At 39.4% G+C, this 72,089-nt stretch overlaps 1 protein-coding gene across 1 annotated transcript; it reads right to left on the bottom strand.

Moving 5' to 3' along the window:
* Nucleotides 1-40,358: 40,358 nt before the first annotated feature.
* Nucleotides 40,359-50,245, bottom strand: TNFSF18 (TNF superfamily member 18). Its single transcript, XM_055419620.1, has 3 exons — nt 50,033-50,245; nt 43,057-43,087; nt 40,359-40,705 (listed from the first exon to the last, which is right to left on the bottom strand). Exons 1-3 carry the CDS (start codon nt 50,243-50,245, stop codon nt 40,359-40,361), a joined length of 591 nt encoding a protein of 196 aa, XP_055275595.1.
* Between the last annotated feature and the right edge of the window lie 21,844 nt (nt 50,246-72,089).

The raw sequence follows: 72,089 nt of genomic DNA, 5'->3' as shown, positions 1-72,089 counted from the left end.
ATACCTGATTAATGACACCTTCATTTGTGATTTTTATTTCATAATAGTTATGAAATGCATTTTATAATTATGTTATGAAATATGGTATACATCATAATAGTTAATCTAAGCAATAACTCTCTTCCCATTAACATGGTGTCTTGGAAGAATTCTGTCCCTTAACTGGAGCTTATGATCTGCATTGAGGAGTGAGCTAATAATGACAAAATGATGAAGAGTTTAGCTTCAAAGTCAACCACCTGAACTTGCTGCATGCCTTTGCTACTTATTTCTTGCATGAACTTGTACAAGAATCTTATCTTCTTCACATCTCAGTTTCCTTATTTGGCATGGATTTGTTAAGAGGATAAAATGAACTGATCCACATAAAGTATTTAAAAAAGTTGCTAGTATACTCAGTGTTCAGTAGATACTATTTATTATTAGTTATTCTCCTTGTCTAGCTCCAGAGGGTATGTCAGTCACCAGGAGTTCTGGACACATTCTCCCTCAACTCTGAATTTGGGGCCTCCACCCTGAAACAGAGACTCTTACCTGCCTCAGGAAGGTCAACACAGCCCCCTCCTCCATGACCTCATGTGGATGGATGCTGAACATCTTGTGTGCTGTGGAGTTGGATCAGGAAGCAGTGCATGGGGCCCAGGGCTGCCAACTTGGCTGAGTTCAAACAAACAGCATTGATCCCAGATACACTCCATGATAAGTCAGCAGTTTGCTTTGATTTCCTCTTTCTTCACTACTTCCTTTTCAGTAAATCGTTAGTCCACACCAGACTATGGTATAACAAGAAAATTTCTAGGGCTTCTTACAGATGATTAGTTTCTTAAATGTTACCTGATCAGATCAAACTTAGTACAAATATTTGGAAATTGGATAGTGTTTTACAGTGTGTTGTGTCCAATAAAACCTGTGAAAACAGCTTCAAGATGAACTTCTTGAAGTGAGTGTTAAGAAATTGTTATCTTATTTCTGTCTCTGATTCTAAGACTGCACTGGCTGGAGGACTTTAGGCAAATGACTTCCTTCTTGAATTTGGGCCTTCCCCAAAATAATCTCTGAAAAATAATATTCATTCCTACTCTACTATCAGAGAAGGGCTGAAGACATGGCAAGAGTTCCCCACCCCACCCCTCAAACAAAAGGTGGGTGCAAGGAAATAAACATGTTCCCTGATTTGGCAACTTCTCAAGTCTATTTTTCTGTATTTCCATGATAAACTAATTAATAGAGAAGCTGAATGACCTTGTGGCAAAAACAAAATTTGGAAAGATGATCCTATTGTATGAGGAATGATGTTGTTTAATAAGGAATTACTTTCAGAATAGGATAACTTTAGGTGGGCATTATTTTGTTAATTTTTGCTGTGACTTGAATTAAGATTTCAAAATGTAAATCTCAAATTATCCTGAGAACCGTCCACAAGGCTGTCAGTGATTTCCTAACTCTCATTCAAATCTTCTTGAATCTTTGGCTAATCAGTGTAGCACACATTTGTCCAATCTTAGAAGTCCCTGAGAATTCCAGTACAAATTTTATTTATTTATTTACTTTACAATATTGTATTGGTTTTGCCATACATTGACATGAATCTTCCATGAGTGTACATGTGTTCCCCATCCTGAACCCCCCTCCCACCTCCCTCCCTATCCCATCCCTCTGGGTCATCGCAGCACACCAGCCCTAAGTACCCTGTATCATGCATCAAACCTGGACTGGCGATCCATTTCACATATGATAATTTACATGTTTCAATGACATTCTTCCATATCATCCTGCCCTCGCCCTCTCCCACACAGTCCAAAAGACTGTTCTATACATCTGTGTCTCTTTTGCTGTCGGGCATACAGGGTTATTGTTACCATCTTTCTAAATTCCATATATATATGTTAGTATAAGAGTCGGACACGACTGAGCGACTGAACTGAAATGAACTGAACTGAACTGATACTGTATTGATGTTTTTCTTTCTGGCTTACTTCATTCTGTACAATAGGCTCCAGTTTCACCCACCTCATTAGAACTGATTCAAATGTATTATTTTTAATTGCTGAGTAATATTCCATTGTGTATGGGTACCACAGCTTTCTTATCCATTTGTCTGTTGATGGACATCTAGGTTGCTTCCATGTACTGGCTATTATAAACAGTGCTGCTATGAACATTGGGATACATGTGTCTCTTTTGATTCTGGTTTCCTCGGTATGTATGCCCAGCAGTGGGATTGCTGGGTCATATGGCAGTTCTATTTCCAGTTTTTTAAGGAATCTCCATACTGTTCTCCATAGTGGCTGTACTAGTTTGCATTCCCACCAACAGTGTAAGAGGGTTTCCTTTTCTCCACACCCTCTCCAGCATTTATTGCTTGTAGATTTTTGGATAGCAGTCATTCTGACTGGCGTGAAATGGTACCTCATTGTGGTTTTGATTTGCATTTCTCTGATTATGAGTAATGTTGAGCATCTTTTCATGTGCTTGTTAGCCATCTGTATGTCTTCTTTGGAGAAATATCTCTTTAGTTCTTAGGCCCATTTTTTGATTGGGTCGTTTATTTTTCTGGAATTGAGCTGAAGGAGTTGCTTGTATATTTTTGAGATTAATTCTTTGTGTGTTGCTTCATTTGCTATTATTTTCTCCCATTCTGAAGGCTGTCTTTTCACCTTGCTTATAGTTTCCTTTGTTGTACATAAGCTTTTAATTTTAATTAGGTCCCATTTGTTTATTTTTGCTTTTATTTCCAATATTCTGGGAGGTGGGTCATAGAGGATCCTGCTGTGGTTTATGCCAGAGAGTGTTTTGCCTATGTTCTCCTCTAGGAGTTTTATAGTTTCTGGTCTTAAGTTTAGATCTTTAATCCATTTTGAGTTTGTTTTTGTGTATGGTGTTAGAAAGTGTTCTAGTTTCATTCTTTTACAAGTGGTTGACCAGTTTTCCCAGCACCACTTGTTAAAGAGATTATCTTTTCTCCATTGTATATTCTTGCCTCCTTTGTCAAAGATAAGGTGTCCATGGGTGGGTGAAATTATCTCTGGGCTTTCTATTTTGTCCCATTGATCTATATTTCTGTCTTTGTGCCAGTACCAAACTGTCTTGATGACTGTGGCTTTGTAGTAGAGCCTGAAGTCAGGCAGGTTAATTCCTCTAGTTCCATTCTTCTTTCTCAAAATTGCTTTGGCTATTCGAGGTTTTTTGTATTTCCATACAAATTGTGAAATTATTTGTTCTAGTTCTGTGAAAAATACCATTGGTAGCTTGATAGGGATTGCATTGAATCTATACATTGCTTTTGGTAGTATACTCATTTTCACTGTATTGATTCTTCCAATCCATGAACATGGTATATTTCTCCATCTATTAGTGTCCTCTTTGATTTCTTTCACCAATGTTTTATAGTTTTCTATATATAGGTCTTTTGTTTCTTTAGGTAGATATATTCCCAAGTATTTTATTCTTTTCGTTGCAATTGTGAATAGAATTGTTTCCTTAATTTCTATTTCTGTTTTCTCATTGTTAGTGTATAGGAATGCAAGGGATTTCTGTGTGCTGATTTTATATCCTACAACTTTACTATATTCATTGATTAGCTCTAATAATTTTCTGGTGGAGTCTTTAGGGTTTTCTATGTAGAGGATCATGTCATCTGCAAACAGTGAGAGTTTTACTTCTTCTTTTCCATTCCAGATTCCTTTTCTTTCTTTTTCTACTCTGATTGCTGTGACCAAAACTATGCTGAATAGTAGTGGTGAGACTGGGCACCCTTGTCTTATTCCTGACTTTAGGGGAAATGCTTTCAACTTTACACCACTAAGGATAATGTTTGCTGTGGGTTTGTCATATATAGCTTTTATTACTTTGAGGTATGTTCCTTCTATTCCTGCTTTCTGGAGTTTTTTTTTTTTTTAATGATAAATGGATGTTGAATTTTGTCAGATGCTTTCTCTGCATCTATTGAGAAAATCATATGGTTTTTATCTTTCAATATGTTACTGTGGTGTATTATATTGATTGATGTGCGGATATTGAAGAATCCTTGCATCCCTGGGATAAAGCCCACTTGGTCATTATGTATGATCTATTTAATATGTGATTGGATTCTGACTGTTAGAATTTTGTTAAGGATTTTTGCATCTCTGTTCATCAGTGATATTGGCCTGTAGTTATCTTTTTTTGTGGCATCTTTGTCTGGTTTTGGTATTAGGGTGATGGTGGCCTCATTGAATGAGTTTAGACGTTTACCTTCCTCTGCAATTTTCTGGAAGAGTTTGAGTAGGATAGGTGTTAGCTCTTCTCTAAATTTTTGGTAGAATTCAGCTGTGAAGCTGTCTGGTCCTGGGCTTTTGTTTGCTGGAAAATTTCTGATTACAGTTTCAATTTCTATGCTAGGAATGAGTCTGTTGAGATTTTCTATTTCTTCTTGGTTCAGTTATGGAAAGTTGTACTTTTCTAAGAATTTGTCCATTTCTTCCAAATTTTTCATTTTATTTAAATATAGTTGCTGATAATAGTCTTTTATGATCCTTTGTATTTCTGTGTTGTCTGTTGTGATCTCTCCATTTTCATTTCTAATTTTGTTGATTTGATTTTTCTCCCTTTGTTTCTTGATGAGTCTGGCTAATGGTTTGTCAATTTTATTTATCTTCTCAAAGAACCAGCTTTTGGATATGTTGATTTTTGCTATGGTCTCTTTTGTTTCTTTTGCATTTATTTCTGCCCTAATTTTTAAGATTTCTTTCCTTCTACTAACCCTGGGGTTCTTCATTTCTTCCTTTTCTAGTTGCTTTGGGTGTAGAGTTAGGTTATTTATTTGACTTTTTTCTTGTTTCTTGAGGTAAGCCTGTATTGCTATCCCCCTTAGCACTGCTTTTACAGTGTCCCATAGGTTTTGGGTTGTTGCGTTTTCATTTTCATTCATTTCTATGAATATTTTTATTTCTTTTTTGATTTCTTCTGTTATTTGTTGGTTACTCAGCAGTGTGTTGTTCAGCTTCCATATGTTGGAATTTTTAATAGTTTTTCTCCTATAATTGACATCTAATCTTACTGCATTGTGGTCAGAAAAGATGCTTGGAATGATTTCAGTTTTTTTGAATTTACCAAGGCTAGATTTATGGCCCAGGATGTGATCTATCCTGGAGAAGGTTCCGTGTGCATTTGAGAAAAAGGTGAAATTCATTGTTTTGGAGTGAAATGTCCTATAGATATCAATTAGGTCTAACTGGTCTATTATATCATCTAAAGTTTGTGTTTCCTTGTTAATTTTCTGTTTAGTTGATCTATCCATAGGTGTGAGTGGGGTATTAAAGTCTCCCACTATTATTGTGTTATTGTTAATTTCCCCTTTCATACTTGTTAGCATTTGTCTTACATTTTGCGGTGCTCCTATGTTGGGTGCATATATATTTAGAATTGTTATATCTTCTTCTTGGATTGATCCTTTGATCATTATATAGTGTCCATCTTTGACTCTTTTCACAGCCTTTGTTTTAAAGTCTATTTTATCTGATAGGTGTATTGCTACTCCTGCTTTCTTTTGGTCTCTATTTGCATGGAATATCTTTTTCCAGCCCTTCACTTTCAGTGTGTATGCGTCCCTCGTTTTGAGGTGGGTCTCTTGTAGACAACATATATGGGGGTTTTGTTTTTGTATCCATTCAGCCAGCCTTTGTCTTTTGGTTGGGGCATTCAACCCATTTACATTTAAGGTAATTATTGATAAGTATGATCCCGTTGCCATTTACTTTATAGTTTTGGGTTCGAGTTTATACACCCTTTCTGTGTTTCCTGTCTAGAGACGGTCCTTTAGCATTTGTTGGATAGCTGGTTTGGTGGTGCTGAGTTCTCTCAGCTTTTGCTTGTCTGTAAAGCTTTTTATTTCTCTTTCATATTTGAATGAGATCCTTGCTTGGTACAGTAATCTGGGATGTAGGTTATTTTCTTTCATCATTTTAAGTATGCCCTGCCATTCCCTCCTGGCCTGAAGAGTTTCTGTTGAAAGATCAGCTGTTATCCTTATGGGAATCCCCTTGTGTGTTATTTGTTGTTTTTCCCTTCCTGCTTTCAATATTTGTTCTTTGATCTTTGTGTTTGATCTTTGTTAATTTGATTAATATGTATCTTGGGGTGTTTGGCCTTGGGTTTATCCTGTTTTGGATTCTCTGGGTTTCTTGGACTTGGGTGGTTATTTCCTTCCCCATTTTAGGGAAGTTTTCAACTATTATCTCCTCAAGTATTTTCTCATGGTCTTTCTTCTTGTCTTCTTCTTCTGGGACTCCTATGATTCGAATGTTGGGATGTTTAACATTGTCCCAGAGGTCTCTAAGGTTGTTCTCATTTATTTTAATTCTTTTTTCTTTTTTCCTCTGTTTCATTTATTTCTACCATTCTACCTTCTACCTCACTTACCTTATCTTCTGCCTCCATTATTCTACTTTTGGTTCACTCCAGAGTGTTTTGGATCTCATTTATTGCATTATTCATTATATATTGACTCCTTTTTATTTCTTCTAGGTCCTTGTTAAACCTTTGTTGCATATTCTTGATCCTTGTCTCCAGGCTATTTATCTGTAACTCCAGTTTGTTTTCAAGATTTTGGATCATTTTCACTATCATTATTCAGAATTCTTTATCAGGTAGATTCCCTAACTCTTCCTCTTTTATTTGGTTTGGTGGGCATTTATCCTGTTCCTTTACCTGCTGGGTATTTCTCTGCCTTTTCATCTTGTTTATATTGCTGTGTTTGGGGTGGGCTTTCTGTATTCTGGCAGTTTGTGGTTCCTCTTTATTGTGGAGGTTCCTCGCTGTGGGTGGGGTTGAACAGGTGGTTTGTCAAGGTTTCCTGGTTAGGGAAGCTTGTGTTGGTGTTCTGGTGGGTGGAGCTGTATTTCTTCTCTCTGAAGTGCAATGAAGTGTCCAGTAATGAGTTTTGAGATGTCAGTGTGTTTGGAGTGACTTTGGGCAGCCTGTATATTGAAGCTCAGGGCTATGTTCCTGTGTTGCCAGAGAATTTGAGTGGTTATGTCTTGCTCTGGAACTTGTTGGCCCTTGGGTGGTGCTTGGTTTCAGAGTAGGTATGGAGGCATTTGATGAGATCCTATCAATTAATGTTCCCTGGAGTCAGGAGTTCTCTGGTGTTCCCGGGATTTGGACTTAAGCCTCCTGCCTCAGGTTTTCAGTCTTATTCTTACAGTAGCCTCAAGACTTCTCCATCTAAACAGCATCAATGACAAAACATCTAGGTTAATGATGAAAAGTTTCTGCACAGTGAGGGACACCCGGAGAGGTACACAGAGTTACATGGAGAAGAGAAGAGGGAGGAGGGAGACAGAGGTGGCCAGGAGGATAAAAGGGAGAATCAAAAGGAGAGCGACAGATACAGCCAGTAATCAGTTCCCTAAGTGTTCTCCACAGCCTGGAACACACAAAGAGATTCACAGAGTTGGGTAGAGAAGAAAAGGGGGAGGGGGGGAGATAGAGGTGACCTGGTGGAGAAAAAGGAAAGTCAAAAGGGGGAGAGAACAATCAGGCCAGTGATCTCGCTCCCAAGTAAAAATGGGTACTGAAGATTGTGTTCTTAAAGGTACAAAGTTGATAACAAATACCAAAAAGTAAAGATTAAAAATCTAGAGTAGAGTTTAGATTCTCAAAAATACAATATTAAAAAATAAAAAGTCACAAAAATTATTATATATGTATATATGAAGTTTGCTTTTAAAATAGGGTCTTTTCTTGCAAGGTAATAGTAGGTTATAAAAATGAAAATTAAAGGAGTAAAAGGGGACTTAAAAATAAAAAATTTTTTTTTAATTTAAAAAATGATAATATTAAAAATATATCTAGGACTTTCTCTGGAGCTGTTGTGGACAGTGTGGGGCCAGTTCATTTTCAGATAGTTCCTTGGTCCGGCTTATACTTCTCAAGGTCTATAGGTCCCTTCCTATGTAGTTGGTGCTAACTACAGGGTTTTAATCTATTGCACCTGTCACTTCCAAAGTGGTTTCCTCTATTTATTTTAGCTTCTTCTATTTGCTAGTCTCTTCCATGTCTAATTTCTGCCCTGACACAAGTGGAGTGGTGGTGGTGATTTTTTTTTAGGCTCACCTGTTCAGTCGTTCTGTGGGGAGGGAGGAACACTGCAAACAAATATCACAGGCATGTGTGGGGAGTGCTCACAGTGTTTTAGCCACACTGGGTTTGCCCCCACTCACAGCTTGTGTGCTTTACCAGTCTACACTGTTCAGGCTCTAGGTTGCTCTGGCGGGAAATGTCTGATGCAGGCCCTGGGTTGCATACACTCCCTAGGTCTAAGTCGCTCAGGTTCAGGTTCTCGGGTACTCTACAAAGGCACAGACTTGGTTGGGCCTGCGTTTTGTGCCAGTCCCAGGTCCAAGCAGCTCAGGTGACTTGGCGAGCACAGTTGCCCCCAGTTGAAGACTGTGACTTATCGCCTCCCCTGTCCCAGCCGCTTGGTTTTCTGGGTGTACAATGCAGGCGCCTTCTCAGGTGCGCCATGTGTCTCTTCTAGGGAGCTGATCTCTTGCTGCAACCCTCCCGGTGGATGTTGACCACCCAGAATCTCAAGAAGTCTTGGTTAGCAATGAAGTCTGCTTGCAGTTTGGTATAGGATGCCTCTCTGGGGCCGCAATAGCCCCCTTCGGGCTCTGGCTGCCCTCACCTGCCTGTCTCCAGTGGAGGATGGGCCGGTCCGCAGCCAGCTAGCTCTGCTCAGTCCTTTGTTCTGTGAGTGGGCCTGGCAGTGTCTTCAGTTCAGTTCAGTTCAGTCGCTCAGTCGTGTCCTACTCTCTGCGACCCCATGAATCACAGCATGCCAGGTCTCCCTGTCCATCACCAACTCACGGAGTTCACTCAAACTCACATCCATAGAGTCAGTGATGCCATCCAGCCATCTCATTCTCTGTCGTCCCCATTTCCTCCCACCCCCAAACTTTCCCAGCATCAGAGTCTTTTCCAGTGAGTCAACTCGTCGCATGAAGTGGCCAAAGTATTGCAGTTTCAGCTTTAGCATCAGTCCTTCCAATGAACACCCAGGATTGATCTCCTCTAGAATGGACTGGTTGGATCTCCTTGCAGTACGAGGGACTCTCAAGAGTCTTCTCTAACACCACAGTTCAAAAGCATCAATTCTTCAGTGATCAGCTTTCTTCACAGTCCAACTCTCACATCCATACATGACCACGGGAAAAACCATAGCCTTGACTAGACGGACCTTGGTTGGCAAAGTAATGTCTCTGCTTTCTAATATACTATCTAGGTTGGTCATAACTTTCCTTCCAAGGAGTAAGCGTCTTTTAATTTCACGGCTGCAATCAGCATCTGCAGTGATTTTGGAGCCCAAAAAAATAAAGTCTGACACAGTTTCCACTGTTTTTCCATCTATTTCCCATGAAGTGATGGGACCAGATGCCATGATCTTTGTTTTCTGAATGTTGAGCTTCAAGCCAACCTTTTCACTCTCCTCTTTCACTTTCATCAAGAGGCTTTTTAGTTCCTCTTCACTTTCTGCCATAAGGGTAGTGTCATCTGCATATCTGAGGTTATTGATATTTCTCCCAGCAATCTTGATTCCAGCTTGTGCTTCTTCCAGCCCAGTGTTCCTCATGATGTACTCTGCATATAAATTAAATAAGCAAGGTGACAATATACAGCCTTGACGCACTCCTTTTCCTATTTGGAACCAGTCTGTTGTTCCATGTACAGTTCTGACTGTTGCTTCCTGACCTGCATACAGGTTTCTCAAGAGGCAGGTCAGGTGGTCTGGTATTCCCATCTCTTTCAGTATTTTCCACAGTTTATTGTGATCCACACAGTCAAAGGCTTTGGCATAGTCAAGAAAGCAGAAATAGATATTTTTCTGGAACTCTCTTGCTTTCTCCATGATCCAGCGAATGTTGGCAATTTGATCTCTGGTGCCTCTGCCTTTTCTAAAACCTGCCTGAACATCTGGGAGTTCCCGGTTCACATATTGCTGAAGCCTGGCTTGGAGAATTTTGAGCATGACTTTACTAGCGTGTGAGATGAGTGCAATTGTGCGGTAGTTTGAGCATTCTTTGGCATTGCTTTTCTTTGGGATTGGAATGAAGACTGACCTTTTCCAGTCCTGTGGCCACTGCTTAGGTTAGGGCTTTTCGCAGGATAGCTATCCCACAGTCTGGGTTGCTATTTCAAGCTAGTTCCCTCAGATTGCCCTCAGGGCATTCAGGCCTGGTCCTTACCCTAAGCAATGCAGCCCGCACCTCCCTGTCCAGGCCCTGCTTGCTAGTGGGGGATGCAAGCATCTGGGCTGCTGTTCCACTGGGAGTTGTTGTTAGGCTTGTAATATGTAGGTTTTAATTATTTATTTACTTTTCCTCCTGGTTATTTTGCCCTCTGAGATTCCAAGGCTCTCTACAGACCCGCCGGAGAGAGTGTTTCCTGGTGTTTGGAAACTTCTCTCTTTTTAAAGACTCCCTTCCTGGGACAGATATCCATCCCTACCTCTTTTGTCTCTCTTTTTATCTTTTCTATTTTGTCCTACCTCCTTTCAAAGACAATGGGCTGCCTTTCTGGGTGCCTGATGTCCTCTGCCAGCATTCAGAAGTTGTTCTATGGAATTTGCTCGGCGTTCAAATGTTCTTTCGACGTATTTGTGGGGTAGAAAGTGGTCTCACCGTCCTATTCCTCCACCATCTTCCAATTTTTTTTTTAATTGAACTGTATTTGACACATAACATTGTACCTTGATACATTTCTATACTCTACTATAATTAACATTGTAGCAACAATTAAGACCTCTATGTTGTTACATATTTATTATTTCTTTCTGGTGATTGGAATTATTAAGTTCTAGTCTCTTAGCAAGTTTGAAAGTGAAAAGAAAGTGGAAGTGTTACTCTCTCAGTCGTGTCTAACTCATTGTGACCCCCATGGACAGTAGCAGCCCACCAGGGTCCTCTGTCCATGGAATTGTCTGGGCAAGAATACTGAAGTGGGTACCCATTTCCTTCTCCAGGGGGTTTTCCTGACCCAGGGATTGACCCTGGGTTTCCTGCATTGCAGGCAGATTCTTTACTGTCTGAGCCACCAGGAAAGCTTAGCAAGTTTAATGCTTCCAATACAATATTGTTGTCGGTATTCATTATATTGTGCATTAGACATCTAAGGCTTGTTTGCTACTTGTTGCAATTGTACCCTTAAACAATGTCCGTCCTAATATAAATATTTATGAGGGCATTCTTCACCGTAGATGAGAGACTGTCTTGTTAATAAGGGAAAAATAATAATAGCAAATGTTTATGCATGCTCAGTCATGTCTGACTCTTTGCAACCTTATGGACTGTGGCCCTCCAGACTCCTCTGTCTATGGAATTTTCCAGGCAAGAATTTTGGAGTGGGTTGTCATTTCCTCCTCCAGAGGATCTTCCTGACCCAGGGATCGAACTCTTGTCTTCTCCATCTCCTGCCTTCTCAGAGGGACTCTACCATGGAGCCACCTGGTAAGCACAATAGCAAGTATATCTGTTTGTAAAGCTGAAACTCCAATACTTTGGCCACCTCATGCGGAGAGTTGACTCACTGGAAAAGACTGATGCTGGGAGGGATTGGGGATAAGAGGAGAAGGGGACGACAGAGAATGAGATGGCTGGATGGCATCACCAACTCAATGGACATGAGTTTGGGTGAACTCTGGGAGTTGGTGATGGACAAGGAGGCCTGGCGTGCTGTGATTCATGGGGTCGCAAAGAGTCGGACACAACTGAGTGACTGAACTGAACTGAACTGAACTGAATGTATGAATAAGTTATTTTACATACATTACTTTATTTAATCCTCACAATATTGTGAAATAGTTATGGGAAACATAATTACCTCAATTTTGTGAGAGGAAGGAAAGAAGAGGAGGAATCAGTAGGGATTACAGAGAATATCCACTTATCCATTTATGCATCTTCTGCATCTACTCATTCAACAACCACTAGTGAATAACCACACGTGCCTAGCTCTGGGAGTATATAGCAACAGACCAAATCTTTACAAAACTTATTACCCTATGAAAGTGACTGACAGTTGATTTAATAACAATAAAATAATGTAAGTGCTCTGATAGGGATCTCTGAGATCAAAGAGCAGGTAGCCCTACTTTAAAAGTTGCAAAAGACCTCCTTAAATAACTTGAATTTTAGCAGATGTATAAGGGATGAGGAGTTAGCTTGATGAAAGGGAAGTAGGGTTGAGTACGCTTGTGGGACAAAATATCATGTCCCAAGAAACAGAGTTAAGTGAAGACAAATTGCGCTTATCAAGGAACTAAGAAAAAAAGAAAAATTAGGCAAGATTGTGTAAAATGTGAGATGGGAAAGAGAAAAGGCTAGAGAGTTAGAAAAAGGACCAAAGTCATATCAGACCTTGTCATTTATTTTAAGGGCAATGATAAGACAAAAATTAGGCAGCATGAAAAACTAGGATAGTAAAATATTTGAAGGGATAATTTTAGGAATTAGTCAATCACAATAGCCCTACAAAAGAGTCAAAGAGTAAGAGGTCATTTGAGATATTATAGGTGACGGAAACATTTCAGTTTGATGGTAGAGTTGTAACAAAAGCTCTATGTGTGATTAAATGACAAGTAAATAGAGCCAAAGGGTATGTATATGGATTGAAAAAGTTCGTTCCTCTCTTACTAGAGTTGATAACAGGGTCAAAGAAGTTTTTTCAAGATAGAAAATTTTAAATATGTTTGAAGACATAGGGGAAAGACTGTATATAAAGGTAGAACTTAAAGATATCATGAACTCATTAAAGATTAGGGAAGTAGTAATATACAGCATGGTGACTATAGTTAATAATATTGTATTCCATATTTGAAAGTTGCTAAGAGAGTGGACCTTTAAAGTTCTCATCACAGAAAAAAGTTATGTTAAGTAGACTTCTTGTGGTAATCATTCTGTACTATATACAAATATCAAATCATTATGCTGTAGGCCTGAAATGAATATAATGTATATTATATCTCAATTTTTTAAAATTAAGGAAGTATGATATACAAGAAGAGTTATAATGAAATGCTTAGCTAAGCAAGAAGGCTCAGAAAAAAGATCAGTGTGCATATTTTTACAGCCCGAGTACCAAAGTCAATCCTACTCTTTGCCCTTCCCTGGCTAGTTAACCTAATAATAACACCCCTGGAAAGTTTTGTCTTTTTGTCACTTGGTCTGTCTGTAGTGGGACAATTTCCTATTGGAAATTCACTTACTTGCATCTTTGAGATGATGTTAAGATAATATAAGCATTGCTAAGTCACATATCCTTAGCATATGGAAAGACAACATCAAAAATAAATTTTCGCTAATGCCTAATTTTCCATTTGCCTGAAAAGAGGAAGTGCTCTTATGCAATAAATGGGTATGGAAAGGTCTCCAGAATTTGAAGTGAGATGAGTCAGATCATTTTCATCATCACTGCAGCAACCAAAATGAAAGTTGTCAGATCATCATCTTCCACTAGGACATCATCAACATTTCACCAAAAAGTAGAGGCTTCTTACAAGCATAGACAAGAAAATGAAGCCACTTAATACTCCTTTCCCATGCCACCAACCTAACAAAAATGGGGTGATGGGGCTTTTCTTGGACATTTCAAGGGATTTGCTGTTCAGTCGCTAAGTTGGGTCTAACTCTTTGCAAGCCCATGAACTGCAGCAAGCCGGGCTTCCCTGTCCTTCACTATCTCCCAGAGTTAGGTTAAACTCATGCCCATTGAATTGGTGATGCCATCCAACCATCTCATCCTCTGTTGCCCCCTTCTCCTCTAGCCCTTAATCAATCCTCCCGAGCATCAGGGTCTTTTCCAACGAGTTGCCTCTTCGCATCTGGCACAAAAGTATTGGAGCTTCAGCATCAGTCCTTCCAGTGAATATTCAGGATTTATTTCCTTTAGGATTGACTGGTTGGATCTTCTTCTATCCAAGGGACTCTCAAGAGTCTTCTCCAACATCATAGTTCGAAAAGCATCAATTCTTCGGTGCTCAACATTCTTTATGGTCCAACTCTCACATCAGTACATGACTACTGTAAAATCCATAGCTTTAACTATATGGACCTTTGTTGGCAAAGTGATGTCTTTGCTTTTTAATATACTGTCTAGGTTTGTCATAGTTTTTCTTCCAAGGAGCAAGCATCTTTTAATTGCATGGCTGCAGTTACTATCAGCAGTGATTTTGGAGCCCATGAAAAGAAAATCTGTCACTGTTCTGCTTTTTCCCTATCTATTTGCCATGAAATGATGGGACCAGATGCCATGACCTTAGTCTTTAGAATATTGAGTTTTAAGCCAGTGTTTTCACTCTCCTCTTTCACCTTCATCAAGAGGGTTTTTAGTCCCTCTTCACTTTCTTCCATTAGGGTAGTATCATCTGCATATCTGAGGTTTATATTTCTCCCAGCAATCTTGATTGCAGATTGTGATTCATCCAGCCTGGCATTTTACATGATGTACTCTGCACGTAAGTTAAATAAACAGGATGACAATATACAGCCTTGTTGTACTCTTCTCCCAATTTTGAACAAGTCTGTAGTTCCATGTCCAGTTCTAACTGTTGCTTCTTGCCCTGATTACAGGTTTCTCAAGAAGCAGGTAAGAAGGTCTGGTATTCCCATCTCTTTAAGAAGTTTTCACAGTTTGTTGTGATCCACACAGTCAAAGGCTTTAGCATAGTCAATAAAGCAGAAGTGGGTTTTTTTTAATTCCCTTGCTTTTTTTATGATCCAACTAGTGGTGATTTAGTTGCTAAGTTGTGTTGGACTCTTGAGACCCCATGGACTAGAGCCTTCCAGGTTCCTCTGTCCATGGGATTCTCCAGGCAAGAAGACTGAAGTGGGTTGCCATTTCCTTCTCCAGGGGATCTTCCCGACCCAGGATCAGACCCAAGTCTCCTGCATTGTAGGCAGATTCTTTACCAGCTGAGCTACAAGGGAAGCCCATGATCCAACAAATGTTGGTGATTTGATCTCTGGTTCCCCTGCCTTTTTATATCCAGCTGAACATCTGAAAGTTCTCTGTTTATGTACTGCTGAAGACTACCTTGAATGATTTTGAGCATATCTTGCTAGCATGTGAAATGAGCGCAATTGTACAATAATTTGAACATTCTTTGGCATTGCCTTTCTTTGGGATTAGAATGAAAATGGACTTTTTCCAGTCCTGTGGTCACTGCTGAGCTTTCCAAATTTGCTAGCATATTGAGTGCAGCACTTTCACAGCAGCATCTTTTAGGATTTGAAATAGTTCGGCTGGAACTCCTTACCTCCCAAATCTTTGTTCGTAGTAATGCTTCCTAAGGCCCACTTGAACTCACACTCCAGGATGTCTGGTTCTAAGTGAATGGCCACACCATCATTGTTATCCAGGTTATTAATATCTTTTTTGTCCAGTTCTTCTGTGTATTCTTGCCACCCCTTCTTTATCTCTTCTGCTTCTGTTTAGTCCTTGCGATTTCTGTCCTTTATGGTGCCCATCTTTGCATGAAATATTCCCTTGGTATCTGATTTTCTTGAAGTGATCTCTAGTCTTTCCCATTCTATTGTTTTCCTCCGTTTCTTTGTATTTTTCACTTAGGAAATCTTTCTTATTTCTCCTTGCTTATCTCCTAAATTCTGCATTAAATTTGGTATATCTTTCCCTTTCTTCTTTACATTTCACTTCTCTTCTTTTCTCAGCTATTTGTAAGGCTCCTCCAGCAACCTCTTTGCCTTCTTACATTTCTTTTTCTTGGGGATGGTTTTGGTCATCACTTCCTGTGCAATATTACAATGTTCAGTGTTACAATGTTCGAGGAATTATGGAGTAAGATACCCTGGAAGATGCCATCTCAAAGTATTTCAGGACCTCCTATACCTGCAATGGAAAAGTAGAGATTAAATCTGTGCCTTCAGCTGCTGTTGCTGCTGTTAAGTCACTTCAGTCGTGTCCTACTCTGTGTGACCCCCATAGATGGCAGCCCACCAGGCTCCCCCATCTCTGGGATTCTCCAAGCAAGAACACTGGAGTGGGTAGCAGGCCATAGGAAACAAGATATTGGAAAGAAAAATGGTTTATTTGTAGATACTGAAAATCTGGGCAGTAGACCACATCCCGAAACTTCATTCAATACTCTAAATATCCTCAACATACTCAAGCACTGGGCCAAGACCAACAGTGTGAAATTTAACTGGTACCAAGATTAATTCCTCAGAGTAGGGATTAATAGGTACAAACTATAATGTGTAAGACAAATAAGCTTTAAGAATATTTTATACAGCCCAGGGAACATAGCCAACATTTTCTGATAACTCCAAGTGGAGTAATATGTAAAAATATTGAATTAGTATGTTGTACACCTGAAACATAATAAATATTATGAATCAACTATACTTAAACTTTTTTGAGAAAGATTAATTCCTGCATCTAGGTTAAATACCATGAGTGCACACGAAAAAAGCAGACATGAAAGTCTGGATTTTTTTTAACTGACTGTAACTTTAAGATGAGCCAGCATAGCTAATAACAACATCTAATGCCACTTTAGTCATGACTAAGGATAAAAGTGTTTTCACTGAGAGTAAATTATATCTTGTTACTTTTTACAGATCAACCCCAATTCTGAAGTGCTTTATTCCAGTGGAAGGATAACTACTCAACTGTGCACAAGTATAGGCATCCATGATCAGATTTGCATACAAATTTACAATGTGCAAGTCTTTGTCACACACTATGATACTGATTTTGATCCCCATAATCATCCTATGAGATAAATATTGTTATACCAGTCTTAATAGATTGCATTGCTGAAACTGAGTGGCATTAAGTGCCTGGATCAAGGTAGAGTGGTAGAGCCAGGTCATTGACTCCTGGACCTCCATTCTTTCATCTGCATCGTCCTGTACCAACCATGATGTTTGACTGAGGGAGACAAGAATTGGTAGTCCTTGTTAATACTCTTCAAACATTGGAAGGATAATCATACGAGAAAGCTATTAGGCTATGTTTTTTAAAAAAATTTTTATTAAAGTGTCAGTTCAGTTCAGTCACTCAGTTGTGTCCGACTCTTTGAGACCCCATGAATCACAGCATGCCAGGCCTCCCTGTCCATCACCAACTCCCGGAATTCACTCAAACTCATGTTCATCGAGTCAGTGATGCCATCCAGCCGTCTCATCCTCTGTCATCCCCTTCTCCTCCTGCCCCTAATCCCTCCTAGCATCAGAGTCTTTTCCAGTGAGTCAACTCTTCACATGAGGTGGCCAAAGTATTGGAGTTTCAGTTTAGCATTAGTCCTTCCAATGAACCCAGGACTGATCTCCTTTAGAATGGACTGGTTGGATCTCCTTGCAGTCCAAGGGACTCTCAAGAGTCTCCAACACCACAGTTCAAAAGCATCAATTCCTCGGCAGTCAGCTTTCTTCACAGTCCAATTGTCACATCCATACATAACCACTGGAAAAACTATAGCATTGACTAGATGGAACTTTGTTCGCAAAGTAATGTCTCTGCTTTTTAATATGCTGTCTAGGTTGGTCATAACTTTCCTTCCAAGGAGTAAGCGTCTTTTAATTCCACGGCTGCAATCACCATCTGCAGTGATTTTGGAGCCCCCCAAAATAAAGTCTGACACTGTTTCCACTGTTTCCATCTATTTCCCATGAAGTGACGGGACCAGATGCCATGATCTTAGTTTTATGAATGTTGAGTTTTAAGCCAACTTTTTCACTCTCCTCTTTTACTTTCATCAAGAGGCTCTTTAGTTCTTCAATTTCCGCCATAAGGGTGGTGTCTTCTGCATATCTGAGGTTATTGATATTTCTCCCAGCAATCTTGATTCCAGTTTGTGCTTCTTCCAGCCCAGCGTTTTTCATGATGTACTCTGCATAGAACTTAAATAAGCAAGGTGACAATATACAGCCTTGACATACTCCTTTTCCTATTTGGAACCAGTCTTTGTTCCATGTCCAGTTCTAACTGTTTCTTCCTGACCTGCATATACATTTCTCAAGAGGCAGGTCAGGTGGGCTGGTATTCCTATCTCTTTCAGAATGTTCCACAGTTTATTGTGATCCACACAGTCAAAGGCTTTGGCATAGTCAATAAAGCAGAAATAGATGTTTTTCTCGAACTCTCTTGCTTTTTCGATGATCCAGCAGATGTTGGCAATTTGATCTCTGTTTCCTCTGCCTATTATTAAAGTATAGTTGATTTAAAATGTTGTATTAGTTTTAGGTGTACAGTAAAGTCAGTTCAGTCTGTTCAGTCACTCAGTAATGTCCAACTCTTTGTGACCCCATGGGCTGCAGCATGCCATGCTTCCCTGTCCTTCACCAACTCCCGGAGCTTGCTCAAACTCATGTCCATTGAGTCAGAGATGCCATCCAACCAACTCATACTCTGTTGTTCCCTTCTCCTCCTACCTTCAATCTTTCCCAGCATCAAAGCCTTTTCCAATGAGTCAGTTCTTTGCATCAGATGGCAAAAGTATTGGAGTTTCAGCCTCAGCACCAGTCCTTCTAATGAATATTCAGGATTGATTTCCTTTGGGATTGACTAGTTGGATCTCCTTGCAGTCCAAGGGATTCTCAAGAGTCTTCTCCAACACCACAGTTCAAAAACATCAATTTTTCAGTGCTCAGCTTTCTTATGGTCCAACTCGCACATCCATACATGACTACTGAGAAAACCATAGCTTTAACTAGATGGACCTTTTTTGGCAAAGCAATGTCTCTGCTTTTTAATATGCCGTCTTGGTTGGTCATAGTTTTTCTTCCAAGGATTGAACATCTTTTAATTTCATGGCTGCAGTTACCATCTGCAGTAATTTTGGAGCCCAGGAAAATAGTCTGTCACTGTTTCCATTGTTTCCCCATCTATTTGCCATGAAATGATGGGACCAGATGCCATAATCTTCATCTTTTGAATGTTGAGTTTTAAGCCAACTTTTTCACTCTCCTCTTTCACTTTCCTCATTTTCTGCCATTAGAGTGGTGTCATCTGCATATCTGAGGGTATTGATATTTCCAAGTATAGCAAAATAATTCTGTTATATATATATATACATTAGAATATAGGTAATAATGTATATATACATATATAATTTTTCATCATAGGTTATTATAAGATATATGTTTTATAGTAGGTTCTTGTGGGTTATCTTTTTACAAAATTTTTATTGGGGTAGAGTTGATTTACAATGCTGTGTTATTTTCAGGTGTACAGCCAAGTGAATCAGATATATATAATCATACATCCACTCTTTTTTTCTAGATTCTTTTCCCATATAGACCACTACAGAGTATTGAGTAGATTCCCCTGTGCAGTATGCTGCTGCTGCTAAGTCACTTCAGTCGTGTCCGACTCTGTGCGACCCCATAGACAGCAGCTCACCAGGTTCCGCCATCCCTGGCAGTATAGCACGTTCTTATTAGTCATCTTCCTTATATATAGCAGTGTGTATATGTTAAACTTCTAATTCATCACTCCTCTACCCACTTTCCCCTGTGGTAACCTTAGTTTGTTTTCAAAGTCTGTGAGTCTGTTTTGTCAATAAGTTCATTTGTATCATTTTTTTCAGATTCCTCATATAAGAGATATCATATGATACTTGTCTTTGTTTCACATAGCATGATAATCTCTAGGTCCATCCATGTAGATTTAGTCTTGAATGAGACAGTGGATAGATGTTAAGAGAACTGAGTATTAGCAAAGGCTGCTGCTGCTAAGTCACTTCAGTCGTGTCCGACTCTGTGCTAGGTGACTATTATTGAAGGAGTAGAAAGCAGAAGAAGGAGAATTTAAGACAAAGTGAATAGAGCTGAAAGGAGTCAGTAGAATAAATTGAATTTCCTAATAAATCTTGAATTATTTTTTGCCTTCAGTGAAAATTCCTGAACAAGAGTTTGTGCAAATGTTTCCTTTACTCTCATTTTTTAAAATAAACCTCTATTTTTATTATGAAAGCAGAAGTGGAAAAATGAGAAGGAGGATGCATTAACAATGACTTTGGAAAAGGAACCACTGATATGCCATCTGCCTAAAACTGTAGTATCGAATCCGCAAAGCCATTTATGGGACATTCCAATCATTCCAACTCCATGTGAATAATGACAGAGAGTGAAGGATGAAAGGCTAAAATTTTCTAGGATAACGTTTGGATCTAGTGGTGCTATATCCATCCACAATCTTAAAATTATTTCTAATTCTTCAAAATATGTAAAATACCAAGTGAGTATGCTCTCTCTACCTAGCTTCAAACAGGCAATCAGAAACTTAGCTTCTAATTTCAGTTCTGCTGGGTGCTGCCTGACTGGCCTTGGGCAAGCTTGCACTCAGGTTTATGTTAGTGTGACTCTTCAGGCCTGTGGCTCCTCATGTAGAATTTATGAGCATATACTATGTAAAATGGAATAAGAGTACATGCCTATTCAGCATCAGATAGACCTGATTTTCAGCAGTTCCCTGCTGCTTAGAAGATATCTCACCTTGAGTATTTTATTAAGTCCCTCTAACTTCAGTTCCTTCATATTCTAAGTTTATAGATATGAAAATTCACGTGGTATAATTATGTAAATTACCAATGAAGGGGGGCTTCCCTGGTGGCTCATACGGTAAAGAATCTGCCTTCAATGCAGGAGACCTGGGTTCAATCCCTGGGTTGGGAAGATCCCCTGGAGGAGGGCAGGGCCACCCACTCCAGTATTCTTGACCTGGAGAATCCCCATGCACAGAGGCTGGCAGAAAACAGTCCATAGGGTCACAAACAGTCAGACATGACTGAGTGTCTAAGCACACACACCAGTGAAGGAAGTCACTGGTCATAATCTCTATATTTTGGAGAAGGCAGATTTCAAAAAACTTCAAACAAAGTTAGATGGAATGTAATGGAGTACAATTGGAAGGAGGACAGGGAGTGTATCAGGAAAGATGTGAAGCTATCAAAAAGATCTTCTTGACACTGCAGTAGCGTATCACTCAGGTGAGTAAAGAAACAAAGGCATATAGATGAATGCATGTGACTATACAAATAGTCTTTCTAATGGGCTCAGACCTAACAGCGCATGAATAAAAGATGAGAGATGGGGCACATAACCAAGACAGTTTAACTTATTTTTGACCATGCCATGAGACCTGTGGGATCTTAGGTCCCCAAAAAGGGATCAAACACAGGCCCATGGCAGTGAAAGCACTTAATCCTAACCACTGAACCAGCAGGGAATTCCCGCCCCCCCCCCACGCCTTTTTTTTTTTTTTCAAGACAATTTTAAAACAGTGGCCCAAACATCCCAGAATAGAGTCAGGAAAGCTGTAGCCTGGAATGAGCTAAAGTATATGGGAAAAAAAAGAAAAAAAATCTGAAGCAAGAAAAAGACTGTGCTTTGGGGTTTTGTTTGTTTAAAGAAGACTAAGTAGGAAAGTATAAGGGATAAAAGTGTCATGATGAATTTTATGGGAGAAACCTGAGTTTCTTAGGACCTGTTATGGAACACTTGTACCAAACGTTGAGCCTTTCCTAGTTAAGGAGATATAACGTCATCTATGGAGACAGTCCAGTAAGAAAACAGGCATGCAAATAAACAAATGTAAAGTGTAAATGTAAATATATTTTTATTTATCTACAAAATAAATGTAAAATATACTAAAATAATTATATTAATAGAGGCGAGTACAAAACCCAGGTGAAATATAAACAAAAAAATCAAAATCTGCTTGGCTAGAGGAAGATGCCCAGAAAGAACGGCATTTAGACTAAGACTTCTCAGTCAATGAAATGCTGTGCAAACTGAAAAGGATAACACAGATATAAGATAATAATGTATTCAAACTTCCTGTCATTCTGGATGAGTTTAGCCTCATTGACCCTGGTGAATCCTTTCAGTTTGCTAGAAAACATTTACTAAGGTTTCATCCTCCTCCTCCTCCTCCTAAGTTGCGTCAGTCATGTCCGACTCTGTGCAACCCCATAGATGGCAGCCCACCAGGCTCCCCCGTCCCTGGGATTCTCCAGGCAAGAACACTGGAGTGGGTTGCCATTTCCTTCTCCAATTCATGAAAGTGAAAAGTGAAAGTGAAGTCGCTCAGTCGTCCCTGACTCTTAGCGACCCCATGGACTGCAGCCCACCAGGGTCCTCCATCCATGGGATTTTCCAGGCAAGAGTACTGGAGTGGGTTGCCATTGCCTTCTCCGAAGGTTTCATCAGTTCAGTTCAGTTCAGTCGCTCAGTCGTGTCCGACTCTCCGCGACCCCATGAATCACAGCACGCCAGGCCTCCCTGTCCATCACCAACTCCCGGAGTTCACTCAAACCCATGTCCACAGAGTCGGTGATGCCATCCAGCCATCTCATTCTCCGTCGTCCCCTTCTCCTCCCGCCCCCAACCTTTCCCAGCATCAGAGTCTTTTAGTACCTGGCAAATTTTAGAGAACCAGAGAAATTCCAGAAGGCTGAAAATTGATAAATATTATTTAGATTTTCAGTTTTAAGAGGAAAGATTCAATGACAGTGTTGAGGATTATTTGAAAGAACAGGCTGTGGATTTAGACTGCTAAGAGAATTCTGGCTTTACTCCTTACCTTGGTTAAGATTGTGTGACCTTAACCAAGCTATTGAGCAACTCTGTCCTTCAGTCTCCTCATCTGTAAACTGTGAGACTAAGAGGATCTACTCAAAGAAACAGTAGTGAGCATTACAAGGGAAATGGCTGGGAGAATACCCGGCAGATGGTAAGCTCTCAATATTAGGAGCTGTTTTATAATTCTACAAACTAGACCAAACTGGTAGGCCTCAGTCACACCAAAGATTCCAAAATAGAATGCTTAAAAGACTCAACACTGAAAAAGAAGTGGAGATATTTTGGGACCAGGGTGGGTTCACTGATAACATGTTCCTTAGGACCTCCATACATTTCCTGTTTTGGCATATGTGTTTTGCTGACAAGGGAAGGGGACTTTGTAGACCTTGGACACAGATTTTACCAAGGAATTTTGCCATCCTTGTTAAAAAAAAGGTGGGAAAATGCAGACAGGGATACTGATTGATGTTCTAATTAGGCATGTGTTGATTAAAGGACTTTAATCCTTTAATCCACAACTAAGTGTTGATTAAAGGACTTTACTAATTACCAGGAAAGGAGTTACACACTGAAGCCTTTGGTATACTCACGGAGGAGGAATTATGTGAGACACTGGGGAAACAATCAAAGTATATTCCTATTTTCAAGGAGGTTATAGTAGATTAGGGAAAATAGATACTTATACAAATATTGTAACAGCATATATATACTATGTATATAAGACTATAATATACAATGTGTCTGTATATACTATGCATATACTTTAATAACTATATATACATACTTATATACACACTAAAATAACAAATATATATCCAGTACTATATTGCTTAGGGATTGTGGAAGGCAAAGAGGGTCCAGTGCAGCAGATACTTGAACTGGTTTTGAAGGCTGGTTTTTTGACCTCACTAAATGATTTTGAAGAAATACTTTTAAGAATATTTTTTTAATTGAAGCACAGTTGATTTACAGTTTTGTGTTAGTTCTTCATGTATAGAAAAGTGATTATATATCCTTTTTCATATTCTTTTCCATTACGGTTCATTACAAGGTATTGAATATAGTTTCCTTTGCTATACAGTAGGACCTTGTTGTTTATCTATTTATATATTATATTTTATTTATATATATATATATTGCAGTTTGTATCCACTAATCCAAAACCAATAATTTATTCCTCCCCCACTTTCCCCTTTTAGATTCCCCATGTAAGTGATATAGTTGGTGTGTGTCTCTTTCTCATTTACTTCATTTAGTAGGATAATCTCTAGGTCCATATATGGTTCTGCAAATAGCATTATTTCTTTTTTATGGATGAGTAGTAGTCCATTGTATTTATATACCACATCTTCTTTATTCTTTCATCTGTTGATGGAAGTTTAAGTTGTTTTCATATTTTGGCCATTGTATATTTACATTGCTGCAGTGAACATTGGGTGCATGTAGCTTTTCAAATTAGAGTTGTTCCCAGTTACATGCCCAGGAGAGGGATTGCTGGGTCATATGGCAACCCTAGCTTTTTAAGGCAGAGAAGGCAATGGCACCCTGCTTCAGTACTCTTGCCTGGAAAATCCCATGGACAGAGGAGCCTGGAAGGCTGCAGTCCATGGGGTCACTGAGGGTCGGACACAGCTGAGCGACTTCACTTTCATTTTCACTTTCATGCATTGGAGAAGGAAATGGCAACCCACTCCAGTGTTCTTGCCTGGAGAATCCCAGGGACGGGGGAGCCTGGTGGGCTGCCGTCTATGGGATCACACAGAGTCTGACATCACTGAAGTGACATAGCAGCAGCAACATGCAGCTTTTTAAGGGACTTCCATACTGTTTTTCAGAGTGGCTATACTAATTTACATTCCCAACAACAGCATAGAAGGGTTCTCTTTTCTCTACACCCTCTCCAACATTTGTTATTTGTAGACTTTTTAATGATGGCCATTTTGACTGGTGTGAGGTTTTGATTTGCATTTCTCTAATAATTAGTGATGCTGAACATGTTTTCATGTGCTTGTTAGCCATACAAATGTCTTCTTTGGAAAATGCCTATTTAGGTCTTCTGCCCACTTTGTGATTGTTTTTTTTTTTTTTTTTTTGAATTGTTATTGAGTTTTATGAACTCTGTGTATATTTTGGGAATTAAGCCCTTGTCATTCACATGGTTTGCAAACATTTTCTCCCAGACTATATGTTGTCTTTTCATTTTGTTTATGGCTTCCTTTGTTATGCAAATCTTATAAGTTTAACCAGGTCCCATTTATTTAGTTTTGCTTTTATTTCTATTTCCTTGGAAGGTTGATCCAAGAAAACATTGCTATGATTTATGTCAGAGAATGTTCTATCTCTCTTCTAGGAGTTTTATAGTGTCATGTCTTATACTTAAGTCTTAAAGCCATCTTGAGCTTATTTTTGTGTATGGTGTGAGGGTGTGTTCCAACTTCATTGGTTTACATGTAGCTGTCCTACTTTCCCAACACCACTTCCCAACCCATAAGTGTGTGGGTTTATTTCTTCTGTTTCATTGACCTATCTGTCATTTTTTGTGCCAATACCATGATGTTTTGATTACTGTAGTTTTGTAGTATTGTCTGAAGTCTGGGATGGTTATACCTCCAGGTTTGTTCTTTTTCTTCAGGATTGCTTTTGCAATTCTGGGTCTTTTATGTGTTGTTCACTCAGTTGTGTCCGACCTGCAGTCCCATGGACTGTAGCCCACCAAGCTCCTCGTCCATGGGATTCTCCAGGCAAGAATAGTCGAGTGGATTGCCATTCCCTTCTTCAGGGGATCTTCCTGACCCAAGGATTGAATCTGGGTCTCCTGCATTGCAGGCAGATTCTTTGCCATCTGAGGCACCAGGGAAGATCAAGGAAAGGTCTTTTATGGTTCAATGTAAATTTTAGGTTATTTGTTCTGGTTCTGTGAAAAATGTCATGGGTAATTTGATAGGTATCACATTAAATCTGTAGGTTGTTTGAGTAGTATTAATTCTTTCAATCCAAGAATATGGGATATCTTTCCATTTCTTTAAGTCATCTTTAATTATCAGTGTTTTATAGTTCTCAGTGTATATGTCTTTTACCTCCTTGGTCAGGTTTATTCCTAGATTTTTAAATATAATTTTAAAAGGGATTTTTTTTTTTTACTCTCCCTTTCTGATATCTCATTGTTACTGTAAAGAAATGCAGAGATTTCTGCATGCTAATCTTATGTCCTGTTACCTTGCTGAATTTGTTATTTTTCGTTCTAGTACTTTTTGTGCAGAGCCTTTAGTGTTTTCCATATACAGTATCTTATTATCTGCATATAATAACAATTTTACCTCTTCCCTTCTAATTTGCATACAATTCTTGTCTGTGGTTAGGACTTCCAATATTATGTTTAATAGAAGAGCACCCTTCTCTTAATTGAGCATCCTTCTCTTGCTCCAGATTTTAGTTGGGAGGCTTGAAACACTTTGTTATTTAAACTGCCAAAATTTCAATACACATTTGATTATATTAATGAAAATAATTCTGTCCATTTATTGCTAAACAAAACTGTTTAAAATACTGATACAGTTGTTTCAGTTAGCACTAAAATCATCTTTACAACCATGTCTTCTTGTTCAAGATCCCTATTTTATTACTGTTGCTTCTTTGTCTGAGCTCCTCCCCTCTCTGATGCTACTGCCACTTACAGACCACTCCTCACCTGGGCTATCTCAGTAGACTTTTAGGTGGTCTTGCTCTGCCTCTCCAACCCATCCTTCACCATGGTACCTGAGCTACCATCTCTGAAAAAGGTCCCATGAAGCCATAAACTTCTAAAATAAAAAACAAAAAGTCCATATATAGTAAAGCAAAGATTCCTTGAAATAACACTATAGCTGTTTGGGATTTGATTTCCTTTGTGTCCCGTGTCAGTTCCCATCTCATATCTCCATCTATCACCTTCACTGAGCAGGGGCTCACACATGCTCTCTTCCACACACGATGCCTTAACTTACACTTCGTCTCTGCTTAGAGACCTTCTACCCTTTCATCGTATGAGATTTCAAATATTCCCCCCTTCTCTCGTTTGGCTAGAATGTGTTATCCCTTATGCTTATTCATGGCACTTGTTTCATTGTATTGGATGAGCTAGTGGGGAAAAAAAAAATTGACTAGGATTTGGATAATCTAGATTCTAATTCCTGAAGTAAAGTAAGTAAAGTTGCTCAGTCGTGTCCAACTCTTTGCAACCCCATGGACTGTAGCCTATCAGGCCCCTCAGTCCATGGAATTTTCCAGGCAAAAGTACTGGAATGGGTTGCCATTTCCTTCTCCAGGGGATCTTCCTGACCCAGGGATCGAACCCTGGTCTCCCGCATTGCAAGTAGACGCTTTACCATCTGAGCCACCAGGGAAGCCCATCTCCATAAGCAACAGCTTTTCCCAAAACTTGACTCTTGGAGTCGGGAGTCAGCATTTGTCCCAGGATACACATCACATCCTTCCAAGTAAGGTCATAAAGCAGAGTAACACCTTTAAAAGCTCTATTTTCCTGAGTCCTCTAAACAGTCTCCCAGATCCTCCTTGGTTCTTTGTGTTTCTTAATAAGAAAAAGGCTTATTAACTCTCATAGACTGGTTATCTCTCCTGGTGGGTGCTTCATGAAGAGGCAACAGCTTGTGTGGCTGTTCCTCAGTCTCTCTGGCTGCTCTTCACATATGATCCCAGGGATAGATTGGAGAAACCTGTTTTTCTTTATCTCTTTGTCTCCTGTCCTCCATCTCATCTAGCAAAGTAGGAGGACAGGAGGGAGCTGAAGGAGTCACACCCAAATCTATACCCTTAGGACATAAGTCTGGCATATCTCGCAAAGAGAAAAAGGGCCACACATATGCTACTTCTAATTCCTGAATATCTTCTTAAATTCACTGTGTCTCAGTTTCCCCATTTGTAAATGACAGATAGGGCATTGATTATCTTTGTATAAGATACCTTTTAGCTCTATAACTCCTCAGAATTATAGATTTGTGATTTGAATCCATCTATAAGGAAACGGTAACCCACTCCAGTATTCTTGCCTGGAGAATCCCATGGACAGAGAAGCCTGGTAGGCTACAGTCCACGGGGTCGCAAAGAGTCGGACATGACTGAGCGATGGAAGGGAACGGAACAGAATCCCTTACTAGGTGTAGTTTCTTAAATGACAATGTCTTATAAATCTTCACATTGATTGTAGCACCTGATTGCATTTTGTACCCAAAAAACCTTGACATATATTAGTGGAATAAATGAGTGAATTAGTGAATGAATAATTAGATGTTTGTATAATGCAATCTGAGTCACTATTACTTTAGTAACTTAAATAAGATGTATTTAAATAAAGTATACTCTCCATTTGACTACGTTTATAGAGAAGATCTAAGATCACAGCCTTGTCGAACTCAATGAAACTATGAGCCATGTTGTGTAGAGCCACCTAAGATGGACGGGTCATGGTAGAGAATTCTGACAAAATGTGATCCACTGGAGAAGTGAATGGCAAACTACTTCAGTATTCTTGCCTTGAGAACCCCATGAACAGTATGAAAAGGCAAAAAGATAGGACAGTAAAAGATGAACTCCCCAGGTCGGTAGGTGCCCAATATGCTACTGGAGAATAGTGGAGAAATAGCTCCAGAGAGAATGAAGAGACAGAGCCAAAGCAAAAACAGTACCCTGTTGCGGGTGTGACTGGTGATGGAAGTAAGTCCGATAGTGTAAAGAGCAATATTGCATAGGAACCTGGAATGTTAGGTCCATGAATCAAGGAAAATTGGAAGTGGTCAAACAGGAGATGGCAAGAGTGAACATAGACATTCTAGGAATCAGTGAATTAAAATGGACTGGAATGGGTGAATTTAACTCAGATGACCATTATATCCACTACTGTGGGGAAGAATCCCTTAGGAAATGGACTAGTCAACAAAAGAGTCCAAAATGCAGTACTTGGATGCAATCTCAAAAACGACAGGATGATCTCTGTTCATTTCCAAGGCAAACCATTCAATATCACAGAAATCCAAATCTATGATCTGACCAGTAATGCTGGAGAAGCTGAAGATGAGTGGTTCTATGAAGACCTACAAGACCTTCTAGAACTAATACACACAATAAAAGATGTCCTTTTCATTATAGGGGACTGGAATGCAAAAGTAGAAGGTCAAGAAATACCTGGAGAAACGGGCAAGTTTGACCTTGAAGTACAGAAAGAAGCAGGGCAAAAGCTAGCAGAGTTTTGCTAAGAGAATGCACTGGTCGTAGCAAACACCCTCTTCCAACAAAACAAAAGAAGATTCTACACATGGATGTCACCATATGGTCAGCCCCCAAATCAGATTGATTATATTCTTTGCAGCCAAAGATGGAGACACTCTATACAGTCAGCAAAAACAAGACCGGGAGCTGACTGTGGCTCAGATCATGAACTCCTTATTGCAAGATTCAGACTTAAATTGATGAAAGTAGGGAAAACCACTAGACCATTCAGGTATGACTAAAATCAAATCCCTTACAATTATACAGTCGCAGTGACAAATAGATTCAAGGGATTAGATCTAATAGAGTGACTGAAGAACTATGGACAGAGGTTCATGACATTATACAGGAGGCAGTGATCAAGACCATCCCCAAGAAAAAGAAATTCAAAAAGGCAAATGTTTGTCTGAGGAGGCCTTACAAATAGCTGAGAAAAGAAGAGAAGCAAAAGGCAAAGGAGAAAAGGAAAGCTATACCCATTTTAATGCAGAGATCCAAAGAATAGCAAGGAGAGATAAGAAAGCCTTCCTCAGTGATCAATGCAAAGAAATAGAGGAAAACAATAGAATTGGAAAGACTAGAGATCACTTCAAGAAAATTAGAGATACCAAGGGAACATTTCATGCAAAGATGGGCACAATAAAGGACAGAAATGGTGTGGACCTAACAGAAGCAGAAGATATTAAGAAGAGGTGGCAAGAATACACAGAAGAACCATACAAAAAGATTCTTCATGGCCCAGGAACCACAATGATGTGATCACTCACCTACAGCAAGCCATCCTGGAATGCGAAGTCAAGTGGGCCTTAGGAAGCATCACTATGAACAAAGTTAGTGAAATGATGGAATTCCAATTGAACTACTTCAAATCCTAAAAGATGCTGCTGTGAAAGTGATGCAATTGATATGCTAACAAATCTGGAAAATGCAGCAGTGGCACAGGACTGGAAAAGGTCAGTTTTCATTCCAATCCCAAAGAAAGGCAATTCTTTGGAATGCTCAAACTACCACACAATTGCACTCATCTCACACACTAGTAAAGTAATGCTCAAAATTCTCCAAGCCAGGCTTCAACAGTGAACCATGAATTTCCAGATGTTCAAGCTGGATTTAGAAAAGACAAAGGAAACAGAAGTCAAATTGCCAACATCCTTTGGATCATCAAAAAAGCAAGCGAGTTCCAGAAAAACACCTACTTCTGCTTTATTGACTATCAAAAGCCTTTGACTGTGTGGGTCACAACAAATTGGAAAATTCTGAGAGATGGGAATACCAGACCACCTTACCTGCTTCCTGAGAAACCTATTTGCATGTCAGGAAGCAACAGTTAGAACTGGACATGGAACAACAGACTGGTTCCAAATCGGGAAAGGAGTACGTCAAGGCTATATATTGTCACCCTGCTTATTTAACTTATATGTAGAGTACATCATGAGAAACACTGGGCTGGAAGAAGCACAAACTGGAATCAAGATTGCCAGGAGAAATATCAATAACCTCTGATATGCAGATGACACCACACTTATGGCAGAAAGTGAAGAAGAACTAAAAAGAGCCTCTTGATGAAAGTGAAAAGCAGGGAGTGAAAAAGTTGGCTCAAAACTCAACATTTAGAAAACTAACATCATGGTATCTGGTCCCATCACTTTATGGCAAATAGATGGGGAAACAGTTGCAGACTTGATTTTTGGGGGCTCCAAAATCACTGCAGATGGTGACTGCAGCCATGAAATTTAAAGACGCTTGCTCCTTGGAAGAAGAGTTATGACCAACCTAGACAGTATATTAAAAAGCAGAGACATTACTTTGCCAACAAAGGTCCATTTAGTCAAGGCTATGGTTTTTCCAGTAGTCATGCATGGATATGAGAGTTGGACTATAAAGAAAGCTGAGTGCCAAAGTATTGATGCTTTGGAAATCTGTGGTGTTGGAGAAGACTCTTGAAAGTCCCTTGGACTGCAAGGAATTCCAACCAGTATATCTTAAAGGAAATCATTCCTGAAGATTCATTGGAAGGACTGATGCTGAAGCTGAAAGTCCAATAATTTGGCCACGTGATGCAAACTGACTCATTTAAAAAGACCCTGATACTAGGAAAGATTTAAGGTGGGAGAAGAAGGGGACAACAGAGGATGAGATGGTTGGATTACATCGCCAACTCAATGGACATGAGTTTGAGTAAACCCCGGGTCTTGGGATGGACATGGAGGCCTGGCATGCTGCAGTTCATGGGGTCACAAAGAGTCAGACATGACTGAACGGATGAACTGAAGAGTCATTTTTGGAGAAGATATACATTTCTTTTTCTAATACATATATTTAATAAAAGCCAAAGCACAACCTTACCTTTAAAAATGTGGTGAAAGCATTACTATGGTAAAGGAAGCTAATGTGCTCTAGGATATTGTTTCCTAGGGAAATAGGATAATGAAATGACTTTCATGATAGTGGTATGTGATAGTAGCCAACTTTCATGGAGCACTTGTTATATATGTACTTAGAATTTTGCATGGCTTATTTTACTTAAGTTTTTTAAAATGGAGAAGAATGGATATTAGACTATTTTGAGAGGTTGTTTGCAAAATATGTATCTTTTATCTTGCTAATCATTCTAACCAAGAGCTAGGTACCATCTTTTTGTTCATTCAATATTTGTTGAGTTCTTTTAATGTTCCAAGAACAGTTTTAGGTGCTAGGTGCTGGAGATATAGCATTGAATAAATAAAATGCTTTTATCTTGGGGCTTATCTTTTTGGAGAAGAAAGAGAATAAGATAGATGTTAGATAAACAGGTTAAAATTTTAGGAATAAATTTAGCTCTTAAAATCAATGGCAGCCACCCTTCACGAACATTTCATATATTAATTAGTATTGTAAACATAAATTTATTTTTGATTCAACAAATATTAAACTCCAATTATATATCAGACATTGGATAAATGACAGTAAACAAACAAGAAACTGAGTCTCAGAAATGACAGTAATTTGTCCAAGATCCAAGTAATTGGGAAATGCAAAACTGGGATTTTGAAAAAAGTATGTGAAGCTAGTGAAATAATCTTGGTCCACAGACACGTGCCATAGCAGAAAAGAGGTCAGATTCTCTTTGAGAGTAAAGATTCTTCTTGAAGGTAAGATTCATTTTGGTAAACTTGAATTTGAGATATTATAGCCGCAAGGTGAAACTGTCAAGTAGACAAGTGAATTTACAAGTCTGAAATAAAGGAGAACAACTTGTGCTAGAGATAAATATTTGAGAGCTGACAGCATACAGGTAGATAATGTAATATTGATTGTGACAAAGCTTGTATGCTATAGATTTCCAGCATTGAATTGGCAAAGTTGTCACTAGGTTATAAAAACTGACATCTTGACCTTTTCTCAGACTCAGAAGATAAAGTTCAGGTGATTTTGTGATGAGAAATGGATTATGGTAAGCCTCATGGGTAATGAAACTTAGGGGTTTTTTTGTTTGTTTTACTTTTTAAATCGTATTTGTTTAGAAGCTTTGACTGTCTTTAAATACTTGGAGAAGCATTCAGCTGAGATGCAACGTTGTTGTATGCCATAAAGCAGTGGTTCTTAAATGATAATGTACATAAGAAAAACCTATGGATCAGAGATAGTTGAAAATTTGATTCCTAGGGCTCATTCCTAGAAACATTTACTCAGTAGAATATGAATGGGGACTAGGGATTTTTTAAGCTTACTGGATAAATTTGATGTAAAGTTTGTAGACCTCACTTTGAAAAATTCTATTACTCACTGAACAAATTGTTTTGTCTTAGTATTGTAAAGATAGCTGCTCTTGGTGCATCTGCCCAGCAATCATTAAACCAAATAGGAGTTTTTCCAGTTTTGGTGATGCAAGACAGGTAGCTTATTGACCCTTTACCCATAGTGCAAGTTAATTAACAAGGTTCTTTTCTTTTTCTTAATTACTTTAACAATGTTCCTAAGATCAGGTTGATAGCGAAGGACAGCACTTAAGAACAGTAGGTGATGAAAGGGAAGACAGTAAATAAAGGGAACCTAAAGCCTTTGCCCTTGAACTGTGGTGTTGGAGAAGACTCTTGAGAGTCCCTTGGACTGCAAGGAGATCCAACCAGTCCATTCTAAAGGAGATCAATCCTGGGTGTTCATTGGAAGAACTGATGCTAAAGCTGAAACTGCAGTACTTTGGCCACCTCATGCTATGAGTTGACTCACTGGAAAAGCCTCTGATGCTAGGAAAGGTTGGGGGCGGGAGGAGAAGGGGACGACAGAGAATGAGATGGCTGGATGGCATCACCGACTCTGTGGACATGAGTTTGAGTGAACTCCAGGAGTTGGTGATGGACAGGGAGGCCTGGCGTGCTGTGATTCATGGGGTCGCGGAGAGTCAGACACGACTGAGCGACTGAACTGAACTGAACTGAAAGCCTTTGCCCACTGGAGTCTGTCATCCAAAGTACACATGATAATGCTAAATCACACAAACACTCAAATTTGTGGTTCATTTGTTCATTCAGCAGCCAGTAAGAACTATGGCCCAGGCACCGTGGCAGACCCTGGACTCTAGTCACTGGGTTCCTCTCAGAGACCAGCCCACTGGATAAGAGGACAGTCCAAAAGCAGGTAGGGAAGGTTTCCATTCTAAGAAACAAACTCACCGGTACACCACAGTCCGATTCTATGTTGAGGCCCCATGTGAACAGCATCTCCGTTCCACCACCACCCCACCACCCTCTGCGAATTGGTGGTGGTTGTTTAGTCACTAAGCCATGTCCGATATCCCTGGACAATACCAAAGCTGTGTAGAAACAATCACCCTGGATGCTGAAATCTGAGATGTGCAATGAGAAGAACTGAAGCAATGAGAAGGCTGGTTTAATCTAACGGGCCCTGTTTGTTGAATTTTCATTTTTCTATTGTCCAGCACTTCCTGAATTCCTTGAAGCAGGTCCCATAAACCCTCAAGCCTGCTTCTCCAAGCAATATAATGGGATTCACTAATACTGCTGTATTTTAGAGTAATAGCTCATCCAAAGTGTGTTGAACTCCTTAAAGTTGTTAACTGCTAACAGAAATCAGATTAAGATAAAATGAATGGAAGAGTCTGCATTTTACTATCTTGAGCATTTGTTTTAGATCTGTAGATAGAGCCTGCTTAGAGCCTAGCACTGTTTTTTTTTTTTTTCTAAAAAAGTTGAACTATTTCCATCATGCTTCTCAAATTTTTCTTGACTATCAAGAAATTTTAAAATGTTTTATGTTCATTTCTAACAGTTTTCTTAAGTCTAACTTCTCTGAACAGTGATTTTCCTCATCAACTGCCTTTTTATTCAGGTTTTATTGCTCTTTGTGATGATGTTTGGGACTTTTTGTATTTCTGTGTTTTATTAAAGTTCTCCTAGATCCCTTTTAGACACACGAGAGTATAACCAGATGGTAATATGATTGGTACTTGAATACCAAAGTGAGATAATTGTCACTGAAAATATGCAGAATTTATAAAAAGAATGAACTCACTGCGCCACTCCTCTTAGACACTTTAGGCAGAACAAGGATGTAAATGAGGTCAGAGTTAGGAGGAGAGATTATGATAAAATTTATACAGAGGGAGTAAAAGACCACAAATAACAAACGTTGGCAAGGATGTGGAGCAAAAACAGCCTTCCTACACTGTTGGTGGGAATGTAAATTGGTGCAACCACTATGATGAACAGTATGTCAGTTATTTCAGTCGCTCAGTCATGTCCAACTCTTTGCAACCCCATGAACCACAGCAAGTCAGGCCACCCTGTTCATCATCAACTCCTGGAGTCCACCCAAACCCATGTCAATCGAGTCAGTGATGCCACCCAACCATCTCATTATCTGTCATCCCCTTCTCCTCCTGCCCTCAATCTTTTCCAGCATCAGGGTCTTTTCAAATGAGTCAGCTCTTCCCCTCACGTGGCCAAAGTATTGGAGTTTCAGCTTCAACATAAGTCCTTCCAATGAACATCCAGGACTGATCTCCTTTAGGATGGACTGGTTGGATCTCCTTGCAGTCCAAGGGACTCGCAAGAGTCTTCTCCAACACCACAGTTCAAAAGCATCAATTCTTTGGTGCTCAGCTTTCCTTATAGTCCAACTCTCACATCCATACATGACCACTAAAAAAATATACCCTTGACTAGATGGAACTTTGTTGGTAAAGTAATGTCTCTGCTTTATAATATACTATCTAGGTTGGTCATAACTTTCCTTCCAAGGAATAAACGTCTTTTAATTTCATGGATGCAGTCACCATCTGCAGTGATTTTGGAGACCAGAAAAATAAAGTCACCACTGTTTCCCCATCTATTTGCCATGAAGTGATGGGACCAGATGTCATGGTCTTAGTTTTCTGAATGTTGAGTTTTAAGCCAACTTTTTCACTCTCCTCTTTTACTTTCATCAAGAGGCTCTTTAGTTTTTCACTTTATGCCATAAGGGTGGTGTTATCTGCATATCTGAGGTTATTGATATTTCTCCTGGCAATCTTGATTCCAGCTTGTGCTTCCTCCAGCCCAGCATTTCTCATGATGTACTCTGCATATAAGTTAAATAAGCAGGGTGACAATATACAGCTTTGACGTACGCCTTTTCCTATTTGGAACCAGTCTGCTGTTTCATGTCCAGTTCCAACTGGTGCTTCCTGACCTGCATACAGGTTTCTCATGAGGCAGGTCAGGTGGTCTGGGATTCCCATCTCTTTCAGAATTTTCCACAGTTTATTGTGATCCACACAGTCAAAGGCTTTGACATAGTCAATAAAGCAGAAATAGATGTTTTTCTGGAACTCTCTTGCTTTTTCCATGATCCAGCAGATGTTGGCAATTTGATCTCTGGTTCCTCTGCCTTTCCTAAAACTAGCTTGAACATCTGGATGTTCACGGTTCACGTACTGCTGAAGCCTGGTTTGGAGAATTTTAAGCATGACTTTACTAGCGTGTGAGATGAGTGCAATTGTGTGGTAGTTTGAGCATTCTTTGGCATTGCCTTTCTTTGGGATTGGAATGAAGACTGACCTTTTCCAGTCCTGTGGCCACTGCTCAGTTTTCCAAATTTGCTGGTATATTGAGTGCAGCCACTTTCACAGCATAATCTTTCAGGATTTGAAATGGCTCAACTGGAATTCCATCGCCTCCACTAGATTTGTTCATAGTGATGCTTCCTAAGGCCCACTTGACTTCACATTCCAGGATGTCTGGCTCTAGGTGAGTGATCACACCATCATGATTATCTGGGTCGTGAAGATCTTTTTTGTACAGTTCTGTGTATTCTTGCCACCTCTTCTTAATATCTTCTGCTTCTCTTAGATCCCTACCATTTCTGTCCTTTATTGAGCCCATCTTTGCACGAAATGTTCCCTTGGTATCTCTAATTTTCTTGATGAGATCTCTAGTCTTTCCCATTCTATTGTTTTCCTCTATTTCTTTGCATTGATCACTGAGGACAGTATGGGGGTTCCTCAAAAACCTAAACATAGAACTATAGTATGATCCAGCAATCCCTCTCCTAGGTCGACATCCAAAGAATCAAAACCACTAATTTGGAGTGCATGTATCATTTCAATGTTCATAGCGGCATTACTTACAATAGCCAAGACATAGAAGTGACTCAAATGTCCACCAATGGATAAATGGATAAAGCTGTGGTTTATATATAATGAAATATTACTCAGATGTCAAAAAGAATAATGCCACTTGAAATAACATAGACCATCATCCTTAGTGAAAAACAGACTGGTTCCAAACAGGAAAAGGAGTACATCAAGGCTGTATATTGTCACCTTGCTTATTTAACTTATATGCAGAGTACATCTTGAGGAACGCTGGGCTGGAAGAAGCACAGGCTGAAATCAAGATTGCCGGGAGAAATATCAATAACCTCAGATATGCAGATAACACTACCCTTATGGCAGAAAGTGAAGAGGAACTCAAAAGCCTCTTGATGAAAGTGAAAGAGGAGAGTGAAAAGGTTGGCTTGAAGCTCAACATCCAGAAAACGAAGATCATGGCATCTGATCCCATCACTTCATGGGAAATAGATGGAAAAACAGTGGAAACAGTGTCAGACTTTATTTTTTTGGGCTCCAAAATCACTGCAGATGCTGATTGCAGCCATGAAATTAAAAGACGCTTACTCCTTGGTAGGAAAGTTATGACCAACCTTGATAATATATTAAAAAGCAGAGACATTACTTTGCCAACCAAGGTCCATCTAGTCAAGGCTATGGTTTTTCCCGTGGTCATGTATGGATGTGAGAGTTGGACTGTGAAGAAAGCTGATCGCCGAAGAATCGATGCTTTTGAACTGTGGTGCTGGAGAAGACTCTTGAGAGTCCCTTGTACTGCACGGAGATCCAACCGGCCCATTCTAAGGGAGATTGATCCTGGGTGTTCATTGGAAGGACTGATGCTGAAGCTGAAACTGCAATACTTGGGCCACCTCATGTGATGAGTTGACTCACTGGAAAAGACTCTGATGCTGGGAAAGGTTGAGGCGGGAGGAGAAGGGGACGACCGAGAATGAGATGGCTGGATGGCATCACCGACTCTGTGGACATGGGTTTGAGTGAACTCCGGGAGTTGGTGATGGACAGGGAGGCCTGGTGTGCTGTGATTCATGGGGTCTCAGAGAGTCGGACACGACTGAGCGACTGAACTGAACTGAACTGATCATCCTTAGTGAAATAAGTCAAAAAGACAAATACTGTATGTTATCATTTATATATAAAATCTTAAAAAAAGCAAATCAATAAACAGAAATAGACTCGCAAATATGGAGAACAAACTAGTGGTTACCAGTGAGAAGAGGGAAGGAGGGGCAAGACAGAAGTACCAGGTTAACAGGTACAAATTACTATGTACAAAAAAATAAGCTACCAGGATACATTGTACAACACAGGGAATTTAGCCAATATAATATCTTTCAGTGGATTATAATCTATAAAAATTTTGAATCACTATGTTGTTCACCTGAAAGTAATACAGTAAATCAAACTGTATCTCAAGTAGAAAACTTTTAAAAAATAAGTGTTTCATATGGACAACCATATCTTTGATGTATACTTATATTCTTTAGATCACAAACACTAGCCTGATAACCCACAGATATGTCAGTTATAGTCTACTTGCCAACATATACTTTATTATAGGTATAAAATTTAAACAACTATTTGAAGAAACAGGAAACAGAGTATACATTGAAAAGAAAGCCTGAAATTACAACACTAGTGAAATTTAAAGGTCATCTGTTGATAGCTTTTGTTTGCAACTGTGGAGACCTCTGCGCACCCTGAGAAATAACTAATAGTCAGGGCTTTGCTAAGCAGTATGACAATTTCACTTTCTCCCTTGCCTACCCTGATTGTTCCAAGAATAAGGCAGGAACCGAGAGGCTTTTTGAAAAGGAGAGTTTTATAAGCAGTGGTGTGCTGGTGAATAGAATTTCCAAAAAGAAAAGCCCTGGTTGCCAATTCCCATGGTATACATAGTCCCACCATACCCAATTTCAAGGATGACTATATTTCATAGCCAGAATGTGCAATTTTTGAAAATATAACAATCAGTTCCCTCTATCTGCCAATCCCTGAGCAGGGATTCCCTAGTGGCTCAGATGGTAAAGAGTCTGCCTGCAATGCGGGAGACCTGAGTCAGATCTCTGGGTCAAGAAGATCCTCTGGAGAAGGAAATGGCAACCCACTCCAGTATTCTTGCCTGGAAAATCCCATAGATAGAGGAGCCTGGTGGGCTACAGTCCATGGGGTCACAAAGAGTTGGACATGACTGACCAACTTCACTTTCTTATGAGCTAGTGCTGGCCCACTCCAGCACTGCTGCTTATAACTCAACAATGATTAACACCAGCAAGTTTCCATAAATATATGTCATATAACTTTAATTTCCTGAGAAAATATACAAATGCAAGAGGAACCAGGCATCCAAGTCTTTGGCCCAACAACTACTCAATAGATTTCATTAAAAAAAAAAAATACTAAGAAGCACCTTGGCCTCAGGCTTAGTTTGCTCCTAAGCAGACAATACAAATATTTTAAAATTAGCTTTATATGGTGATATTATTAACACAAAGTAGCTTTTTACAAATATCCATAAATATCTTAAATTGGGTTATCATGTAATCATATTACATACCTTTCAACAAGAACCCGTAAGCAGCTAGTTAATTTTGTACAGTCCAAAACTTTAGCAGACCATCATTGAGTTGAGTGCTATTCATTATTTTTGGAACTTAATACATTTGACCAAGACAGGCTCTACAAAGTGAGGAAGGGAGTTTGGTTGAAGTCAGTCCTGAACAATAGCCCATGCTCCCTGCTCCAGGTAAGGAAAGGAAAAGAAGTGTTTGAGAAAGGAAGGCATTGGTGTAGCTTCCCTCTATCTGCCAAGGGAATATATACCCCCTGAAGATCTAATCTGCTAAACTTTATAGACATCCAACATGAGAGCAGAAATACCTACCCTAAAGCTAAAATAGTGTGATACAGTGGGATACCCAAGGCCCCTTGTTAATCATTCGTTCTGTGAGTTGAAGCAGAAGTTACCTATGTTCCACCTGCCTCCATATTCTCAATGTTAAAATTGTACCAAAATACCTGCCCCATTAGAGTTGTCATGTGATATATGAAAGTACTTTGCAAACTTCCTAGCCAGCTAAAAATACGGAATCATGACATGAAAAAATACAGTACTGGTAATATCAATTTCCGTGGTTAAATCTTATGATTAGTAATGATTACTCTTTCTTTACCATTGGCCATGTTTAGGCACACAGACAAACAAGTTCCCATGAAGCCCTATGTAAAGGTTCAGAATGACCCTTTTGACCAGCCAGTTTTATAAAGCACCAAGCATCCTGAGTGTGATTAAATTAAGAAAAATTCCCAAATAAAGTGCGTCCCATTCCAATGCCACCTGTGTCTCTGTCCCAACAGTTCTCCAGAGGGTTCTCTGTCCCCTCATGCTGTCAAATGTAAAGTGGGGTATTGCTGGCATAGCAGTGGCCACCCTCCAAGTATGACTAATTTTTTATTAGGAGTGTCTCAGAAGACAGATATATGGGAAGAATGAAGTCAAGCAATCCACAGTCCAAGAATATGAGAACAAGGGCAGACTACTGCCCTGGATCTTTTCTGCATACAAGATAAGACTCCTGTGGGAATAAGACTTCATTTTTCCACCCAGAGATTCAAGGGTTAGACAAAGACACCTGGAGAAAATTCTGTCCTCTAGCCACCCATCTTCATTTCATGAACTAATGAAACTGTCTTTGCTGATCTAACATCAAGGGCTACCAAATGACTTTTGTCCTTCTTCTGAGTCTCATTCAGATAGGCATGAGAAAAGAAAGTTCACATGCAAGGAGTTCTGTTTCTGTTGATTTGTATACTCAGATGAACTGTAGAGATTGAAAATCTTCCTTGTCCAGCGTATGCACTGATGTCTCTGCAAGTGCTGAAGAGGACGAGGAGACCAAATCAAGTCTCTAGGAGATGAATTGGGGATTTGTAAGTAAAAAGATCCCCCAGTATGTCTTATTTTTCAGAACCTGATGCTCAGCATTGAATATCAAGTCTATTACATCTCCAGCGTGGAATTCGTAAGCCCCTCCTACATTCTGGATCGTGGAGTTGTTGGTTAGAGCTTGTATGGGGTCCTCGTTCTTACGCAACTGCACCTCAAAAGGAGCTCGTCCCTTGTAGGCTGTATTGGGAGCCACTTGGCCATAAATTAAATACAAACCATTCTGAAGTATCTTCAGCCTCCAGTCAGCTGTCTTATTCACACAAGAAGGCTCAGGAGAGGGCATTTGCCATTTTGAAGGTAATGGTCCTACAAGATATTTATAAGGGGGGGAATGGGGGGAGAAAAAAAAGCAAAGCATAGTTATTTATTTCATTATCTTCCTGATAATAGCTCTTTCCTATTTATAGGAAAGGTCTATACTAGTTCTCTCCAACCACAGTTTTAAGTATCTACCACTCCCTACTCTGAAGAAATTGCCTAAATTTATCTCTTGCTTGGGGGGCTCCAAGAAAATAAGTTTGGAATAGGGAAATGGGTTAAGTTTTAGGTGGTACTGTATCACTTGTCAATTAATATTTGTGAAATAGAAAGAAGAGGAAAGGAATGACACACTAGGATGGTGATGACAAGAGTTGGCAGTCCAGAAATGCATATTCATGTTTTTCTGTATCAGTACTATTTACTATGTATCACTTTATCAATGATGCCTGCTCATCAATCTGTTTAAAACAGTGCTCTTCTGTCACTCTCTCTTTATCTTGTTTTAGTTTTCTTCATAGAAGCTATCACCATCTAGCCTATTATAAATTAAGTTGTTCATTTATTATCAATCTTATGCCTACTTGAATATAACATATTTGAGGACAAAGGAAAAGTGAAGTTGCTCAGTTGTGTCCAACTCTTTGGGACCCTATGGGCTATAGCCTACCATGCTCCTCCATCCATGGAATTCTCCAGGCAAGAGTACTGGAGTGGGTTGCCATTTCCTTCTCCAGAGGATCTTCCCCACCCAGGGATCGAACCCGGGTCTCCCGCATTGTAGGCAGACGTTTTACCGTCTGAGCCACCAGGGAAATCAAATACTCCTTTATTTTGTCCATAGCTGTATCTTCAGCACCAAAAAGACTTCCTACTACCCCGTATATGTTGAATTAGGTGTACTCTGTCTAAATAATGGCACTTCAGCTTATGGGTATGTGTCATTCAAGATTGACTTGAGATACCATTATCCAAATCCTCACCAAATAGCTACTGGTAAATTAATGAGTTAATACATGGAAATTATTTGACTGTTTAAATAGAAGTATCCCTAGGTGATTGCTGTCACAGGGGATGTGAAAAGGATCAAGACTTTGGTATTTATGGAATTTACATATTTTCCTAATGTTCATTGTTTTTACACAAAGATGTAATTTCAGAATCCCAGAATGTGCAATACTTATCTGATGTGTTCTCTAATGCTCCATAATTTTTGTTATGAGGGCAAAGCCTTTGTCAAATAATTAGAAAGAAACCTTGATAAAAAACGTACTAAAAAAGATAACACATTGACTTAAATTCTTCTTTATATATAAATAACGGATATAAGTTTCTGAAGAAGAATGAAGGAGAGATAATTAAAGCAGAAAGCAAAGTATCCCTGTTTCTCCACTGAATCCAGAGCCCAGTAAATTTCTTCCTGCTTGACCATGTAATAGATAATAGGCAAGTCACCAGGAAGAAGTATCACTGGTTTTCATATTTAATTCTGTGATGGGGGACCTCAACTTTAAAGTTAAGGTTCTCAACTTTTACCACATCAAGAGGGTATTTCAAACATATCATGAGGAGTTTCACTCCATCTACCAGAAAAACAACACATCAAAAAGGCAGAGACAAGTAAAATGAGATTCCCTATCCTCACAAGTCAAGGAAGCCTGGCTGTTTGTGCTGTACAGTAAAACAGGAATTGAAGTTGACTCTAGAAGTGGTCTGCTCTCAGCAGAAAATGGGTGTTTTATCTTAAACCAGTAAACAACCCCAAATCTATTCATTTTTAATTCTGTATGTATTCTTAAAAAATACCAAAGGCTCAACTGTAAACTTTATTGTGTCTTCTAAGCAAGTACCAGGTCACTATAAAGGAAAGTGACTCAGGAGCTAAGAGGAGAGGGGAAAGGAGCAGAGAAGGGACCACTCCTCTCTCATTTCTCATCTTTACACTTGGAAACAAACATTGCACCCTATACTCACTCTAGGGAACACTAGCAATGTGGGAAATGTGAGAAGGTCTCTGAGTCTGTCCCAGGGAAATGCAGAAATCTGAAACTTGTGCTTATTAAAACAATTAAAAACAGAGCTGACGCCTCAGCTCCTAGACAACTGCAATACATGATTAGAAGTTTAAAACAGTAGCTGTAGGATAACTAAAATAGAATGCATCCTTTCTTAGCGCTGGAGCTTGCCTTTTGCAGCAAATAGTAAGGAAAGTAAAAAGGAGGCCTATAAGACAGTTCAGTTCAGTCAGTCGCTCAGTCGTATCTGACTATGCAACCCCATGAACCACAGCACGCAGGCCTCCCTGTCCCTCACCAACTCCCAGAATTTACTCAAACTCATGTCCATTGAGTCAGTGATGCCATCCAACCATCTCATCCTCTGTGAGACAGGTTACTCACCAAACTTCGCTACACAGGGTTCCTGGGCAGTCTGTAGGGGAAGAAGAGGAATTGGTCAGGATGGTGACAGTGTCACAGTTTTCTTGATTATTTAGAGGCTCAGATTCCTGAAGCAGACTTCTCTGCCCCAATCACATTAAAAAAAAAAAAAAATCCCTCCCTCCACCCTGTTTTGGATCTCTCTGCTCTCCTTTATAGATGACTGGCTCATTCCTCTACCTTTCACCACACAGCTGCCTCTTGGGTCTTCTGGGAAGAAGTTAAGAACTCCTTCTACCCACCTAATCTCCACCTACAGGACAACTATTTGATCTTGGTTGCTTCTCCTTTTGGGCTATAGAAATTTTCTATATGTCTCTGCACCCCAGTGACTACATAAGATGATCCACTGGCATGTGAGAAGAAACTAACAATTCCCATTTATATTTATTTTAAATAAAAAATTAAGCTATATAAATATTAATGTTTCAGAGTGATAAAGTCTCCCCTATTTGATATTTAGATAATCATGAATCACACATAGTAACTGAGATAACCCTGAGGAGATCTCAGTTTCAAAATCTTGCAACACAAATTACATGCCACAGGAAGCTATCAGTGTGGTTGATTTTATAAGTACAGATATTTAAATACTAAAGGCTTTAAGATACTTAGTAGTAAGATAAGGTATATCCACAAACTTTTTTGGGGGGGGGCATGTAACAGTTCATTGGTTTCCTTGCAGCAAACTGCTTAAGAGACTTTTTGAGCTTAAACAGGATGCCAATTTTTTAATAGGATTTCTCTGGCTGCTATGCTAGGAATACATTAAAGAGTAGCAAGAGAAAAGGCAGTGAGATAAGGTAAAAGAGCAGTGTAAGCATCTACGCAAGAAAGCATGGTGCCTCTGACCAAGGTACTAGCCGTGGAGATGGTGATAAGTGATTGGAAATTGAGTGAACAGGAGTTCCTGACATGGATATGGATGAGAAAACAGGACAAAGATGACACCAAAATCTAGGCCTGAGCAATTAGAAAGATAACACTGTTAGTGACTGAAATGAGCAAGATTTAAGAGGAGTAAATTGGGGGAAAAGAATCATGAGTTTATTTTTTGGACACGTCAGGTTTGTGATGAGTATTAGATACCCAGGTAGGAGTGTCAAGAAGGCAACTGGATCTATAAGGATGGAAGTTAAGGAGTTCTAAAAAAAAAATTAATTTAGGAGTCTTCAGCTTCTGCATGAGTCTATATAAGAGCATCAAATCAGTGATTATAGATAGAAAGAGTATTGGGATACTGCAGTGTGTAGGGGTCAGGGAATAAGAAAGAACCCACAAAGGAGACTCAGAAGGAAAGGCCACCTTGGTAAGAATTTTAATTATGAACTATGGAATTTAAGTTGTCTAAGGAAGGGGAAAAAATCATGAATGGAGTGAGGGACTGTTAAGTGCTTTAAAAAGGAACTTTGCACTATTGAATGATGGACTTAAATTTAAGTGTCATAACATGGTAAGCATACTCAAAGATGCAATCTTCCATTTTGATCTATATTTCTTCATGAGGTGATTTTTCAGTTATGATAGTCAAGACCATGAATCAAGGTAAATTAACTAAGACTATAAATTTCAATTTCTTGTATTAAAAAGTGTTAAACTAAGATTAAGAAAATGAAACATTTATCAAATTACTAAAATACTATTTCAATTGTTTTAGAAATGTTTATATTATATAATTGCATATTATACAAATATAATATTTTGGTAAAAGCAAAACATTTTTGCACTGTGAATAAACCACATTAAGCATATTACTTGGTTTATCCTTATAAATTTATATTGTATATCTTTTTAATATACAAAATATTAGAACCTGTATAAGACCAGTTCAGTTCAGCCACTCAGCCGTGTCCAACTCTTTGCAACCCCATGAATCACAGCACACCAGGCCTCCCTGTCCATCACCAACTCCCAGAGTTCACTCAAACTCATCTCCATCAAGTTGGTGATGCCATCCAGCCATCTCATTCTCTGTCGTCCCCTTCTCCTCCCGCCCCCAATCCCTCGCAGCATCAGACTCTTTTCCAGTGAGTCAACTCATCGCATGAGGTGACCAAAGTATTGGAGCTTCAGCTTTAGCATCAGTCCTTCCAACGAACACCCAGGACTGGTCTCCTTTAGGATGGACTGGTTGGATCTCCCTGCAGTCCAAGGAACTCGCAAGAGTCTTCTCCAGCACCACAGTTCAAAAGCATCAATTCTTTGGTGCTCAGCTTTCTTCACAGTCCAACTCTCACATCCACACATGACCACGGGAAAAACCATTGCCTTGACTAGACAGACCTTTGTTGGCAAAGTAATGTCTCTGCTTTTTAATATACTATCTAGGTTGGTCATAACTTTCCTTCCGAGGAGTAAGCGTCTTTTAATTTCATGGCTGCAATCAGCATCTGCAGTGATTTTGGAGCCCAGAAAAATAAAGTCTGACACTGTTTCCTCATCTATTTCCCATGAAGTGATGGGACCAGATGCCATGATCTTCGTTTTCTGAATGTTGAGCTTTAAGCCAACTTGTTCACTCTTCTCTTTCACTTTCATCAAGAGGCTTTTGAGTTCCTCTTCACTTTCTGCCATAAGGGTGGTGTCATCTGCATATCTGAGGTTATTGATATTTCTCCCGGCAATCTTGATTCCAGCTTGTGCTTCTTCCAGCCCAGCATTTCTCATGATGTACTCTGCATATAAGTTAAATAAGCAGGGTGACAATATACAGCTTTGACATACGCCTTTTCCTATTTGGAACCAGTCTGTTGTTCCATGTCCAGTTCTAACTGGTGCTTCCTGACCTGCATACAGGTTTCTCAAGAGGCAGGTCAGGTGGTCTGATATTCCCATCTCTTTCAGAATTTTCCACAGTTTATTGTGATCCACACAGTCAAAGGCTTTGGCATAGTCAATAAAGCAGAAATAGATGTATTTCTGGAACTCTCTTGCTTTCTCCATGATCCAGCGGATGTTGGCAATTTGATCTCTGATTCCTCTGCCTTTTCTAAAACCTGCTTGAACATCTGGAAGTTCATGGTTCACATATTGCTGAAGCCTGGCTTGGAGAATTTTGAGCATTACTTTACTAGCGAATGAGTTGAGTGCAATTGTGCAGTAGTTTGAGCGTGTTTTATCACTGCCTTTCTTTGGGATTGGAACGAATAGTGTTTTGATAACGATGTTGATTATAACGAAGAATGAAACAAAACTTTATGTACCTATACATTATACTAGCATTGTAAGCAAGAGAAACTAATGTCATCTATGGTCATTGCCTCTTAAGAAGTTTATCACCTTTCTAGAAAGACACAAATTAACACATGAAGCAATTGAGTAACTATCTAAATATAAAAGCATGCCAAAAAATGTGCCATTGATAACATCTATGTTGTCTACTTTCATGTACAAAGAGTGTGCAAAGAAACCTAAGGCCACAGACAAATTAATTGCCAGAGATAGAAATCTTGGATGCTGCATGGTGGGCTGCTTTAATGTCCATTTAGAACTAGAGAAACCACCATTGTGATATTATGTCATTATTGTCACAAGTGAAAATCTGTCTAATCACTAAAATCCTCTGTTTGGCAGTGAGACACACTCTTTGGTTGAGGAAGTAGAATAGATAAGCAAGGAATACCCATTTTGTTAGGTCATTATCTTCATTGTAAAGTCATTAATAATAATGGTATAAATATGAATCATTACTCTCTACTAGGAGCCTACTATAGGTCAGGATTGTACTGTCTCTTAATTCTTACCACAACTCTGTGAGGTAACATTTTCATTTGCAGAAGAGGAAATGAGAAGTAGGAGGATTATGTAACTAGCCCAAGGTCACGCAGCTGAAAAAAGGCCAGGCTGAGATCCAAACAGCCTGTCTGAGTCAAAAGTCTCACCCTTACTGCTACAGAGCAGTTTGTATTTCTCATCTTGGTGGTGTTTGAAAGGAGTAAATATCCACTTATAAAGCAGTACATGAGTCCTGTTTAGTTAATCATTTTTGCTTAGAAGGATCAGTGGCTCTTGTAACCCCATTTTGATTTAAGCTCAGATTTATGTAATTGGGCTAATAAATAAACTTAATAATTATCTCTCCAAACCAACTCTAATCAAATCATCATTTGGAAGTAGACTCTACTATGCTTATCAGTTCAGTTCAGTTCAGTCGCTCAGTCGTGTCTGACTCTCTGCTACCCCATGAATCACAGCACGCCAGGCCTCCCTGTCCATCACCAACTCCCGGAGTTCATTCAAACTCATGTCCATCAAGGCGGTGATGCCATCCAGCCATCTCATTCTCTGTCGTCCCCTTTTCTTCCCGCCCCCAACCTTTCCCAGCATCAGAGTCTGTTCCAGTGAGTCAACTCGTCGCATGAGGTGGCCAAAGTATTGCAGTTTCACAAAATCACTGCAGATGCTGATTGCAGCTATGAAATTAAAAGACGCTTACTCCTTGGAAGGAAAGTTATGACCAACCTAGATAGTATATTAAAAAGCAGAGACATTACTTTGCCAACCAAGGTCCGTCTAGTCAAGGCTATGGTTTTTCCCATGGTCATGTATGGATGTGAGAGTTGGACTGTGAAGAAAGTTGATCGCAGAAGAACTGATGCTTTTGAACTGTGGTGTTGGAGAAGACTCTTGAGAGTCCCTTGGACTGCAAGGAGATCCAACCAGTCCATTCTAAAGGAGATCAATCCTGGGTGTTCATTGGAAGGACTGATGCTAAAGCTGAAACTATTCTTATAAGTACACGCAAAACTTCCCCTTTTGAAAGTATCCTTTGTTTCACTGAAGCAGGGGACTCTCCTGAACATTTGGTTTCTTTCTTTTTTTTTTTTTTGCTGTGAAGGTATTTTTTAAATTTATTTTAATTGGAGGCTAATTACTTTACAATATTATAGTGGTTTTTGCCATATATTGACATGAATCAGCCATGGGTGTACATGTGTTCCCCATCCTGAACCCCCCTCCCACCTCCCTCTCCATCCCATCCCTCAGGGTCATCCCAGTGCACCAGCCCTGAGCACCCTGTCTCATGCATCGAACCTGGTCTGGTGAACATTTGGTTTCTTAAGAGATAATTTCTGTGAGGTTATTTTCATGAAGTGGGGGGACCACCTCCTTGGGCTCATAACTGATTCTTTCAGTGAGATGTCTTCTGAAAGAGAGGGAAGAAAGAAAAAAAGAATCCTCCCACAGAAATTTCTGTTGGTTTAAAAAGATCTGAGTCTTTCTATCTAACACTTTTTGAATTAGTGCCTAGAGAGGCTGGAAAGTGGGATTTTGTATACAATAACCAGAGTGGAGACTAAAACAATGTAAACTCCAAGGTCAGAGAGTATTATAAGGAGGTGGAATTGGCTACCTCATAATGACTCATCACCCACAGTCATTCAGTCCTCTTTTCCAAAAATACTAATCTGTGGCCAATAGGGAAAGAGAAGTGCAGGAAAGTGGAATATGGGAGCTAATATCGTTGTACCATCAGCCAGTCATTGGCTTTTCTCATGGGAACAAAGCCTCCATGGCACACTGTCAGGACAATATCCTGAAAACTTCTCAAAATTCCCCAAATTTGGAACAAACTCTGGCTGTTTCTTTAGAAGCAGAACCTTTCATTGGGTAGCTGCATATTGTCTAGGAGAGAGAATCCCAGAATAAGAGCTCAGACACAGGGGATTCATCAAGTTCAGCATTGGCAAGAGGTGTCCTAAATGCCTCTGGGAATACGAGACCTCCTCCTTCCCTCTGCAAGAGCAGCTGTGTGCCTCTGAGAAGCACTTCTCTTCCCTCCCAGGCACTGATTCCCCAGTCACATGCAGGAACTGATGTCACAGAAACCTACCCTATGTTTTTCAATATCATCAACCTAATAGGAGGTGGAGTGGTTTTGAGAAGGAAAAGGCACTTCCAAATTTAAGTTGTTGCTATTCTGACCCTTCCCTTTCTTCAGAAATGAAACAAAAAATTCCTAACAAGTTTTTTTCTGCTTGCTCAAAGCTTCACTGTCCAGAGAGTTCAGAGGTCTGCTTGGAACATTCCTTGAGACAGTGGGGGATGTGGTCACAAATTCCTCTCTTGTATACCATTGTGTACAGTTATAAAATACAAATTAATGGGCTACTGTGTAAAAACTTGGTCAAAGCTCTGCTTGCCCTAGGTTAACATTAGCATCTTCTCTGTACTGTTTCCTCCTGTATCTTTTCTCAATTGCTTTCAAATATCTTTAGTAAAAGAACCATATCTTTGAAATCTTAACTGGTCAACCTGTCCCTTAGAAAAATGTTTCTGCAGTCACTGGTTTTAGATGTACCCAGGAATTGGCTAAATCCTAAATTAAATAAGGCATTTATTTTCTTTCTGATCAGCACTATGTAAACAACAGTCAGAAAAAAACTTCTACTAAGAATCTAATGCATCTCCATTCTCTTCATTAGACATATAATTTGGAGTGGAGCTCAGTGGGAAATTCCCGATAAGCATCAGGGGCTTCCCAAAAAAGAAAGTACTTCCTCCTTCCTCCATGAAGCCTTCCCTGATCAACCTAGCCCTAACTCATTGCCCCCTGCTTGACTCCCTTTATGCTCTACACCACCCTTAGATAAATTATTAATCATTGTATTTTATAGCTAGAAGGGACATGATGATGAACAAATCCATTTCCCTACCACCATTTTTCAGATGAAGAAACTGAGAATCAGAAAGATTAAATGTCTTTCAAATGCATACAGCTAGTTATTGAGAGACCTAAACCCAGAATTCGTATCTTCTTACTCCTAGTTCAGTGCATTTCTCTTCTCAAAGATAGACTACACCATCTGTTACTTACCTTACATGTCTCTTTCTTTCAAAGCGCTAACAATATTGAGTGACAATGCTAACAACTAGACTTAACAAAAGAAAAGAGGAGTACAGTAAACTGTAACCTTAGATTCTGTTGTCTCCTTACCTTGAGTGGAAGAAGAGTAAAGATTAGTGCACTGAAGGAGCAAAGTAATAGCACAATAATCACTGTTGAGTAGAGGAGCCACTGCTTCCAGGATGGCCTCTGTGCTCCTTGAGGACTTGAATGGCTTAAAGGCATATTCTCCATGTGGCTCAAACTCATTCTCTGCAGGAATGAGAGCTGTGGAAAGCAGAAATTCACAAGTGATGAGCACATGGTGCAACTAGTCAGTTTTGTAGAATAGTATGCTAATTAGTAGTGGGTGTGAGAGGCGGGGTTTTCCTCCTCATTCTGTGTGTTGGAAAATGATACTTCTAGGCTAAGTGCTGACTCTCACTTGGCACTAGGCCCAATACACAGGGCTAAAAGCCAATACAAACACAGAGGATTAAATAAAGAAAACAAGGGAAGTTTAAAGGGGAAAAATTTATTTCCGAGAGTTGGACTGTGAAGAAGGCTGATCGCCGAAGAATCGATGCTTTTGAACTGTGGTGTTGGAGAAGATTCTTGAGAGTCCCTTGTACTGCAAGGAGATCCAACCAGTCCATTCTAAAGGAGATCAATCCTGGATGTTCATTGGAGGGACTGATGCTAAAGCTGAAACTGCAATACTTTGGCCACCTCATGCGACGAGTTGACTCACTGGAAAAGACTCTGATGCTGGGAAGGGTTGGGGGAGGGAGGAGAAGGGGACGACGGAGAATGAGATGGCTGGATGGCATCACCGACTTTGTGGACATGAGTTTGAGTGAACTCCGGGAGTTGGTGATGGACAGGGAGGCCTGGCGTGCTGTGATTCATGGGGTCGCGGAGAGTCGGACACGACTGAGTGACTGAACTGAACGCAAGAACAACTATGGAACTGGGCAGTATTACAAATTATTTCCAGATAATTACTTTTTTGTAAGGAAAAAATAAAGTTCAAGATTCAGTTCAGTTCAGTCACTCAGTCGTGTCCGACTCTTAGCGACCCCATGAACCACAGCATGCCAGGCCTCCCTGTCCATCACCAACTCCCGGAGTTCACTCAAACTCATGTCCATTGAGTCGGTGATGCCATCCAGCCACCTCATTCTCTGTCGTCCCTGTCTCCTCCTACCCCCAATCGCTCCCAGCATCAGAGTCTTTTCCAGCGCCCTATTAAACTCCAAATGTATATGTGTGAGGCAGTAGATTAGGGAGGCTGGGATGCATGGTTTGGAAAAAATAGTTTCATGGATTTCTAGGGCATAAAATGTGTTCATTCAAAGATAGTCTCTAGAAAACATCAAGTGTATTACTAGAATTTAATTGTACATATACACAATGGAGTATTACTCAGCAATTACAAAGAATACATTTGAATCAGTTCTAATGAGGTGGATGAAACTGGAGCCTATTATACAGAGTGAAGTAAGCCAGAAAGAAAAACACCAATACAGTATACTAGAAATATCAATAACCTCAGATATGCAGATGATACCACCCTTATGGCAGAAAGTGAAGAGGAACTAAAAAGCCTCTTGATGAAAGTAAAAGAGGAGAGTGAAAACGTTGGCTTGAAGCTCAACATTCAGAAAACAAAGATCATGGCATCTGGTCCCATCACTTCATGGGAAATAGATGGGAAAACAGTGGAAACAGTGTCAGACTTTATTTTTTTGGGACTCCAGAATCACTGCGGATGCTGATTGCAGTCATGAAATTAGAAGACGTTTACTCCTTGGAAGGAAAGTTATGACCAACAAAGGTCTGTCTAGTCAAGGCTATGGTCTTTCCAGTGGTCATGTATGGATGTGAGAGTTGGACTGTGAAGAAAGCTGAGCACTGAAGAATTGATGCTTTTGAACTGTGGTGTTGGAGAAGATTCTTGAGAGTCCCTTGTACTGCAAGGAGATCCAACCAGTCCATTCTAAAGGAGATCAATCCTGGATGTTCTTTGGAGGGACTGATGCTAAAGCTGAAGCTGCAATACTTTGGCCACCTCATGCGACGAGTTGACTCACTGGAAAAGACTCTGATGCTGGGAAGGGTTGGGGGCGGGAGGAGAAGGGGACGACAGAGAATGAGATGGCTGGATGGCATCACCGACTCTGTGGACATGAGTTTGAGTGAACTCCCGGAGTTGGTGATGGACAGGGAGGCCTGGCGTGCTGTGATTCATGGGTTTGCAAAGAGTCAGACACGACTGAGCGACTGAACTGAACTGAACACATATATATGGAATTTAGAAAGATGGTAATGATAACCCTGTATACGAGACAGAAAAAGAGACACAGATGTATAGAACAGTTTTTTGGATTCTGTGGGACAGGGCGAGGGTGGGATGATTTGGAAGAATGGCATTGAAACATGTATATTATCATATGTGAAACAAATCGCCAGTCCAGGTTCAATGTATCCAGGATACATCCAGGATGCTTGGGGCTGGTGCACTGGGATGACCCAGAGGGATGATATGCGGAGAGAGGTGGGAGGGGGATTCCAGATGGGAAACACATGTACACCTGGGGCGGATTCATGTCAATGTATGGCAAAACCAATACAATATTGTAAAGTAATTAGCCTTCAATTAAAACAAATAAATTTTAAAAATTAAATAAAATGTCAATACAACAAGCTTAATTCTGTTATACCTCACCATTCTGAAACTGAAAATTCAATGCTGGCATCAATTAGAAATAAAATTATCATAAAAAGATATTTTCTTGCACCCTGTCCTCCATCCAGTCTAAGCTTACGTTCTATTCCAAAAACCTGAAGTTTTCATCCTGGAATCAAAAATACTAATTTATTGCAAAATTGAGGAAGTCTCTTGGTTCTCTGTACTCAGCCTTTCCATCTGTTAAATGGAATTCCTGCCTTCTCCCCTCCCCCCTCCCCCCCGCCGCCCCACACATAATGTCAGAATTATGTGCTAGAAAGAACAAGCATTTTTAAATCAGACAGACCTGAGAGAGGCAGCTCTTATCTGCTCAGTGGCCATCAGCATATTCTTCATTTCCTTCGTGGTAAAATGGATAAAATTTCTACTTCATAAGGCTTTTCTGAGAATGAAAGAGATGTAAAGTTTTGGCTAAGTGTTCCATAAGTGCTTCTCTCTTCACCCTTCTGAAAGATGTTGTCAAGACTGAATCAATTATGAAATCCTAGAAAAGAATGATTTTTAAAATATTTACCATAGGGTGTAATTCATCTGATGTTCTTTCAAATAAAAGTAGGTAAAAAAAAGTATTTTGAAGAAAAAATTTCTAAGAATCAAAGTTTTTTTGTTTTTTTTTAATTAGGGAGAAAGCCTATTGAACATCCTTATTTCTGAAAGAGGATGCTAAGGATAAGAGAACTTGAGGACTTCCCTGGTGGTACAGTGGATAAGGGAGAAGGAAATAGCAACCCACTCCAGTATTCTTGCTTGGAAAATCACATGGATGGAGGAGCCTAGCAGCCTACATCCCATTGGAGTTGCAAAGAGCCGGACACGACTGAGTGACTCACGCATATAGTGGATAAGAACCCACCTGCTGATGCAGGGGACATGGGTTTAATCCCAGGTCTGAGAAGATTCCACATGCTGCAGAGCAACTAAAGCCTCTGTGCTGCAGCTACTGTGCTCCACACTGTAGAGCCTGGGAGCAGCAGCTACTGAAGCCTGTGCGCCTCGAGCCCAACTCCACAACAAGAGAAACCACTTCAATGGAAAACTGTGTAGCACAAAGAGTAGCCCCTGGTTGCCACAAGTAGAGAAAGCCCGCCTTTAGCAACAAAGACCCAGCACAACCAAAAACTAAATAAATTAAAAAAAGAAAAATAAAAAACTTTGTGAGGTGTATCACACCATTAATGACGGGGTGACAGTGGAGTGGGGACCTGGGCCTAGAGATACTGTCTTGTAACCCTTTTTTTTTTTAGTACCACACTAATTGCAGCAATATTTCTCACTGAGTTATCAAATTTAACTTGGCCCAGATATCTCTGAAGAAAAGAGTCACTGAGTCACATGGAAATAATTTTTCAATACTGCAATATTTTGTGTCTCTGTCCTGGATGCTGTGATTCAGAGATGAATAATAAACTGACTCTACAAGAAATTGATGCATTCTACCCACAACTCCTCTCTTTATCATGTCTGAAAGGCATAAACGCCAGCACAGAATTTAAAATCAACTGCTGAAAAGGCAGACTATTTCCTTCCTGCTTCTCTGATTTGTTCCTTCTCCTGATTCCTCTCCAAATTTTAGTTGGAATTGCCTCTGCTTACACAATTCAATAAATATTTCCTTAAATGAGGAACTGTTCCAAATATAATCCAGCTCCTTCTTCTGCCCTTAACCAAGATTAGGATCTCAAATATCCTGACTATTTCAACCTTCTGAACATATCTTTAAAATATTGACATGCTTATCTCAAGAAGAATATATTCCAAGCCCTAGGAACTATGCTCAATACCTTGTAATAAACTATAATGGAAGAGAATGTAAAAAAAAAAAAAAGGAATATAAATATTTGTATATATGTGTGTAACTGAATCACTTTATTGTATAGCTGAAACCAACACAACATTGTAAATCAACTATATTTCAATGCAGTTTTTAAATAAAGAAATTAAACTTTGAACCAAGAAAAGAGCAAGAGACCTATTAAAAGAAGAGAGATATTAGAGAGAGAACTACTCATATTAGGTAGTTCAGTCAACTAATTCCACAGAGGAGAAAATGAGGTCCTGAGAAAGAGACATACACAAGGTCACAGAACAAAATAGTGACAGAAGTAAAGTAGAATCCAGTTTGTTCCTTCCAAAAGAAAAAACAAAAGAATATATTCGAGGACTTCTTTCCACAAAACAGTTTCCAAAATGAAGAACTTTCAGGTTAGGACAAGTGGCAGTAGGGAAGACTTTCAAAACTCTAGAGTAATGAATCGTCATTGGTACCTTTTTGCTATAAACTCTCAGAATTGACATCTCAGAATCCTACAGGAAGAAAATGAACACTGAACACATGACGCTTCTGTATTTATGGCCTGTCACTGACTCAGATACTTGGAGTGGATTTTTTTAATTAAGTTCAATTAGCAAATCTATGTTGAATATATACTCTCAGCCAACTACTGTGCTAAGAGCTTTGAGAGGTATTTAAAAAAAGGCACAGCTGTCAAATAATTTGCTGCCCAACTGAATTTAAACCATACATATAGGGAGACAGAAACCCAAATGAATGCTAGAAGACAGAACGTCAGCAAACAAAGATCTACAGGAGCTAAAATAGTTGAGAAGACAGGTTTGACCAGAGAAAGGAGGGAATTCTTTCTTGAGAGAGTGGTAAAGTTGAGGTATAAGCATTACATAAATGTTAGAAATTTTAAAATGTGAACAAGTGACAAAAGACCAAACTTTTGAATGGTTCTGGTAGTCTGATTCAAGAACTGAAAAATGAGGAATTTCAGAAAAACAAGTAAAAAATTTTTTCTATATTTTTCAGATTAGAAGCAGCATACAAGTTATGGTTGATTAAGCAACTTTGTATTCATGGTTCTTTTTAATTCAGAATGAATTAGATACACAGAAACTTGGCTATGGTTCAGTCATTGACTGAATCACACTAAAATGAATTGGGCACCTAAGATGTGCCTTCTCTGTGCACAGTTACATTAGAACATCAAGCAGCCCTGTGTTGATGTCACCATATATACAAATAATGAAACTGACATTCGAGAGCATGAATCATTTGCCCACGCTGGTAGAACAGGGATTGAATCCCCAGGTGTTGGACTCCAAAACACTTTTTTCCACTCTTGATGCTGAAATTTGTCCAGTAGTTGCTGTGTAAACCGAGTGGGATGCATATTGAAATCTGTGGGAGAGTATTATATGGACATCAGATTTCTCCAAAATCCTGTATGGCTGAGGTCTGCACTCTCTACCTCATGCCCTCTATACACCAAGCCATGCTTAGTTGCTCATTCATGTCTGACTCTTTGCAACCCCATGGACTGTAGCCCACCAGGCTCCTCTGTCCATGGGGATTCTCCAGGCAAGAACACTGGAGTGGGTTGCCATGTCCTCCTCCAGGGGATCTTCCCAACCCAGGGATTGAACCCAGGTCTCCCACATTGCAGGTGGATTCTTTACCATTTGAGCCACCAGGGAAGCCAATACACTATTTACCGTGGCTTTATGCTTGTGATAATGTATGGTGTAGCATATTTAGTCAGAAATATTCCATGTGCCAGAATTCATAGCTGCACAACTGATTTTATCTACTGTGGATTTCAGAGCATTCACTGTTGTGACAAATAAGGCCCAGTTGACTTGAAGATACTAAATAAATAGATGACTGATTTGTTATTTAGTTGCTAAATTGTGTCCTATTCTTTCACAATTCCATGAACTGTTGTCCACCAGGCTCTTCTATTCATGGGATTTCCCAGGCAAGAATACTGGAGTGAATTGCCATTTCCTTCTCCACATATATATGATAGAAAATAAACAGACATGATACTAAATATGGTTTTAAACTTGGAATTTTATGAAGGCAACAAGTCTCTGTCAAGACTCGTAAATGTCTACTCTGTAAAGAATACTGTACAGAAGACCTTGATGGTGGGAAAGACTGAAGGCAAAAGAAGAAAGGGGTGGCAGAGGATGAGATGGTTGGATGGCATCACCAACTCAAATGGACATGAATCTGAGCAAACTTTGGGAGATGGTGAAGGGCATGGGAGCCAGGCATGCTGCAATCCATGGGATCGCAAAGAGTAGGACACGACTGAGCAACTCAACAACACTATACATAAATAAATACATATGTACATATAGAAATACATGTTTACATATATATATATTTACATATTATATGTACAATAAATTCTACAAGATACATATCAATCTCCAGATCATACTCTCTAAGGAACTAATAACTCTAATCAGGGTGGCCTAGGAAACAATTTGAATTAAAACTGTTTTTCTTCCATGACTTGAGGACCCTCTTCTATACCCCATATTGTCTTGTTCTGTGCTGTTTCTACATGTCCATTTTTTTGAAGTCCCTAACAAAGTCTTCATTGTTTGTCTATGTTTTACTGACTCGAGTATAGCCTTTAAGCAACAAGTCTATTGACCACTTTCCATGGAAGCCTTCCTGTGCTAGTTTCCTGCCTAAGCGCTAATCTTTGAGAAAGGCTGTGTCAGGTAGTAGGTCCCTGTCTAGCCTGAGTCCTTTCTGTGAGTGGTTTGTTGTCTCGTGTGTGTGTGTGTGTGTGTGTGTGTGAAGGGCGGGGGACAGTCCTCTCTAGCCTAACCAGTATTGTGTCAGTGTCTTGGCCATAAGAGAAGCATCTTAAGCACATTTTGATGGGAAGGATTACTTCCTGCTTGGAAACTGGACCAAAATAAATTTTCCATTATGCAGTATGGCATGATACTTCCTATTTAAAACCATTAAACACCACCCCAGAAGCCATAATGGAAGGGATTTGGTATTAAAGCCTATTTTGCCCAGTATCAAATGGATCACCAGAGAACTATATTTCACCTATCAACCTAACTGAAATAAGAGGGTCTTAATATTCCTGAGACTAAGCATCACCAAATCTCCTGGATTTCTTGGGCAGCCCTGGCAGAGGAGGGAGTGGGGAGGTATTTTTCTGTTTATAATTCAACTTATTTCCTTCATTTGACAAGCTACCACATACACACTCCACCAGTGAAGAACAATCAGCACATTCACTGCACTCAACACCTAACTGTAACGTGTTTATACAAAAATCAATGAGAAACTTCCTCTTCCAGTTTTCCATTTTTAATACAGGTCTTACACCATCCAATTGAGATTCTCTGGCTCAAGGCTTGGTTTGTTGGTTTTGGCACTGAGAACTTACATGAGTAAAGGCAGGTTTTGATTTTATATATGAAATGAATCCAAAATACAGCAAAAGGATGTTATCCTCCTCACTCATTTAGAAAACATTATTGATTGCCTTCTATGTACCAAGTATGTTAAGAACTTAAGTACTGATAGAAAAGGGCCAGTCCTTATCTTCAAATTTCTTGCTGCTTTTTGGTTTGGTTTTCACAGGTAGCTAGAGAAAGAGACAATATACAAAGCAACATGGGGAGAAGTATGTAGGAGGATAAGAACCAAACACCTGACCTCATTCAGGTTAAGGGCAAGTTTATAAAGGAGGCAATGACTAGGCTGGTACATCTAAAGAGACATTACCAGATGAAAAAACTTCATAATATCCCATTCCCCTAAGCTAAGTAAATTTGTATTAATTTACTAATATGTTACATACTGATAATTTGCTATGTTTATATATAGCATAATCTATACATATATATTATATATGCTATATAGTACAATGTATAAATATATATTCTGTGTGCATGTGTGTCTGTGTAGTTTGACGGCGTTTCAGGCACTTTACCTGACAATGGAGAAATCAGAAAGAATATGATAAGACCTCTGATCTTAAAAAATTCATTGTCTGGTAATTGCTGGTTTTCTGACATTTGAGTCTCCATGGAAAACATGTTTCAATTTCAAGACAAGTGTCACTTACTGCTTTTTCAGGGAATGACTTTATGTAACTTTCCCAGTCTCCTAAGTGAGAATTTCCAAGGCATCTGGAGTTGCTCAGGCCAAGATACTTGTCTATCTGGTTTGATGACTCCAGCCCTGACTAAATACAGTAGGATGTCCCACTATAAAGAGGAAAGCTCAGGCTGATACACCAATGGAAAAATACCTGAATCATAGACAATGCTGTGGAATGCTGCTTGATGAAATGGTGCCAGCTGAGGTAACAAGCAGTTTCCATTTGCTAAATAAAGAGTAAACATCCCCGAAGAGTTAGCTATGAGTATTTGGAAAGATAAGGCTTAAGTTATTTCAGGTCTGTCATCACCCAGCAAGCCTCAGGGAAATCTCTTTGGCTGAAAGTAGGGATGTTCTCCACCCAACACGTACACAGCCTCTTACATCCTCTCCTGGTTCCTCATCTCATGAATTCCTAGATTATGTCATGAACCAGCTGCTTGAGTGTCGATTTCTAATGTAAACCATAAAAAAGAAAATTATAAAGAACAAAACCAAGCAAAACCAAAACAGTCACAAAACTACTAAAATTCAAATCCAAATCTAATTCTAAAACCTATTTTTTTCATTCTGTCTTGATGCATCAATAAGTACCTGAACTTGACTTTAGTAGTGGAAAGATTTTACTGTGAGCAACAATTTACAATGTTAAGGATTCATATGTGCTTCATTTCTGAATATGATATCTACTAATATATCTTTTGAAGGAAAAGCTCTTACTGAATCGTCTTATCTTTTCCAAACAGGCACAATTTTTTGCTTTGTCTTCAATTTCAAATTCTTTCTTTTATTCCTTCTTAGTCTCAAAATGACTCAGGTTTCCAGATGGAGCTGGAGTTGAAATCAAATTTTAAATTAGGATAAAGATAGAACTTGCTATTTCCACACTATTTCCAGCCAAAAATTTCCTTAAGCAATTTTTCTTAGCAAAAAGAGAAAAAGGAGCCCTTTATACTTCAATACAAATACACACACACACACACACATATATAGCATACATTTATTTTTAATTTTATCTTTTGTATTAGCTGAAGGATGAGAGTAATAATAGAGTCAGACAGAGTATTAATTAAAAGAGAAATTTAGATCCAAGTCAAGTTGTGGGAACCCAAGGATGGGATAGTTGAGTTTCGATGTAGAAAACAGAAGTCCTTCTGGGCTCAAAGAGAAGATAGATAGGACCGTAATTGTGGTAAAGGTGACAGATGATTTCAACAATTATTAGAATCATTCATGAATATGCTGAAAACACAAAGACTGGTGTTCATATTCTTCTGGTAGTAACCATGTTGACAGCAAGCACAGCATCAAGAATAGCTGCCTTTGATTGAGCACCTTATGTCTTTTAAGTAGGAGTTGATCAGCCCATAATAACGACTTGACTATACTGATTTGAAGTCAACCAAGGTGAATGACACTTTTTAGGTTCAGAGTGGGAAATATGTAAATTCATCATCAAAATTGTATTTATTTGAACACATAAAGCTTGTGGTTTGCAAATGAATGGAGGGACAAGAAAACTAACATGGCATGGACTTCTGAAATGAACGAGCTAAGGAACGGAGAAATGGTTCCTGTCTTTCCAAGTCCAGCCTGCCTTTGTTTACTTCAGTCTCACACAATCACTTAAAGCTAGTGGACAGGGGGAGGCAAGAACTTTGCAGCTTATACTGGTCTGCAACATTTTGAGGTAGGAAAAAGCTTCAGGAGAGCACCTTGGTGAGACAGAAAGAGTTCAGTCAAGCTGTCAAGGCTTCCAGATTCTGGGTTTGATTCTTTTCACTTAGCTACCATATGTGACATAGAACATGTGAAAAAAAAAAAAAACTCTTTGGGCATTAGTTCATCTGTTTAAAAAAATTGTAAAGTGCATTCCAAACCCTAAAACCCTATAAAAATGTGACATACTTGGTAAGCTTTCATGCCTTTGCCACTCCATACTTTATGACTTATTTTTTCTGTTACACAGTTTCATGTGGGTTTCTGTACAGAATCCATCCATCACACACAGATACACACACACACACACACACACTATAGTTCTATTCATTTCCCACCACATAATAAAGTAGCCAAAATTCTTAAGTATTTATTTAGTTGCTATGTTCACACACAATGAAAATGGCAGAAAATTTGGACACTTTTGAATCTGAAGTTGAAACCAAGCATAACCCTGTTCCTCCCATGCTCGGCACTGACACCACCTAGCATAATGTAAAGGCCCGTTTGTGTGCCCTGCCTCCTCTTTGTAGAAAAGTTGAAATCTCCCAGGCTTCCTTGAGTCACAAAGGAGCAGGTTCAAGCAGTTAATTTGTAAAGGAGCTCTATTTAACTGGCTTAAAAAATGTAAGTGCTTACAAATCAACAAATTCTAAATACAAGAGAAACTAAGCTAAATAAATTTCAGGTTCATGTGAACTGGGAAATAGTGAATATTAAATTAATGCCTGATATGACTGTGTAAGTTTGTTAATCTAATTAGTATAGACATACCTTAGAATCATCAACCTTAAGTATAACACATCTTATTATGCCAAAGTTTCAGTTCAGTTCAGTTCAGTCACTCAGTCGTGTCCGATTCTTTGCGACCCCATGAATCACAGCACACCAGGCCTCCCTGTCCATCACCAACTCCCGGAGTTCACTCAAACTCATGTCCATCAAGTCGGTGATGCCATCCAGCCATCTCATTCTCTGTCGTCCCCATCTCCTCCCACCCCCAATCCCTCCTAGCATCAGACTCTCTTCCAGTTTAATATAAGCTAAATAAAATCTTGTTTTATCTGTTACAAATTTGTCAGCAAGGGAAAGTGACTTGATATGAAGAAATTTTAAGGAAAAAAAAATACAAATAAGAGCTTTAGGTGAACTTTTTGGGAATAGCTTTAGGAATGTCTGCTGCTGCTGCTGCTGCTGCTGCTGCTGCTGCTGCTGCTGCTAAGTCACTTCAGTCGTGTCCGACTCTGTGTGACCCCATAGACGGAAGCCCAACAGGCTCCCCCGTCTCTGGGATTCTCCAGGCAAGAACACTGGAGTGGGTTGCCATTTCCTTCTCCAATGTGTGAAAGTGAAAAGTGAAAGTGAGGTCAGTCAGTCACGTCTGACCCTTAGCGACCCCACAGACTGCAGCCTACCAGGCTCCTCCATCCATGGGATTTTCTAGGCAAGAGTCTAGGAATGTCTATTTAAGAATAATCTCTTCAAGTATTTGACAACTTAAAATTTAGAGCTGTGCTAAATAAAGTTACATGAAGGATGTTTATTGAAAAATGAAGCCATTGCTAAATAAAATAAGATACTGAAACATTAATCACTGGACACTGGCTTCCTTTTACAAAGAAAGAAAAATACATTAATAAATGTGTCCGGTGCTACACTAAATTGGTTAACATAAATCCAAATAATAATTTCTTAAAAGAAAATGTTCTTCTTATTTTCTGTAAGAAGAACATTTTTTAAGAAATTATTATTTGGATTTATGTTTACCAATTTGTAATATAGAGTGCTAATAAAGGATAGCTCACGGTTGCTTAAGGAAAGTAGGATGTATCTTTTCAGTGAAGAAGGCATGAGAAATGGGATCTATTATTAAGGGAAAAGGTAGGTTTTTGTGGGGTGATTTTTCAGATGGTAAAATAAAGTGATGGTACAGAAAGTGAAAAGGGACCCTTTTGTAGAAAAGGGACCCTAACAGTTTTGTGCATGGCCAGGATAGGCAAAATTTAAAATAAGTTTAATTGAGTAAATAAATTTTAAAAAATAAGGTGGTACAAAACTTGAATTTGGGCTTTTATCTCCATAAAGAGGACAAGATTTTTTTTAATATTGAATTGCCTTTGATAACAGATTTTAAGTTCTTTACCTTTTAAGTGATCTGCTCTGTATTTGCCTTTTAAATCTTGTATTATTACTTTACCTCCGTGGATAACCGTCTCATAGTGACCTGTGATCCTACCTGACTGAGTGTTCTAAGCCCTTTTAGTTATTTTTATGATAAAACTTCTCAAGTCAAATCATAATGAAGCTTCTTTGACATTTAGCTAACTTTGGGATGCTTCAGAGGGTCCCTGAAACATCACAAAGGGAAGTATTAAATTCAATAGATTGGCAGGTTAAATTACATGCTGTTATTGTTCTTCAGTCACTAAGTCATGTCTGACTCTGAGACCCCATCAACTGCAGCACACCAGACTTCCCTACCTTCTCCATCACTGGTCATAGCAAACACCCTCTTCCAACAATGCAAGAGACAACTCGACACATGGACATCACCAGATGGTCAATACTAAAATCAGATTGATTATATTCTTTACAGCCAAAGATAGAGATGCTCTATACAGTTAGAAAAAACAGGACCTTGAGCTGACTATAGCTCAGATCATCAGCTCCTGATTGTAAAATTCAGATTTAAATTGAAGACAGTAGGGAAAACCAATAGGCCTTTCAGGTATAACCTAAATCAAATCCCTTATGTTTACACATGGAGATGACAAATAGATTCAAGGGATTAGATCTTGTAGACAGAGTGTCTGAAGAACTATGGACAGAGTTTTGTAACATTTTACAGGGGGTGGTGACCAAAAGCATCCACAAGAAAAAGAAATGCAAGAAGGCAAAGTTGTTGTCTGAGGAGGCCTTACAAATAGCTGAGAAAAGAAGAGACGCGAAAGGCAAAAGAGAAAGGGAAAGATATACCCAACTGAATGCAGAGTTTCAAAGAACAGCAAGGAAAACAAAGCAAAGAAACAGAGAAAATGATAGAATGGGAAAGACTAGACATCTATTCAAGAAAATTGGAGATGCCAAGGGGCTATTTCATGCAAAGAAGGCCACAATAAAGGACAGAAATGGCAAAGGCCTAACAGAAGCAGAAGAGATGGAAAGAATACACAGAAGAACTATAAAATGGTCTTAATGATCTGGATAACCACAATGGTATGACCACTCACCTAGATTTAGACATCCTGCAATATGAAGTCAAGTGAGCCTCAGGAAGCATTAACACAAACAAAGCTAGGGAAGGTGATGGAATTTCAGCTGAGCTATTTCAAATCTTAAAAGATGATGCATCTGCAGACAAATGGATAAGAAAGCTTTGGTACATATACACAATGGAGTATTATTCAGCCATTAAAAAGAATACATTTGAATCAGTTCTAATGAGGTGGATGAAACTGGAGCCTATTATACAGAGTGAAGTAAGCCAGAAAGAAAAACACCAATACAGCATACTAACGCATATATATGGAATTTAGAAAGATGCAAATGACAACCCTGTATACGAGACAGCAAAAGAGACACAGATGTATAGATCAGTCTTTGGGACTCTGTGGGAGAGGGTGAGGGTGGGATGATTTGGGAGAATGGCATTGAAACACGTATGTTGTCATATGTGAAATGAATCACTAGTTCAGGGTCAATGCATGTTATAGGATGCTCGGGGCTGGCATGCGGTGATGACCCAGAGGGAGGATAAAGGGAGGAGGGAGGTGGGAGGGAGGTTCAGGAGGGGGAACTTATGTAAACCCGGGGCGAATTCATATCAATGTATGGCAAAACCAACCAATATAATATTGTAAAATAATTTGCCTCCAATAAAAAATTAATTAATTAAAAAAAAATAAATAAATAAATAAATCTTCAAGGAGATAAAATTTCAAGCTTTAAAAAAAAAAAAGATGATGCAGTGAAAGTGCTGCACTCAATATGCCAGGAAATTTGGAAAACTCATCAATGACAACAGGACTGGAAAAGGTCAGTTTTCAATCTAATCACAAAGAAATTAAATGCCAAAGAATATTAGAGACTACCATACAATTGCACTCAACTCACATGCTAGCAAGATTATGCTCAAAATCCTTTAAGTTAGGCTTCAGCAGTACATGAACCAAGAACTTCCAGATGTATAAGCTGGATTTAGAAACATCAGAGGAACCAAAGATCAAATTTCCAACATTTGTTGGTTCATAGAAAAAGCAAGGGAAGTCCAAAAAAAAAATCTACTTCTGTTTCATTGACTACACTAAAGCCTTTGTGTGAATCAAACTGTGTAAATTACATGGGAAGTATCAAATGAGTAATAAATCTTCTTAGGTTATGTCATATGGTAAATATTATTACTAAAATAGATTCTCTAAAAATTATATGGAACTCCTAACATTCTGGTATGTCCTGCTAAAATGTCGATCATAATTCTAGTTATTATCTGCAAGTGTTTTATGTCACAGCAATAACCAAGTTACTTTGTCAATTGTATTGTAATCAGATTTTAAACATGCCTTAAACTTTTTGTCATTATAGAACATTCATGGTTTCACTCTAATGCCTTTGAAAAATGCTTTCTCTTCAAGAAGATTTAAAGAAGGACTTTCAGATAAATACAAGTATCTGACCTTCAGATTGTAATTCTGAACTAGGTAAGATATCAGAGAATTCTAGTAGAAAACCTGATGATTTCATAAGATATAAACAAAAGGATTAAATGAACTTTATCATTTTATGGTTTCTGCAAGAATACAGAAGAACTGTACAAAAAATGACCCAGATAACCATGATGGTGTGGTCACTCACCCAGAACCAGATATTCTGGAATACGAAGTCAAGTGGGCCTTAGGAAGCATTGCTGCCAATAAAGTTAGTGGAGTGATGGAATTCCAGCAGAACTATTTCAAATCCTAAAACAGGATGCTATTGAAGTACTTCACTCAATATGTCAGCAAATTTGGAAAACCAAGCAGTGGCCACAGGACTGGAAAAGGTCAGTCTTCATTCCATTTCCCAAGAAGGGAAGTACTAAAGAACATTCAAACCACCAGACAATTGCACTCATCTACCACACTAGTAAGGTTATACACAAAATCCTTCATGCTAGGCATCAACATTACTTGAACGAAGAACTTCCAGATGCTCAAGCTAGGCTTAGAAAAGGCCAAAGGAACCAGAATTGCCAACATTCGCTGAATCATAGAGAAAGCAAGGGAACTCCAGAAAAACATCTATCTCTGTTTTCATTGATTACACTAAAGCTTTTGACTGTGTGGATCATAACAAACTGTGGAAAATTCTTAAAGAAATGGGAATAACAGACCATCTTACCTGTCTCCTGAGAAACCTGTATGCAAGTCAAGAAGCAACAGTTAGAACATAGTATGAACAACTAACTGGCTCAGGACTGAGAAAGGAGTTCAAGGCTCTTTACTGTCACCCTGTTTATTTTAAATGCAGAGCACATAATGTAAAATGCTGGGCTGGAAGAGCAAAATTGCTGGGAGAGATATCAACAACCTCAGATATGCAGATGATACCACTCTAATGGCAGAAAACAAAGAGAAAATGAAGAACCTCTTAATGAGGGTGAAGGAGGAGAGCAAAAAAGCTAACTTAAAACTCAATATTAAGAAAACTAAAATCATAGCCCTCTGATGTCCCCTCGCAATAACTAGTAGATCTGATCACATGGACCACAGCCGAATGTGGTCCACTGGAGAAGGGAATGGCAAACCACTTCAGTATACTTGCCTTGAGAACCCCAGGAAAAGTATCAAAGGGCAAAATGATAGGCTACTGAATGAGGAATTCCCCAGGTCGATAGGTGCCCAGTATGCTACTGGAGCTCAGTGGAGAAATAATTCTAGAAGGAATAAAGGGATGGAGAAAAAGCAAAACCAAAACCAATACCCAGTTGTGGATGTGACCGGATAGAAGCAAGGTCTGGTGCTGTAAAGAGCAATATTGCATAGGAACCTGGACTGTTAGGTCCATGAATCAAGGCAAATTGGAAGTGGTCAAACAGGAGATGGCAAGAGTGAACATAGACATTCTAGGAATCAGTGAATTAAAATGGACTGGAATGGGTGAATTTAACTCAGATGACCATTATATCTACTACTGTGGGCAGGAATCCCTTAGAAGAAATGGAGTAGCCATCATGGTCAACAAAAGAGTCTGAAATGCAGTACTTGGATGCAATCTTAAAAACGAAGGAATGATTTCTGTTCATTTCCAAGGCAAACCATTCAATATTACAGTAATCCAGGCCTATGCCCCAACCAGTAACGCTGAAGAAGCCGAAGTTGAATGGTTCTATGAAGACCTACAAGACCTTTTAGAACTAACACCCAAAAAAGATGTCCTTTTCATTATAGGGGACTGGAATGCAAAAGTAGGAAGTCAAGAAACACCTGGAGTAACAGGCAAATTTGGCCTTGAAGCACGGAATGAAGCAGGGCAAAGGCTAATAGCAAACACCCTCTTCCAACAACACAAGACTCTACACATGGACATCACCAGATGGTCAACACTGAAATCAGATTGATTATATTCTTGGCAACCAAAGATGGAGAAGCTGTATATAGTTAGCAAAAACAAGACCAGGAGCTGACTGTGGCTCAGATCATGAACTCCTTATTGCCAAATTCAGACTTAAATTGAAGAAAGTAGGGAAAACCACTAGACCATTCAGATATGACCTCAATCAAATCCCTTATGATTATACAGTGGAAGTGAGAAATAGATTTAAGGGACTAGATCTGATTGATAGAGTGCCTGATGAATTCTGGATGGAGGTTCGTGACATTGTACAGGAGACAGGGACCAAGACCATCCCCGTGGAAAAGAAATGCAAAACAGCAAAATGGCTGTCTGAGGAGGCCTTACAAATAGCTGTGAAAAGAAGAGAGGTGAAAAGCAAAGGAGAAAAGGAAAGATATAAGCATCTGAATGCAGAGTTCCAAAGAATAGCAAGGAGAGATAAGAAAGCCTTCCTCAGTGATCAATGCAAAGAAATAGAGGAAAACAACAGAATAGGAAAAACAGGAGACCTCTTCAAGAAAATTAGAGATTCCAAGGGAACATTTCATGCAAAGATGGGCTCGATAAAGGACAGAAATGGTATGGACCTAACAGAAGCAGAAGATATTAAGAAGAGGTGGCAGGAATACACAGAAGAACTGTACAAAAAAGATCTTCACGACCAAGATAGTCACGATAACGTGATCACTGACCTAGAGCCAGACATCTTGGAATATGAAGTCAAGTGGGCCTTAGAAAGCATCACCACAAACAAAGCTAGTGGAGCTGATCAAATTCCAGATGCGCTATTTCAAGTCTTGAAAGATGATGCTGTGAAAGTGCTGCACTCAATATGCCAGCAGATATGGAAAACTCAGCAGTGGCCACAGGACTGGAAAAGGTCAGTCTTCATTCCAATCCCAAAGAAAGGCAATGCCAAAGAATGCTCAAACTACCGCACAATTGCACTCATCTCACATGCTAGTAAAGTCATGCTCAAAATTCTCCAAGCCAGGCTTCAGCAATATGTGAAACGGGAACTCCCAGATGTTCAAGCAGGTTTTAGAAAGGGCAGAGGCACCAGAGATCAAATTGCCAATATCCGCTGGATCATGGAGAAAGCAAGAGAGTTCCAGAAAAACATCTATTTCTTCTTCATTGACTATGCCAAAGCCTTTGACTGTGTAGATCACAATAAACTGTGGAACATTCTGAAAGAGATGGGAATACCAGACCACCTGACCTGCCTCCTGAGAAACCTGTATGCAGGTCAGGAAGCAACAGTCAGAACTGTACATGGAACAACAGACTGGTTCCAAATAGGAAAATGAGTACGTCAAGGTTGTATATTGCTACCTTTGCTTATTTAACTTATATGCAGAGTACATCATGAGGAATGCTGGGCTGGAAGAAGCACAAGCTGGAATCAAGATTGCCAGGAGAAATATCAATAACCTCAAATATGCAGATGACACTACCCTTATGGCAGAAAGTGAAGAGGAACTCAAAAGCCTCTTGATGAAAGTTAAAGAGGAGAGTGAAAAGGTTGGCTTGAAGCTCAACATTCAGAAAATAAAGATCATGGCGTCTGGTCCCATCACTTCATGGGAAATAGATGGAAAAACAGTGGAAACAGTATCAGACTTTATTTTTTGGGGCTCCAAAATCACTGCAGATGCTGATTGCAGCCATGAAATTAAAAGACACTTACTCCTTGGAAGGAAAGTTATGACCAACCTTGATAGTATATTAAAAAGCAGAGACATCACTTTGCCAACAAAGGTCCGTCTAGCCAAGGCTATGGTTTTTCCCGTGGTCATGTATGGATGTGAGAGTTGGACTTTGAAGAAAGCTGATCGCCGAAGAATTGATGCTTTTGAACTGTGGTGTAGGAGAAGACTCTTGAGAGTCCCTTTTACTGCAAGGAGATCCAACCAGTCCATTCTAAAGGAGATCAATCCTGGGTGTTCATTGGAAGGACTGATGCTAAAGCTGAAACTGCAATACTTTGGCCACCTCATGTGAAGAGTTGACTCACTGGAAAAGAGTCTGATGCTAGGAAAGGTTGGGGGCAGGAGGAGAAGGGGACGACAGAGAATGAGATGGCTGGATGGCATCACCGACTCTGTGGACATGAGTTTGAGTGAACTCCCGGAGTTGGTGATGGACAGGGAGGCCTGGCGTGCTGTGATTCATGGGGTCGCGGAGAGTCAGACACGACTGAGCAACTGAACTGAACTGAACTGAAAATCATAGCATCCAGTCCCATTACTTCATGGCAAATAGAAGGGTAAAAGGTGGAAGCAGTGACATATTTCCTCTTCTTGGGCTTAAGATCACAACAGATGGTGACTACAGTCATGAAATTAGAAGATGATCACTTTTTGGCAGGAAAGCTATGACAAAACTAGACAGTGTGTTAAAAAAGCAAAGACATCACTTTGCTGACAAAGTTCCGTATGGTTAAGGCTATATGGTCTTTCCAGTAGTCATGTATGGACATGAGAGTTAGACTATAAAGAAAGCTGAGCACCGAAGAATTGATGCTTTTGAACTGTGGTGTTGGAGAAGACTCTTAAGAGTCCCTTGGACAGCAAGGAGATCCAACCAATCTATCCTAAAGGAAATCAGTCCTAAATATTCATTGGAAAGGATTGATGTTGAATCTGAAACTCCAATACTTTGGCCACCTTATGCGAAGAACTGACTCATTTTAAGACCCTGATGCTGGGAAAGATTGAAGGCAGGAGAAGGGGACGACAGAGGATGAGGTGGTTGGATGCCATCACCAGTTCAATGGACTTGAACTTGGGCAAACTCTGGGAAATGGTGAGGGACAGGAAAGCCTGGTGCGCTGCAGTCCATGGGATCACAAAGAGTTACTAGTGACTGAAAAACACCAACATCTGAAAAATTACTGATTTAAATTTGTGTTTTCCAACTGTAACGGAAACCTTCCCCTCAAAGTAACTATACAGTAATTTGGAAAATTATATATTTGTAAGCAAAACTGAAACATTTCTCTTTTCCTCTCTGTCTGCTCTTTCTACAGACAGGGAATGCTTAGGTTCCCAACAGCTTATTAGGTAAATTAGGAAGGCTATCTCACTTACAAGTACATACAATTTCAAGGTACTTTGGGGACCTTAAAAAGGGAGGAATTCACCTAGATCTGGAAAGCAAAATCTATTACAAGCCCTTGGTGTGGCTTTCCCAGACCTAAGAGGTCTTTTAAAATTTCAATTTGAGACTCCTTATAAAAGTTTCAGCAAGCAAAGAGCCTATATAATCAATTGTGTGTGTGTATGCTTGGTTGTGTACGACTCTTTGTGACCCCATGGACCTTAGACTGCCAGTCTTCTCTGTCCACTGAATTTTTCAGGCAAGAATACTGGAGTGGGTTGACATTTCCTCCTCCAGGGGATCTTCCTAACACAAGGATCTAACCTGAGTCTGCTGCATCTCTCGCATTGCCATGCAGATTATTTACCACCGTGCTACCTGGGAAGCCACAAGATCAAATACAGTTATATAAACCTTCAGGCCAAGTTTATTGAAACCAGATGTAAATTTGGTTCTCTCTCTTTGTTAAGAGAACACAGTTTTCTTGGAAGGCTGCTTTTAATAACAGACTATGCAAATTTCTTTGCCTTTAAGTGATTTATATTTGTTAAAATTCTCTGCTATTTTGGTAAGGTAAATAGGTATTATTTCAAAATGAAGTTTATCACACACGTAGATAAAGCTCATTCTACTTCCACAAAGATTAACCCCCTATGGCTTCCCTAGTGGCTCAGTGGTAAAGAATCCCTCTGCCATGCCAGAGATGCTGAAGACACAGGTTTGATCCCTGGGTCAGGAAGATCTCATGCAGAAGCATAGGGTAAAATAGGCCAAATAAGCCCATTCAGCACAACTGTTGACCTTGTGCTCTAGGGCTTGGAGCTTCAACCACTGAACCTAAAAACCAAAAGTACTGAGGCCTGAACACCCTACAGCCTGTGCTCTGCAACAAGAGAAGGCACCACAATGAAGAGCCCATGTCCTAGAGCTAGAAAGTGGCCCCCACTCAGTGCAACTAGAGGAAAACCCATGCAGGAATGAAGAACAGCAAAGACAAAATAAATTTTTTTAAAAAAGTCAAAATAGAGTAGCTGTGGTTCAGACATCCAAGGAAATAATTAGGTGACAATAGAGGTGTGATCTCTGACAAGTCCTTGTATTGTTAAGAACTTCAGTTTTCTGACCTCTGTCAGATTTGGGATGCCAAAAGCCATTCTCAAAACAATGGCTCCTGGCACCTGCTGACAACAATTTTATTTTTAAAGCTCTCCTCTTATAACTCTGCTCAGTTGGTAAAGAACCCGCCTGCAATGCAGGAGACACCAGTTTGATTTCTGGGTCAGGAAGATCTGCTGGAGCAGTGATAGACTACCCACTCCAGTATTCTTGGGCTTTCCTTGTGGCTTAACTGGTAAAGAATCTGCCTGCAATGGGGGAGACCTGCGTTCAATCCGTGGGTTGGGAAGCTCCCCTGGAGAAGGGAAAAGCTACCCACTCCAGTATTCTGGCCTGGAGAATTCCATGGACTATATATCCATGGAGTCACAAAGAGTTGGACACATCTAAGGGACTTTCATTTTCACTTTTCTTATAACTCTTATATGTTTAGACAATGAAGTTGCTAAAACCATACGTTAATAAAGAGAGAAAACCCTTGTATAACAACCAATAGCCACATTAATGAGTAAAACCTACATGGATGAGCCGAGACAATTGAGTACTGGGGTACAGGTCACCCGAGAGTATCAAGTCTACATTAGGATACATGCTTATTTTTCTAACAAGGGTGATCTCCCTTGTCTATTTGTATTCAGGTTGTCACTACAGCGACTACTTCTATTAATAACTGAGTCAAGATGGACTCATTCCACTGAACAGGATAACCCAGAAACTGACCCTATATTGTCACAACAAAATTGTTATCCAACAAACTTGGTTCTTATTCCCGCTTCAACAACCAGTTACAATAATTCTCATACTGATATTTGTATGATATATAGTTCTGTATGAGATCAGTGATGATAATGGTGCAACTCTAGATATGGGAAGAAGCAAAAGATGGAATACTTCCATGAACTACAAGAATTTAATAAAGACAGGTAATCCAGAGAATTTTGGATACTGTTTTATGACCA

The sequence above is a fragment of the Moschus berezovskii genome, chromosome 17, assembly GCF_049115385.1.
Source record: "Moschus berezovskii isolate FMDL1 chromosome 17, NW_MosBer_1.0, whole genome shotgun sequence".
Taxonomy (NCBI): Eukaryota; Metazoa; Chordata; class Mammalia; order Artiodactyla; family Moschidae; genus Moschus; species Moschus berezovskii.
The sequence above is the reverse complement of the archived record's forward strand: the minus strand, read 5'-3'. Positions and strand labels throughout refer to the sequence as shown.

Excerpts from the sequence above, each read along its gene's own strand:
- TNFSF18 (XM_055419620.1), bottom strand. The coding sequence starts at position 50,245 with ATGTGCTCATCACTTGTGAATTTCTGCTTTCCACAGCTCTCATTCCTG. Across the intron at positions 43,088-50,032 it reads TTACTCTTCTTCCACTCAAG|ACTGCCCAGGAACCCTGTGT; the intron begins GTAAGGAGACAA and ends CTTCCCCTACAG. Across the intron at positions 40,706-43,056 it reads ACCCTGTGTAGCGAAGTTTG|GACCATTACCTTCAAAATGG; the intron begins GTGAGTAACCTG and ends AATATCTTGTAG.